Here is a 68,373-nt window from a genome sequence, read left to right on the forward strand (position 1 = left end):
CTCAATTGCCCTGTCAATAAGAGGTTTGTCATATCCCCGTTGTTAGAACCATTCAGCCATTTATTTAGCCTTAATGTGGTAATCCTCTTCATTACTGCATATTCTTCTCAACCTGATGAACTGCCCATATGGGATATTATTATTGAGGTGGTCAGGATGGAAACTAGTTGCATGTAAAACAGTGTTTCTATGTGTTTTTACGATTGATAGTTGTCTCCAATCACCTGTTGTCATTCACAGAAATAAGTAGATCTAAAAAATGAATCTGTTGTTGACTATATTCCACAGTGAATTTCAAGTTTGAATATGTCCCATTAATGTAATCATTGAATGCCTTGAGGTCATCTTCACTGCCTACAAATCCCATCACAATGTCATCAATAAATCTGCGAAAAAAAATGTTACCAGAAAATGGATTGCTAGTAAATGTATGCTTTTCTTCCCACAATCCCAAATACAAATGTGGATAGGTTCTAGGTTCCAAGAAAAAGTCCATGGCTTCTAAACCACCTTTATGTGGGATGTTGGTATAACGGGCTTCAACGTCAAAAGTAACCAGAAAGAGTTCTCAGGCATAGTAATGTGAGTCAGCAATTTTAAGACATCAGTGGTCTACTACATATGATGGTAATGTCTTCACAATGTCTTTAATGAAAAAGTCCACAAATTGGCTTAAAGGTTCAGACAATGAGTTCTTACTTGATACAATAGGTCTGCCCGGAGGATTCACCAATTGCTTGTGTATTTTGGGCAATAAGTAGAACACAGGAGTCATTGGGTATTCTACTTTCAGAAATTCAAATTGTTTTTTAGTGATCCACTGGTTCTTCAAGGCTCTGTTCAGAGTAGAATCCCTCTCTTCTACAAAGGTCTCCACCGGGTTATGTGGTAACTGTCTGTAAAAAGAGGCATCACCAAGTGGTCTAAAGGCCTCAGTTGTATAATCCTTAGTATTTTGTACAACTACAGCCCCTCCCTTATCGGCTGCTTTTATCAAAATTTAAGGATTGTTCTGTAGCTCATTGAGGGCCTTTCTTTCGAATAAGCTGATTCATGACCTTGTTTTTTTTTATTTAACAGCAGCTTCAATGTCTCTTTCCACAAGTTTACTTAATGTGACCAGAGTAGGATTAGGGACACACTACAAGGTAGATTTTTTCTTAAACTTACTTAAAGGGTCACGGAGTCCCACGTCAGACTCATTCACTATATTGTGAAAAAATGTTTTCAAATTAAGCTGTCTGAAAAATTAATAGGAGTCAACTTTCAATTTGAAAGCATTAGCTTTATTAGTGGGAACAAAAGATAGCCCATGACTCAAAACATTAATTTGGAGGGTAGTGAGTGGATTATCAAGGATGTTTATTACTGAGAGTTCTACCTCCGACTGCGATTCCGTGTCACCATTTTTCACTCCCTGCTGGATGACGGGTGCGCACCTCGTCCTCTGCCCCCTTCTGGTTTTCTTCTGGGTATGCGCATGTACCTCTGTGCATGCAGGGTTTCCAGTTGCGCTGTGCGCTGGTTGTCCAGTTGTAGACTATCACCTCCACGTCTCGCTGGTACTTCTTTATTTTGTAGGCTTTCAGTTCATTCTCAACTTAGTCAATTCCTCTTTTAATTCAGTTTCCATAGTTGAGTAGTCAGCTGTGCTCATATTGTTCTTTTGAGTAGTTTTTGTTTCTTGCAAATCAATTTTCACTTTCCGAGTCTCTTGCTTGGTTTGTTCAATAATGAGTAAAGTCAACGCTTGATTCTCGTGCTCACTTTGTTCATCCATAATGGTACGAGGTATGAGGTACGTTCCTGATGCCTACCAGAATTGTATTCATTCATGTGACTTTAGTCAGAGAAGAAGGTCAGTGATGAACACTCATTAACAGAGACTTTATTACAGAAAGGCACATTATTAGATAAGCAGTGTGTTGAAAAGATTAAAAAACAATGACCGTGTGAATGAACAGGGCGTTTTTCATCAAATGTACATGATTCTGGTCAATTAAAAACATTAACAGACTCAGTGACGATCCTCTGTTATGGCACTTGGGATTAATCTAGCTCATTAGTTTCATGACTGGGTAGGAGGCGGGAAACTGGTTCCTGTGGTTCATGTAGTTTGTCACAGAATTCAGAAGAACTTTTTTGAGTGGGCTTTTTCACCAAAACCCAACACAGCCACTGGGTCACAGTGACAAAGTCTGACTTCCACACTAAAGAATCTGCACACATTATTATCTTATTGAATGAATTTAACAAAAGTCACTTAATCAAGAGGCTGAAAGTGTCCTAAATACAGAAAAGTAAAACAAGTGAGTTGTGGAGGAAATGAATAGTAAGACGCAAAGTAAGAAGAGGAAAAATTAATTAAAGTGTTATACATGAATTGTTTTACTTGACCTGTACTGATTGCATAATGTATGTGCTTCAGCCAATACCCGCTAAACAAGATAGTGACAAGATAAAACATGTTGCAACCCTTTACATTTTCCATTGCACACAGGACGTGGTTAGAAGTCAAGATAAAATAGATGATGACCACAAATGCAAACGAAGCAAAAATTACGTATAAAAGGGTCGTCTTCGTTCATATTCTGTCCTTCCAAAAGTGTCAATAAGTACACTCATCAACGTTTAATACATTTTTAAAAATGATACTTTCAATCCCACACAGCTGAGAAACTGCAGAACGTTTCAGTAGAAAACCACATTGTTTCTTAAGAATTCTTTTGAACTCAAACCTGATGTAACACGCTGAAAAGAGGAAAGTGAGAAAACACTTTGCAAGATTTATTAAACCACAACTGGGTAAGAATTTTCTCTCTGCCAATCATTAATGACTTGAATATATTTGCTTTTCAGGCAATGTGGACGTTAAAGGGATACTATGCAGGATTTATCCGTTGCTGTTCGTAAAAACACTAAGAAAATCAGAAAATACAGACTTTGGTCAAGATACTCTGCAGAGCTTTTCCATTGGCGTAGTGGTTTAAGAAGATCTCTAACGAACTAAAGAACTAGATTTTTTTCAAAAAGCATGTGTCATGCAGGGGGTGGATGAACACCATGCCAACCCAAACATTGCTCTTAATAATTATGTATAACTCATCTATAAAGCATTTATGAATGATTTGTTTGAACTTTTAATAAAGGGTTCCTTATCAGAAAGTTGAAGCATATCCAGGTCAAACTGCTCATTTGGCTGGGTGATAGCAATAGCGATGGAGACAAAGGCCAAAGGAAAACCAAAAACAAAGTCAAAGCTAGATGTCATCCTGCACCCAACACAGAAAAAACAAAGAGGACTTCTCAGTGAACAACAGCTCTAGATGCTCACTGTATTTAGTGCTGTCTATACAAAATGGATACAATATGAATAGTTATCACATGAACAAAAGAAGGAAGAAAGTATAAAAGTAAGTGTCACACTGACTATGATGGCACCTAATAATCACATGATCATAATGTTTCGCAAACTTGCAAAATGGCATTGCCCAAAGGATGTGGCCAGAAGTCAATATAAAACGGATCAAACACTGTTGTATGAAAGGGTCGACTTGACTCACAACCCCAAAGCAACAGGTTGAGGCTCCTGCCGCCATGATGCGTGCTCTGCAGAAGTTTCTGCTCTTTCATGCTCTGACATGTCTCGGACCGAATGGTAAGCTGCTCAATCTGACCGCTTTTCTCCAGCCTGCCAATGTGATGTTAACTCATTTTAACGTCTCTTCATTTTCTTCTCTTGTTTTCAGCACTTGGGAGTGAAATCATTAATGGCCAAATTGCTCCGTGGAACGGGATGCTGTATATGGCCTCGTTGCAGACCAGAGGTGGACATCACTGTGGAGGCTCCCTCATCAGCGACAACTTTGTCCTCACTGCTGCGCACTGTGATGATTATGGGTGAGTTAAGTTTCATCTTACAGAAATTGTTTATTTTTAATTTAAAGTTACATAAACTCACTGTTTTCATAAGTAATAAGTATAAGTATAATCTGTTGCTTTGTTTTGCTGTTTGCAAAACAACCTGAGAAAATCTACTGACGACCTCTCAATTATAACTTTTTGCAGTGAACTGGTGAGGGTTGTTTTTGGCACCCACAATCTCAGAAACGCTGGGACAGTGAGGAACATTGTGCAGAGATGCAAACACCCTCATTATCGTAATTACAGAACAGGAAGTGACATCATGCTCCTCAAAGTAAGCATATATTATTTCAGCCCATTTGTCCCAGATGACGTGTTGTGTGTTTACAGTCAAATCAGATGCATTTAAACTTTGCTTGTTTTTTTTCCTGTGAGGGTAAATGTCAAAAGTGACAAGAAACCAATATGAAATTCAAATGTCCCTGAAATTGTAGTCAAGACACAGCACTATCCAAGCTTTTATATTGTAGCCTTAATTAAGATTCATCAGCTCCAACTTCTAGTGATCGTCTAACTGAAGCCTGATGAGGAGTAAAACCATGTTCAGACACTGTTCATTTCTACATTCTGGTTTTGTGTCTCCAGCTGTCTCAGAGTGTTCCAGAGGGTCGAACAATACAACGCATTCCTCTGCCACCTCCTAACATGAACCCACGACCCAACCAAACGTGCCGTGTAGCTGGATGGGGTAGGACCGAAGCTGGTAGAGGTGTTACTGACCTGAGAGCGGTGGATGTGTCTGTTGTCGACCAGAACGTCTGTAAACGTCAATGGTCTTGGATTCCTGACAATGTCCTCTGTGCAGGTGGATATCAAACACTCAAAGGATTCTGCTACGTAAGTTTTCTGTCCCATTTTGGATAGTTTACAAACACATTACATATTTTGCTATATGAAAATATCAAGATATTTTCATTTTACAGGGTGATTCTGGTGGTCCTCTGGTGTGCAACGGGATGGCTGTTGGTGTTGTATCTTTCATGGATGAATGGTGTAGTGACCCACGCCTTCCCAATGTCTACACAGACGTGTCCAAGTTCCGTCCCTGGATCGACCAGATTCTCAGGCAAAATGGTTGTTAAATGCAACAACCTTACACAAAGCTTTGCTTCAGCACACCTTCATTGTATGTAGGAGGTGTAGTCGTGTCTAAGTCGCTCTGTCAGTGTTTGCTCAACGCAAAGCAAAATAAAAAACATTTTCAAATATTCTTTTCTCTTTTCTTCTTCTGAAGACACAAATGACATTTTAGTTGTTTTTCCAGTAACATATCCACAAACTGTCTTTGGGTGAATTAGATGCAGGATGCAGTAGAGCTACTGTAACTGGCTTGTGTTGGAAAATATTCATTCATGTGACTTTAGTCAGAGAAGCAGGTCAGTAGTAGGTCACACTTGTTAACAGAGACTTTATTACAGAAAGGCACATTATTAGAGAAGCAGTGTGTTGAAAAGATGAACATTAATGAACATGTGAATTAACCAAACTGGAGAAGGGACAGAGCTATTTAAACCTTTCAACAATTATTATCATAACATCATTATTTAAGTTTCTTTATAGCTCAGTGCCTCCTAATGTAACCTCAGCTCTCCAGAATGAAGGTCCTGTTACAATGTTAAAGTGAAACTCTCGCCAAAAAGCAACCGAGGCTTTATTTATGATTGGGTATGAGTCAAACCTTCACGTACAAGCACACTCATGACCAAAGAGGCACTTTTAAGATTTACCGTAGTTTCGTTTTGGGGCAAGCTCATTTTGAACGGGAGTACATAGGGCATACCACGACGGCATCAAAATGTCTATTTTTAGACCACTAAGAAGGCTCCACACATCATGAAACTTTACTGGTAGCATCACCAGGGTCTCTACTCATGACACGAGCAGTAAGAACATTGTTTGTGTACACAAAGTGTGTGAAAAAGACGGTTTTGAACTACTTACGCTTAGCTACTGGGACTCCGGCGCGCCGCCGCCATTCCAGGCAAAAAGTGTCGATCTCCGAGTGCGGCCATCATGACGGAGAGTAACGGTGGGACGCTCCTCGGGCTTATTTCCAGATGAATTCGCGGATAATTCGTTGTTCTGTCGTTAGTCAAAAGCAACAACATGGACGTCAGTGTTGCTTTTGACTAACATGATGGCCGCACTCGGAGATCGACACTTTTTGCCTGGAATGGCGGCGGCGCGCCGGAGTCCCAGTAGCTAAGCGTAAGTAGTTCAAAACCGTCTTTTTCACACACTTTGTGTACACAAACAATGTTCTTACTGCTCGTGTCATGAGTAGAGACCCTGGTGATGCTACCAGTAAAGTTTCATGATGTGTGGAGCCTTCTTAGTGGTCTAAAAATAGACATTTTGATGCCGTCGTGGTATGCCCTATGTACTCCCGTTCAAAATGAGCTTGCCCCAAAACGAAACTACGGTAAATCTTAAAAGTGCCTCTTTGGTCATGAGTGTGCTTGTACGTGAAGGTTTGACTCATACCCAATCATAAATAAAGCCTCGGTTGCTTTTTGGCGAGAGTTTCACTTTAAGCAGCTATGAGCTCCAGAATACGGTCTGGGTGAAAAGACCATTAAAAAAAGAATAGAAACAAGAAAAACAAATGTATCAGTGCATTTACACTAATTCAATGATTAATGAGAATCAATTAAAAATGAAACAGTCCTCCTCGTGTACAGTAAATCATCTCCATTAGGACAAAGAACATCTTGCAACATGTTCATTTAGGCAAAAGAAAAAAATTCTAAACAATGTCACCGATACAGTTATCAAATTCAAATCAAATCAAATTTTATTTGTATAGCCCAAATTCACAAATCACAGTTTGCCTCAGAGGGCTGTAAAATTAACATTTTTCACTTTTGATATTACCTGTACGTTTCTGGTCTACAGTTTCCTCTGGTTCAGTTATTCTGTCACACAATTCAAAGCAATGTTTGAGGTAGCTGTATCAAGTAGATCCAAACAGACGAGCCTTATTGTTGCATCAGTGTTAAAGGAATAGTTCACTCTAAAACAAAATTCTGTCATTATCGACTCACCCTCATGCTGATGAGAAGTCCGGTTTAGTTTCTTATTCCTCAAAGTGCAGCTGGAGACCCGCGGGGGTACTCTCCTGCAGGAATAATCCATATAACAAGCATAAGTGGCGACCCAGAGGAAAAGGTCCATAAAACTACACAAAAACTTTGTAATATTCCTCCATACTGCTCGTCCGCTGCAATCCAAGTGTCCTGAAGTGGCGACATCCAGAGTTTACTCGAAACAAGTACATTTTTCAAGCCTAAACAGTCACTATGCTACATCTGCCTGGAGGCACGCTCCGCATTCACGCGAGTCTCCCTCGCAGCCGATTGCACTACGGAAGCCGCGCCGGACAAGATGAATGAGACTCGCCATAGATACACACCAGTATACCGGTGTGTATCTATCGCGACGTTGTTTACTAAATGACGTTGTTTCGAGTAAACTCTTGATGTTGCCGCTTCAGGACACTTGGATTGCAGCGGACGAGCGGTGTGGAGCAATATTACAAAGTTTTTGTGTAGTTATGGACCTTTTCCTCTCGGGCACAATTGACGCTCGTTATATGGATTATTCCTGCCGGAGAGTACCCCCGCGGGTCTCCAGCTGCACTTTGAGGAATAAGAATCAGCATGAGGGTGAGTCGATAATGACTGAATTTTGTTTTAGAGTGAACTATTCCTTTAAATTCATCTAAATGAAGTCGACTAATTATTTGGTGCTTTACAGGTCAAAATATAAACATCACACACAGTCAAGATGAGGACAAGAAAACATAACATGATACAAACAATCAAGATAAAAATATCACAGGAAATAAAAACGAATACAAAAAAAACCATGTGATATAAAAACAAGATGAAAGGGATAGAAACCAGCCAACCAGACATCCACTGCCCCTGCCACCACCCTAACACACCTCAATATACAAGAAGCTTCACTTTGCCCCTCTACCACACTCCACACACACACATACACATGTAGATACACATGTATAGACAATTAGTATGTGTATGTACAGATTATGCAGATTGTCGTCACCTGACACTGCATATTTGCACTGGTAATGAATATTTATTTACAGACCCGTCCTCCTGTCTGTCATCATTGGGAATGTAAGATCTCTCCCCAACAAGATGGACGAGCTAACGGCGCTGACCCGGCAGAGAGACTACCGTGAGTGCAGCATTATGGTGTTCACAGAGACGTGGCTAACGGCGCTGACCCTGGACACGGACGCTAATCTGGATGGTTTTCAACTGCTGAAGGAGACAGGAAGGCGGAGAGCGGTAAGAGGAAAGGAGGAGGGCTAGCTGTGTTTGTTATTGACAGATGGTGTAACTGTGGGCTCATCACTGTTAAAGAACAGGTCTGCTGTAAGGACATTGAACAAGCTGAATCTGCTAACGCGGATGCAGCTTGTGATGTTCTCCACTCAGTCACAAGCTCACTGCAGACACAGCACCCACAGGCCCTCTTCCTGATCTCTGGGGATTTCAATCATGCCTCTCTGTCCTCCACCCTGCCTACATTCACAAAGTATGTCACCTGCCACACCAGAGACAATAAAACATGGGACTTATTTTACGCCAACAGCAGGGAGGCATACAACTCATCCCCCCTTCTTCTCCTGGGAAGATCTGACCACAACCTGGTGCATCTCCTGCCTGTCTACAAGCCCATGGTTAACAGGCAACCAGCGGCAACCTGCGCAGTTAAGGCATGGACCGAGGAGTCTGAAGAGGCTCTGAGGGACTGTTTTGACACAACTGTATGGGAATAACTGTGCGTTTCTAAGGACATCAACAGTTTAACAGGCTGCATTACGGACTACATTAACTTCTGTGTGGATAACACCGTATCCACCAGGACTGTACAGTGTTTGTCAAACAACAAACCCTTGATTAATCCTGACATAAAGGCTCTCTTTAAGGAGAAAAAGAGGGCCTTAAGGTCAGGCAACAAGGAGGAGCTGAAGGCTGTGCAAAGGAGCTAAGGAAGAAGATCAAAGGGGGGAAGAACAGCTACAGGAGCAAGATGGATGACCAGCTGCAGCAGAAAAACATCAGTGGAGTCTGGAAAAGCCTTAAAACCAACTCAGGGCAAAGGAAACCAGAATCTCAGGCTGCCAGGGATCAGACATGGATGAACGACCTGAACCTATTCTTCAATAGGTTTGACCAGACATCCACCCCTCCCCCGGCCCAGTCATCTCTGCTGCCCCCCACTTTTCTAGCCCCCCTGTTTACTGCCCCATTCTCACCTCTACCTCCCTTTCCACTGCATTCAGCTTGTAGACAAGCCTCACTGCTCCCCCTGACATTTACCCACCTCCCCTACCTGACACTCAGCCCCCCTGCTCCAATCTGTCCCTGTCCACTATCCAGGTGAGAAACGAGCTGAGGAAGATGAAGGCGAAGAAGGCTACGGGTCCAGACGGGATAATAATACTTTTATTATGCGCTTTTCATAGTACATAAATACAGTTGACAGGTTAAAAAGCAGAATAATAAAAACAACACAATAAAAATACAAAAAGAGACAAGTTATACATTAAAAACAGCTTTAAAAAGGTGAGTTTTGGTGAGTGTTTTAAAGGTAGTGAGGTCTGTACAGTCTCTGATGTGTGTGGGGAGGGAGTTCCAGAGGGAGGGGGCAGCTACTGAGAAGGCTCTGTTGCCCCAGGTTCGCTGCTTGGTCCTGTGTGGTGGAGTGAGGAAATATTCGTCGGAGGAGCGGCGGGTGCGGGACGGGTTGTGGCAGTGGAGCAGGTCGGTGAGGATGGGGGTGCCTGGTTGTGGAGGGCTTTGTGAGTGAGGAGGAGTATTTTGAATTGAATCCGTTGTGCGACAGGGAGCCAGTGGAGTTTCTAGTCTGTATGTGCTAGGAGATGGACAGTTAAACCAGTTTTCTTGGCAAGTCTTTCAAGCTGACGTTTGTGGGATTTCATCTGAAAGAGTTCAGGAGTGTACCAGGGAGCAGAGTGAGTAAATGAGACTATTTTGGTTTTGATGGGGGCCAGCTGGTCAAGGCAGGAGGAGAGCATTTCATTGTAGTAGTGGACAAGGTTGTAGGGGTTGTCAGACAGCGGGGGGGAGAGGCAGATATTTGACTGTCAAGAGAGGCTGAGAGGGCTGAGGGGGAGATGGATTTGAGGTTTCTGTAGGATATTTTGCGTTAATCTTTTGGGATGGGGAGAGGGATGACGATGTCCATGGTAATTGCAAGGTGGTTGGAGATGTTGAGGTTGAGACTGGAGAGTTGATGTATCGTGAGACCAGTGGAGCAGACCAGATCCAGGATGTGACCACGGCTGTGGGTGGGAAAGTTGACGTGTTGGACGAAGTCGAAGCAGTGTAATAAGTCCAGAAAGTGCGTCAAGCTCAGCTCCAGACTCCTGTGCAGACCAGCTGTGCAGGATTGTGGAGTACCTCTTCAACATGAGCCTGAAGCTGGGAAAAGTGCCAATGCTGTGGAAAACCTCCTGTGGGGTACCAGTACCAAAGACCCCTCCCCCAAAGGACTTCAATAGCTACAGACCAGTTGTTCTCGCTTCACACCCGATGAAGACCCTGGAGTGGCTGGTCCTTGTGCATCTCCGCCCTCTGGTGGGTCCTTTTATGGACCCACTCCAGTTTGCCTATCAACCTGGCATCGGAGTGGACGATGCCATCATCTTCCTCCTGGACAGATCACTGTCTCACCTAGAAAAGCCTTGAAGCACTGTGAGGATCATCTTCTTTGATTTCTCCAGTGCTTTCAACACCATACAGCCTGCACTTCTGGGGGACAAGCTGGATCTCATGGGGTTGGACCAGCACCTCACTTCCTGGATCCACGACTACCTCACCAACCGGCCACAGTATGTGAGGACTCTGGACTGTGTGTTGGACACAGTTGTAAGAACACACGTGTTCATGCCTCTTCTATGAACTATGAACGGAGGCTTTGTTTCTCTGGGAGGTAAACAACGTTTTAACATAACTGACCCCTGTGACCCTTGTACCAGGAGGCTCCATGCAGTGTCTGATTACCTCTATCTGGACAAAGGAACTTAATTTTCTTAAGAATAAAGACATCACTTTGGACACTCCACAGATACTATTTCCTCTATCACACCAATCTGCAGAGGCCCTTTAAGTTGTATTATTAAATTTACAACTGCCCCCTCGGAGACACTTGCACCTTCCTTTAAAGGGACATGGGGCAGGATTTGTGAAAAAACTTCGACGTCAACGACCGGCCAAAATTTGACTTGCTCATCTGGAAACTGCAGGCAAGACACCGTCAGAAATCTGTATCTCACTCAAAAAAGCATGGATGGTCTTTTTTCAAAGTTTGTATGCTTTTGGCAGCACCATAGACCCAAAATAATACCCCAAATCCCAGAAAAAGTGAGTTTTTCATAATATGGGACCTTTAAGTATCGTAACCTGACTCAAGGAAGTGAACTTTAATTTGAAATTCTCTCGTATTAAGTTAACCAATGATAACTCAATCGGCATCCTTCAGTTATTTTAGCGAAGAAGTTAAATTAGTTTATCAGTCAGAGCCTAAGAACCACCAGTCAAAGGGACTGAAGAAGACCATCGTCATCATCGTCTTCATCAAGACCATCATCATCAGCTGTTTAAGAAACTGTGTGAGCGGTTTCCAGCAAAAGAAGGACTCTTTTGCCAGGCCGAACCGGTTCTGGTTTTACCCACAACGAACCCGAGCGGTGCCACCCACTGGGTATTGGATCGAGACTGCCACCCAGCCAAGGCTGCTGGAGGACAACCAACCACAGCTTGCTGACTCTCCAAACGACGCTCAGACAAGTATTCATTCATTCATCCTACTGGATTCCTGCTTATGAAATATGAGTTGGTGTCCCTTTATTTCATTCATAAACTCATTACAATAGCCATTACAGAACCAGCATCTTTGTGTTACCTGGTAATCTTGTCATTTGTTTAATTTGCCTAACTATTTAGCCAAATCAATTAATTTAACTGTATGCAGTTGTCAGTGGAGGTTTATTTTAATGCAGAGAACCAATTGTAACAGTGAAGTTACTACTTCAGTTATGAGATTGAATAAATTGATTTGAAATTGATTAGAACTGATCAATATTGATTTAAGTTAACTTTGTCTAGTCGAATTTGATTCATTTCCTCTGGATTAGTCAAAGAGATAAAAGAATGGAGGTGGTGCCTCTATTCACGAGTGATTTATTAATCTCATGTGATTAATAAATTAAATTTATTAGTAGTGTTTCTCTAACACAATTGTCTGCTGTACGGGGGCCCCACAGGGAACAGTCCTGGCCCCTTTCCTGTTCACCCTGTACACTGCAGACTTCTCCCACCAATCACCCCACCGCCATCTACAAAAGTTCTCTGACGACTCTGCTATCGTCGGCATCATCAGGGACGGGGACAACAAGGCCTACAGAGAACTTATTCAGGACTTTGTGGACTGGTGTCAGTGGAACCACCTCCAGCTCAACGCCGGTCACCATTTCTCAGGTCTTTGGTGTGCAGGGGGCAATCCTGAAGACTCTCTATGACTGTGGTGGCAACAGCCATTTTCTATGGAGTAGTCTGCTGGAGCAGCAGCATCTCAGCAGCAGCTGCGTTTGCACTGAGGTCATTTTTTTTCTTGTAGCAGTGATATTCACACTCGGGTGGTGCCGTTTCAAGTGAGTTAGCATGTTTGTCGTGTTGCCAGAAACATACCCGATCTCAGCTGAACAAAGTCGGCACACTGCCCTCGTTTTATCCACTTGTCTTTCTCCATTGCAATATTTAACCAGGAAGCCAAAGTGTTCCCAAGCACGAGACTTTAGCGACAAGGGAGGGTCTTCAAGCTCCGGTTTCTCGCTAGCGTTAGCCATGACGTAAACTGGCTGCACGTGTAGCTCCAGGCAGAAAACTATTACACGCAAATCCCGTTCTGGGAACTCACCCGTGCACAGCCCTGTACCAAACCGAACTTCCTGTACCGAAAAGCTTTAATACAAATACATGCCAAAATAAAAGTAGCCATTAGTGCTAAATGGAAAATACGCCCCGCCGCCCTGCAGCTAGGTGTAGCGGGTCCTAGAGTTTGTCTGAACCTGGGCATTAGATTATAGGGGGAGTCAACATGGGTGACAAGGCCCGGTTTGGGTTTGGCAGCCTGACATGAGAGTGAACACACAGAACTGGATCAGAACACAGCCTCCAAGACTGGCCGAGGTCACTTTGACAACAGTCAGTCAGTCAGTCTGACCAAGACTATGACTTTGGAGACAACAAAACGAAACACGTACGTTTCTGAAATAATACAACAGCAGATTATCATCAAATTTATATTGGTCAATCGAAAACATTAACAGACTCAGTAATGATCCTTAATTATGGCATTTATGGGATTAATCTAGCTCATTAGTTTCATGACCGGGTGGGAGGCAATATTGCTCAATGCTAAAGCAGGAAACTGATGACCGATAAACAAGATAGCAACTCTTTTGCATTTTCCATTGCATACAGGACGTGGTTAGAAGTCAAGATAAGATAGCTGGTAATCACAAATGCAAACGAAGCAAAAATTATGTTTAAAAGGGTGTCTTTGCACCCCCAAGAGGACCAGTCAGTTGACTTGCTGCCATCATGCATGCTCTGCACAACTTTCTGCTCTTTCATGTTCTGACATATCTCGGACAAAATGGTAAGATAACAGAATATTTTCATTAATTCCATTTAATGAGACATTTAGCTAATTTTGATTTTAACTTATCTTTGCAGCACTTGGAGCTAAAATCATAAATGGGGTAAAAGTCCCGGACAACTCGATGCGGTATATGGCCTCAGTGCAGAACAGCAACGGACATGTGTGTGGAGGAGTCCTCATCAGCAACAACTTTGTCCTCACTGCTGCGCACTGTCATGATGATGATGATGATGAGTGAGTTACGTTTCATCTTCCAGGAGTTGTCAAAAACTGTATCTTTTTTTTTTGTTGTGTTTCGTTTTGTTGTAGGCAAAACAACCTGAGAAAATCTACTGATGAACTCTTAATTCAAACTTTTTGCAGCGTACTGGTGAAGGTTGTTTTGGGCACCCACAATCTCAGTAACACTGGGACAGTGAGAAGCGTTGTGCAGAGATGCAAACACCCTCATTATTGGCATTTCACAGAGGGATATGACATCATGCTCCTCAAAGTAAGCATATATCCTTTCAGCCCATTTGTCCCAGATGACATCTTGTGTGTTTACAGTCAAATTAGATGCATTTAAGCTTTGCTTGTTTTTTTCCTGTGAGGGTAAATGTCAAAAGTGACAAAAAAACAATGCCAAATTCAAATGTCCCTGAAATTCTAGACAAGACACATTCTATCAAAGCTGTTATATTGTAGAGTTAACTTTCATTTAAAAGATTCATCAGCTCAAACTTCTAGCGATTAATTAACTGAAGCCTGATGAAGAGTAAAACCATGTCCAGACACTGTTCATTTCTACATTCTGGTTTTGTGTCTCCAGCTGTCTGAGAGTGTTCCAGTGGGTGGACCAATACGACGCATTCGACTTCCCCCTCCTAACATGAACCTACAACCCAACCAACTGTGCAGTGTAGCTGGATGGGGAACGACCGAAGCTGGTAGCGGTGTTACTGACCTGAGAGTGGTGAATGTGTCTGTCGTTGACCAGGATGTCTGTAGAGACAGATGGACTGGGATTCCTGAAGGTGTCATCTGTGCAGGTGGATATCGAGCACTCAAAGGATCCTGCCATGTAAGCTTTCTGTCCCTTTTTAGAAAGTTTACGAACGCACTACATATTTATTTGTATCAAAATATCAAGATATTTCCATTTTACAGGGTGATTCTGGTGGTCCTCTGGTGTGCAACGGGATGGCTGCTGGTGTTGTATCTTACGGAGATCCAGATTGTAGTGACCCAGGCTTTCCTGATGTCAACACAGACGTGTCCAAGTTCCGCCCCTGGATCGGCAAGATTCTCAGGCAAAATGGTTGTTAAATGCAACAACCTCACAAAAAGCTTTGCTTCAGCATACCTTCATTGTATTTAGGAGGTGTAGTCATGTCTAAGTCGCTCTGTCAGTGTTTGCTCCTTAACGTAAAGCAAAATAAAAAAATGTTTCAAATATTGTTTTCTCTTTTCTTCTTCTGAAAAACACAAATGGCAATTTAGTTGTTTTTCCAGTAACATATCCACAAACTGTCTTTGGGTGAATTGGATGTAGGATGCAGTAGAGCTACAGTAAAAGCTAATCTTAATAAATGTAATATTTGAAAATATTCATTCATGTGACTTTAGTCAGAGAAGCAGGTCAGTAGTAGGTCACACTTGTTAACAGAGACTTTATTGCAGAAAGGCACATTGTTAGAGAAGCAGTGTGTTGAAAAGATTCAAAAACAGTGAACGTGTGAATTAACAGAAAAGGAAACAGAGCTTTATAAAGATTTTAACAATATCATTATTATAGTTGAATTTACTGTATAGCTAGGTGTCTCCTTAGCATAAAGCTATGTAACCTCAGCTAACGAAGATGGCCTCAGGGCACCACCCTTGAAGAAGGGAAAGACAGCCAATTCACCAAATCAGTCTCAGAAAAAATACTAAACTGTTTGTAACTCTGATTAATAATTAACTTAATTACTACAACCAAAATTCAACCATTACAACAGTTGTAATGGTCGAAGGGTTTTGCAGTTCTTGACAGAGTAAAGGTTGGCAACAATCACTCTTGTACGATATTAAATGGACAGCATTAAGGTTCAAAAAGTATTTATTTAACACAAAGATGAAAATACACTAACTAACATGTACTATATACAGGTGTGTGTGTGTGTGTGTGTGTGTGTGTGTGTGTGTGTGCGTGTGTGTGTCTGGCAGAACAAAAGAAACAATGGTGGTTCTCGCATCATGTGCTCACTGATATCACATGTGGGTGTGATATGCTCCAGGCTGAAGGAGAGTGTGTGTGGGTGTGACGTGATGCCAGGTTATAGAAGATGGTTAGTTGCATGCAAAAATCCTGAGTCTGTGTGAAGCATCATTCAACTAACGTCAAATTAGCCGTGTAGCAAAGCAAACTACCAATAACCTGACCTGAGATCACAATAACACCAAAACAGTGAACAAACACATAGATTGAACACGTGCATTACATCAACCAGGGTTAAACAGTTCTGTGCTTAGCCGTGCTATGCTATGTGTTGCGTGGATATTAACTGTGTTTCCAAAGGTCTTTACTGAACCACTTGCAGCATACACACATGTACAACTCTCTGGCTACGTGCCGTCAGCAGTCTACTTCTTCTGCATGCATAACATGAACCTTGGCAACTTAAACGGTCTCAGTCCACCCTCTGCTGGACTCTTATAGGTACTACAACAGAACACCCAATGACTAATGATGATCTCTGCAGGGAGTATCACTGTAACCCATGTCAATAGGTAAGTATACAAACGTCAAATGATTATCTAAAATTCCACACTATGTTATCTAGGCCCTGTTCAACGTTACCAGTCTCTGAAGAAAAGGTGCTGGTGGTTCCTTGGCTGATGAGCCAAGCAGGAGAAGTTTGGAATTCCAATGTTGAACAATGCTGTTCTTGCTGTGCAAGATCTGATGAAAGACAGCAGATGGAGGAACCTGGTCGCTCCTTTCCTTTGCAGGGATAGTAGCTCGGTGCTAACTTGCTTTGTGTTCCTCAGATTGTGAAGTTAGCTGGCAAGCTTTGCGTCGTAGCTGCTGGTGCTAACTGATCTGGAATACTAGCAGGACCTTGTGTCGCTGCAGTGAGAAGAAGTTCTTTGGGCCTACTGGAAATGTAGCTTGCAGCTCTCAGCAGGTGTTAGGTCCAGAAGAATCCAGGAGAAGAGCACTAGAAGTAAAGAACAAAACGCTGAGGTCAAGTACAAAAACTAAATAAAGTAAAAACCAAAGCCAAAGCACAGGGAACACAGGCAGGAACACAGGAGACGATATGGGGAAACAGGACAGAGGAAAGAAGGAGAGAAAGGAGAGAATTATAAAATAAGTACAATAAGTACACTTATCAACGTTTAATACATTTTTTTAAAACAGGCCACAGTATGTGAGGACTCGGGACTGTGTGTCAGACACAGTTGTCTGCAGTACAATAAATTGGACAATAAATAAACAATAAACTGGAGTGGTCTTCAAACACAGACATTCTACAAAAAGGGCCTGAGCCAACTTTACTTCCTGAGGTGGCTCTTTAATGTCTGCAGTCTATCACTGAAGGCAGCAATACACTAATTCACCCCAAGTGTGTGAAAGAGAGTTATTGCAGGTACTTCCTTCCTGCTGCTGTCAGACTCTACAATCAGCACTGCTCCCAGTAGACCTCACTGTGCACTGTGCAAGTAAAACTGTATACATAAATCATTTCTCATTTTGGTTTGCCCTAACTGGGCAATTTTCACACTGTTTATATTTGTACATATTATGTATGTACAATTCTATTTCTATTTCTGCTCTAGCTCTTCTTCTTACCTTTTTATTATATAGTTTATTTTTTACTTTTATTATTGTTTATTGTTATATTGAACTGTCCTTTGGCTGCTGTGACGAAAGAAAAATGTCCGTTTGCGGGACTAATAAAGGAATTTCTGATTCTGATTCCTGACTGTGGAAACTGTGGTTTATATGGCTCACCCAGTCTGTAGATTACAAAGAAATGTGACAAAGTTGAGTATATGGTTTTCACTTGTTAGATTCAATTCAATTAAAACTCACTTAATGTGAGAGGAAGGTCCAAAAGGGTCCAAAATAAACATGTTAAGGAGATGCAAATAAAAAATGAAAAGGGAGAAAAGATTTATACAATGATCTTTCACAGCCTGCACGTGCTTCACCCTGCAGCACCACCAGATCTGCAAGCAGTCATTTTAGTAAGGGTAACTGTAACACCAGTGCATGAGAAGATGCTGATGCATATCAGATGAAAGAAAATGGTATGGACACTGTCATGAACATGAAGGAGTCTGAATGTTTTATGACAAACAGGGGGTAGCATATCATCAGAGTGAGCACTAACTGTGACTGCTGTTAGCTCACTTAGCCATGCAGCTAGCAGGCCGGTCGTGGAGCTCTGACAACTGGGGGAGTGTTGTTGTTTACACCCCAAGCACAGGAGCTTTGGATCAGGGTCAGGGCTAGCTGGTTAGCATGCTAACTTCTGTATATCTTTTCAACACAATAAAAAGTTGTCATAATGTCAGAACTGTTATTCACATGTTGTTGATAATCGTATTTTTTTTTTTTTTTATGTTTTCAACTAATATTCTTACACATTGCACCTTTGAGTGTTGTTTGGTCGATTGTGTCACATTTAATGCAAAGTGGGCCTTAGATTACATGGGGAGTCACCACGGGGGACAAGGCCCAGTTCGGATTTGGCAGCCTGACATGAGAGTGAACACACAGAACTGGATCAGAACACAGCCTCCAAGACTGACTGAGGTCAGTTTGACAACAGTCAGTCAGTCAGTCTGACCAAGACTATGACTTCTGGGACAACAAAACAGGTACGTTTCTGAACTGATACAACAGCAGATTGTCATTAAACTTATATTAGTCAATATAAACATTAACAGACTCAGTAATGATCCTTAATTATGGCATTCATGGGATTAATCTATCTTATTAGTTTGATGACTGGGTGGGAGGCAGTATTGCTCAAAGCCAACGCAGGAAACTGATAACCGATAAACAAGATAGCAACCCTTTTGCATTTTCCATTGCACACAGGACGTGGTTAGAAATCAAGATGAGATAGCTGGTAATCACAAATGCAAACGAAGCATAAATTGTGTGTAAAAGGGTCGTCTTTGCACCCCCAAGAGGACCAGTCAGTTGACTCGCTGCCATCATGCATGCTCTGCACAACTTTCTGCTCTTTCATGTTCTGACATATCTCGGACAAAATGGTAAGATAACAGAATATTTTCATTAATTCCATTTAATGAGACATTTAGCTAATTTTGATTTTAACTTATCTTTGCAGCACTTGGGAGTGAAATCATAAATGGGGTAAAAGTCCCCGAGGACTCAATGCAGTATATGGCCTCAGTGCAGAACTACACTGGTGCTCATTTCTGTGGAGGATTCCTTATCAGCGACAACTTTGTCCTCACTGCTGCACACTGTGATGTTTAGTGAGTTAAGTTTCATCTTCCATGAGTTTTTTCTATTTAATTTAAAATAATACATTATACAAGCCAACATTTTGTCAAAAACAATGTATCTTTTTTTTTTTTTTTTTTTTTGTTTTGCTTTGTTTTGTTTTGTTGTTGGCAAAACAACCTGAGAAAATCTACTGACGACCTTTCCATTATTACTTTTTGCAGCGGACTGGTGAGGGTTGTTTTTGGCACCCACAATATCAGTAACACTGGGACAGTGAGAAACATTGTGCAGAGATGCAAACATCCTCATTATCATTATTACAGAACGGGAAGTGACATCATGCTCCTCAAAGTAAGCATATATTCTTTCAGCCCATTTGTCCCAGATGACGTGTTGTGTGTTTACAGTCAAATTAGATGCATTTAAGCTTTGCTTGTTTTTTTTCCTGTGAGGGTAAATGTCAAAAGTGTCAAAAAAAACCAATGCCAAATTCAAATGTCCCTGAAATTCTAGCCAAGACACAGCACTATCAAAGCTGTTATATTGTAGAGTTAACTTTCATTTAAAAGATTCATCAGCTCCAACTTCTAGTGATTTTTTTTACTGAAACCTGATGAAGAGTAAAACTATGTTCAGACACTGTCCATTTCTACATTCTGGTTTTGTGTCTCCAGCTGTCTCAGAGTGTTCCAGTGGGTCAAACAATACAACGCATTCGACTTCCCCCTCCTAGCATGAACCTACAACCCAACCAAACATGCTGTGTAGCTGGATGGGGAGAGACCGAAGCTGGTACAGCTGCTGGTTACCTGATAGGGGTGAATGTGTCTGTCGTCGACCAGGACATCTGTAGAGAGAAATGGACTGGGATTCCCGCCAATGTCATCTGTGCAGGTGGATATCAAACACTCAAAGGAGTCTGCTACGTAAGTTTTCTGTCCAGTTTTCTGGAAAGTTTATCAACACATTACATATTTTTTTGGGATCAAAATATCAAGATATTTCCATTTTGCAGGGTGATTCTGGTGGTCCTCTGGTGTGCAACGGGACAGCTGCTGGTGTTGTATCTTACGGAGATGAAAATTGTAGTGACCCAGACCGTCCCAATATCTACACGGACGTGTCCAAGTTCCGTCCCTGGATCGACCAGACTCTCAGGCAAAATGGTTGTTAAATGCAACTACCTTACTCAAAGCTTAGCTTCAGCACACCTTCATTGTATTTAGGAGGTGTAGTCGTGTCTAAGTCGCTCTGTCAGTGTTTGCTCCTTAACGCAAAGCAAAATAAAAAAATGTTTCAAATATTGTTTTCTCTTTCTTTCTTCTGAAGACACAAATGACATTTTAGTTGTTTTTCCAGTAACATATCCACAAACTGTCTTTGGGTGAATTAGATGTAGGATGCAGTAGAGCTACTGTAACTGGCTTGTGTTGGAAAATATTCATTCATGTGACTTAAGTCAGAGAAGCAGATCAGTCGTAGGTCACACTTGTTAACAGAGACTTTATTACAGAAGGGGATATTATTAGAGAAGCAGTGTGTTCAAAAGATTAAAAAACAGTGAACATGTGAATGAACAGAAAAAAAACAGAGCTTTATAAAGATTTTAACAATGTCATCATTATTATTGAATTCACTGTATAGCTCGGTGTCTCCTTAGCAGAAAGCTATGTGACCTCAGCTAACCAGAGTGAAGGGCCTGTTACAATGTTGAACAGCTATGAGCTCCATGATACAGAGCGGGTATGAAGACAATTTAAATAAAGAATAAAAACAACAAAAATCACATCTGTATCGGTGCATTGACTCTAATTCAATGATTAATGACAGTAAATTAATCCTACTGCACAGTAAATCACCTACATTAGGACAAGACAAAAGCGCATCATGTTTATTCAGGCAAAAGAAAAAGTTCCCAATGATGTCATAGATGTTATTAAAAATAACACGTGCATTTCTTTAATTTGTTGAAGAGGGCCCTTTAGTTACTGTGTGTACGTCTCTGGTCTACAGTATCCTGTGGTTTAGCTAGTCTGTCACACAATTCAGAGCGATGTTTGAAGAAAGAAGAGGATAATTAACATGCTAAAAAGCTCAGAAAAAAACAAAAACAGTAAATACAAAAGTGTCATGAATACAAAATGCAAAGCAAACATCAAAGGTGAATGACATGAAGGTACGAAGACAGAGAGTGGAGTCATGTCACATATGTCAGTTCCTTCCCTGGATCAGAGAGGTCTCAAACAAAGTTAACTCTGTTACGTGCAGCACAATAATGAGGACCCAAACACAAGACACAACAAAGTTACATTCTGACCCTCTAATGAAAAGTCCAACAGCCTGGTTCATAACAAAAGTGTCTTTTCCATAAGGGTGTAAACAAATAGCCTGTATTCTACGTCCAAAGACCCTGTGATGGCAGAGTTCAGTCTTTTGAAAAACGAACAGACCTCCTTAAACTGCTCCACTAGAGACATCGTCTCTGTCAGGTCCATATTATGGTCAGTTCGTACTGTAACATGCAGCAAAGATAGTGAGGACACAAACGCAAGACACTCAAGAGGCAGGCAGGGTAAAGATCAAAACGCTGAGGTCAATTATAAAAACTAAAACACGTACAAACCAAAGAAGCACAGGGAACAGACAGGAACACAGGAGACGACATGGGGAAACAGAGCAGAGGAGAGAAGGAGAGAAAGGAGAGAATTACAAAATAAAACAGGAAATAATTCAACCAAAAACTCAAACCACAACTAACTGAAAGATCCTACGAGGAGTTTGGCTTCAGCATACTTTCTTTGCTTTGTTGAGATACAAAATGGGATTCAAATGAATAAAACAAGTGGATTTCTTCTTTTTCCAATGTTCACTTGAGCTCGACACAAACTCAACAGTGTTACTGAAAGGCTGTTCTTTCTTGCTGAGTGTTCTGTTGTCAGTGTACTTCATATTCTGTCCTTCCAAAAGTGGCAATAAGTACACTCGTCAATGTTTAATACATTTTTTTAAAAGATACTTTCAATCCCACACAGCTGAGAAACTGCAGAACGTTTCAGTAGAAAACCACATTGTTTCTTAAGAATTCTTTTGAACTCAAACCTGATGTAACACGCTGAAAAGAGGAAAGTGAAAAAACACTTTGCAAGATTTATTAAACCACAACTGAGTAAGAATTTTCTCTCTGCCAATCATTAAAATGAATATTGAATATATTTGCTTTTCAGGCAATGTGGACTTTAAAGGGATACTATGCAGGATTTATCCGTTGCTGTTAGTAAAAACACAATTCAAAGGTGAAAGATAGCTGATTGTTGAGCCTCATTCCCAGGTCATCAAATAGCGATGCTTTGGGTTGGTGAGCCATCCAAGAAAAAAAGCATCCTTCTCAGTATCTTTTTACAGAATTGTCGATGCCCAGAAACATCAAGAACACAGAAAATACTAAAACATAAGAAAATACAGACTTTGGTCAAGATACTCTGCAGAGCCTTTCCATTGGCGTAGTGGACTAATGGAAGATGTCTAACAAACTAAATAACTAAATTTATTTTAAAAAGCATGTGTCATGAAGAGGGAGGATAAACACCATGGCAACACAAACATCATTCTAAATAATAACGTATAACTCATCTATAAAGCATTAATGAATGATTTGTTTGAACTTTGAATAAAGGGTTCCTTATTAGAAAGTTGAAGCACGTTACCCAGGTCAAACTGCTCATTTGGCTGGGTGATACTGATAGAGATGAAGCTGCAAAAAGTAAGCAAAAAATAGCAAGGCTGCAAGACAGTTAATGTCTTTACTGACTTCGACACGTGCCAAACAACTGCATAGCCTCACTGACACAGAAACTATGTACGGTATAGATTAGCCTGAGGTACAAAGTGTTGGCGATGGAGACAAAGGCCAAGGTCTCAAAGTCAGTCTGGATAAAAGAAGGAAAAATTAAAACAAAGTCAAAGCTAGATGTCATCCTGCACCCAACACAGAAAAAACAAAGATGACTTCTCAGTGAACAACAGCTCTAGATGCTCACTGTATTTAGTGCTGTCTATACAAAATGGATACAATCTGAATAGTTATCACATGAACAAAAGAAGGAAAAAAAGTATAGAAGTAAGTGTCACACTCACTATGACAACACCTAATAATTACATGATCATAATGTTTCGCAAACTTGCAAAATGGCATTGCCCAAAGGATGTGGCCAGAAGTCAATATAAAGCGGATCAAACACTGTTGTATGAAAGGGTCGACTTGATTGAAAACCCCAAAGCAACAGGTTGAGGCTCCTGCCGCCATGATGCGTGCTCTGCAGAAGTTTCTGCTCTTTCATGCTCTGACATGTCTCGGACCGAATGGTAAGCTGATCAATCTGACTGCTTTTCTCCAGCCTGCCAATGTGATGTTAACTCATTTTAACATCTCTTCATTTTCTTCTCTTGTTTTCAGCACTTGGGAGTGAAATCATAGACGGGCAAATTGCTACACAGCACCAGTTGCTGTATATGGCCTCATTGCAGACCAGAGGTGGACATGTGTGTGGAGGCTCCCTCATCAGCGACAACTTTGTCCTCACTGCTGCGCACTGTGATGATTATGGGTCTGTTAATTTTGAGCTTACAGAAATTATTTATTTTAATTCAAAGTTATAAGTTACACAAACTCACTGTTTTCAAAAGAAATGTATAATCTGTTGCTTTGTTTTCTTGTTGGCAAAACAACCTGAGAAAATCTACTGACGACCTCTCAATTCTAACTTTTTGCAGTCCACTGGTGAGGGTTGTTTTTGGCACCCACAATCTCAGAAACACTGGGACAGTGAGAAGCGTTGTGCAGAAATGCAAACACCCTCATTATCAGATTTACACAGGAGGATATGACATCATGCTCCTCAAAGTAAGCATATATTATTTCAGCCCATTTGTCCCAATGACGTGTTGTGTGTTTACAGTCAAATTAGATGCATTTAAGCTTTGCTTGTTTTTTTTCCTGTGAGGTTAAATGTCAAAAGTGGTAAAAAAAAACAATGCCAAATTCAAATGTCCCTGAAATTCTAGCCATGACACAGCACTATCAAAGCTGTTATATTGTAGAGTTAACTTTCATTTTTAAAAGATTCATCAGCTCCAACTTCTAGTGATTGTTTAACTGAAACCCGATGAAGAGTAAAACCATGTTCAGACACTGTTCATTTCTACATTCTGGTTTTGTGTCTCCAGCTGTCTCAGAGTGTTCCAGAAACTCAGACAATACGACACGTTCCTCTCCCCCCTCCTAACATGAACCTACAACCCAACCAAATGTGCCATGTAGCTGGATGGGGAGTGACCGAAGCTGGTACAACTTCTGATGACTTGAGAGTGGTGGGCGTGTCTGTTGTCGACCAGAACGTCTGTAGACGGCAGTGGTATAGGATTCCTGCCAATGTCATCTGTGCAGGTGGTTATGGAACACTGAGAGGATTCTGCAATGTAAGTTTTCTGTCTGTTTTCAGAAAGTTTATGAACACATTACGTATTTTTTTGTATTAAAATATCAAGATATTTCCATTTTACAGGGTGATTCTGGTGGTCCTCTGGTGTGCAATGCGATGGCTGCTGGTGTTGTATCTTACGGCAATCAAGGTTGTGGGGACGAACGCTTTCCCAATATCTACACGGATGTGTCCAAGTTCCGTCCCTGGATCGACCAGATTCTCAGGCAAAATGGTTGTTAAATGCAAGAACCTTACACAAAGCTTAGCTTCAGCACACCTTCATTGTATTTAGGAGGTGTAGTCATGTCTAAGTCGCTCTGTCAGTGTTTGCTCCTTGACGCAAAGCAAAATAAAAAAATGTTTCAAATATTGTTTTCTCTTTTCTTCTTCTGAAGACACAAATTACATTTTAGTTGTTTTTCCAGTAACATATCCACAAACTGTCTTTTTGTGAATTGGATGCAGTAGAGCTACTGTAACTGGCTTGTGTTGGAAAATATTCATTCATGTGACTTTAGTCAGAGAAGAAGGTCAGTAGTAGGTCACACTTGTTAACAGAGACTTTATTGCAGAAAGGCACACTATTAAAGAAGCAGTGTGTTGAAAAGATTAAAAAACAGTGAACGTGTAAATGAACAGAAAAAAACAGTGCTTTATAAAGATTTTAGCAATATCATCATTATTATTGAATTTACTGTATAGCTCGGTGTCTCCTTAGCAGAAAGCTATGTGACCTCAGCTAACCAGAGTGAAGGGCCTGTTACAATGTTGAACAGCTATGAGCTCCATGATACAGAGCGGGTATGAAGACAATTTAAATAAAGAATAAAAACAACAAAAATCACATCTGTATCGGTGCATTGACTCTAATTCAATGATTAATGACAGTAAATTAATCCTACTGTACAGTAAATCACCTACATTAGGACAAGACAAAAGAGCATCATGTTCATTCAGGCAAAAGAAAAAGTTTCCAATGATGTCATAGATGTTATTAAGAATAACATACGTGTATTTATTTAATTTGTTGAAGAGGGCCGTTTAGTTACTGTGTGTATGTCTGGTCTACAGTATCCTGTGGTTCAGCTAGTCTGTCACACAATTCAGAGCGATGTTTGAAGTTTCTCTGTCAAGTAGATCCACACCAAAGGGTCATGTTGTTGCATGTATGTTAAATTCATCCAAATGAAGTTAACTTAATATTAAATGTTTAGTCAACTTAGTAGTCAAAAGCAGGGAGAGATACATTAAAGGCCAAGAAAAACAACATACAGGCATTAAAAGTCAACGCTAACAAAGACAACAGAATGAAGAGGATAATTAACATGATTTCAGTTAGTTCATTTATATCGGAATCAGTATTCCTTTATTGTCCCACAACAGGGAAATTTGTTTGCCGCAGCAGCCAAAGGACAGAATATTTACAAGATGCATGTGACATAAACAATAACAAGTAGAATACAAATCTACAAAAAAAATGGATTTACAAACAATCAAATGCCAATCACTCATGTGGAACCCCTAAAAACTACGTGGAATAAAAAAAAATCACACACAGAGAAACAGGGGTGCAAAAAGACTTAAAACAAAACAAAAACAGTAAATACAAGGTGTCATGAATACAAAATGCAAAGCAGAAATAAAAGGTGAATGACATGAAAGGAAGAAAACAGAAAGTGGAGTCACGTCACATATGTAAAAGTTCCTTGCCTGGATCAGAGAGGTCTCAAACAAAGTTAACTCTGTTACGTGCAGCACAATAGTGAAGACCCAAACACGAGACACTCTGGAGGGAGGCAGGGTAAAGAACAAAAGGTGATCTTTAATAAAAAAGCTGATGTCTCTAAGAAATCCAAAAAGCAAATGCAAAAGGAAGTCTGGGCTGGGGTGCTGGGCAGTGGAGGCTCTGGTACAATGAGCTGGGCAGGAAGCTAGCAGGCTGTTGGCTAGCTGAGACAGGAGGCTCTTCTTGAGGTCAGTAATTACTGTTACATTGTGAGTCTCTAATGGAAAGTCCAACAGCCTGGGTCATAACAAAAGTGTCCTTTCCATAAGGGTGTAAACAAATAGCCTGTATTCTACGTCCAAAGACCCTGTGATGGCAGAGTTCAGTCCTTTAAAAAAACGAACAGACCTCCCTAAACTGCTCCACTAGAGACATCGTCTCTGTCAGGTCCATATTATGGTCAGTTCGTACTGTAACATGCAGCAAAGATAGTGAGGACACAAACGCAAGACACTCAAGAGGCAGGCAGGGTAAAGAACAAAACGCTGAGGTCAATTATAAAAACTAAAACACGTACAAACCAAAGAAGCACAGGGAACACAGACAGGAACACAGGAGACGACATGGGGAAACAGAGCAGAGGAGAGAAGGAGAGAAAGGAGAGAATTACAAAATAAAACAGGAAATAATTCAACCAAAAACTCAAACCACAACTAACTAAAACATCCTACGAGGAGTTTGGCTTCAGCATACTTTCTGTGCTTTGTTGAGATATAAAATGGGATTCAAGTGAATAAAACAAGTGGATTTCTTCTTTTTCCAATGTTCACTTGAGCTCGATACAAACTCAACAGTGTTACTGAAAGGCTGTTCTTTCTTGCTGAGTGTTATGTTGTCAATGTACTTCATATTCTGTCCCTCCAAAAGTGGCAAATAAGTACACTTGTTAACGTTTAATACATGTTTTAAAATGATACTTTCAATCCCACACAGCTGAGAAACTGCAGAACGTTTCAGTAGAAAACCACATTGTTTCTTAAGAATTCTTTTGAACTCAAACCTGATGTAACACGCTGAAAAGAGGAAAGTGAAAAAACACTTTGCAAGATTTATTAAACCACAACTGAGTAAGAATTTTCTCTCTGCCAATCATTAATGACTTTAATGTATTTGCTTTTCAGGCAATGTGGACTTTAAAGGGATACTATGCAGGATTTATCTGTTGCTGTTAGTGAAAACACAATTCAAAGGTGAAAGGTAGCTGATTGTTGAGCCTCATTCCCAGGTCGTCAGGTACCGATGCTTTGGGTTGGTGACCCATCCAAGAAAAATAGCATCTTTCTCAGTATCTTTTTTCAGAATTGTCGATGCCCAGAAACATCAAGAAAACAGAAAATGCCAAGACAATAAGAAAATACAGACTTTGGTCAAGATACTCTCCAGAGCTTTTCCATTGACTAAGTGGTCTAATGGAAGATGTCTAACAAACTAAATAACCAGATTTTTTTTAAAAAGCACATGTCATGCAGGGGGAGGATAAACACCATGGCAACCCAAACATCATTCTTAATAATAACATATAACTCATCTATAAAGCATTAATGAATGATTTGTTTGAACTTTGAATAAAGGGTTCCTTATTAGAAAGTTGAAGCACGTTACCCAGGTCAAAGTGCTCATTTGGCTGGGTGATAATGATAGAGATGAAGCTGCAAAAAGTAAGCAAAAAATAGCAAGGCTGCAAGAGAGTTAATGTCTTTACTGACTTTGACATGTGCCAAACAACTGCATAGCCTCACTGACACAGAAACTATGTAAGGTATAGATTAGCCTGAGGTACTGTACAAAGTGTTGGCGATGGAGACAAAGGCCAAGGTCTCAAAGTCAGTCTGGATAAAAAAAGGAAAAATAAAAACAAAGTCAAAGCTAGATGCCATCCTGCACCCAACACAGAAAAAACAAAGATGACTTCTCAGTGAACAACAGCTCTAGATGCTCACTGTATTTAGTGCTGTCTATACAAAATGGATACAATATGAATAGTTATCACATGAACAAAAGAAGGAAGAAAATATAAAAGTAAGTGTCACACTGACTATGATGACACCTAATAATTACATGATCATAATGTTTCGCAAACTTGCAAAATGGCATTGCCCAAAGGATGTGGCCAGAAGTCAATATAAAACGGATCAAACACTGTTGTATGAAAGGGTCGACTCGACTGACAACCCCAAAGCAACAGGTTGAGGCTCCTGCCGCCATGATGCGTGCTCTGCAGAAGTTTCTGCTCTTTCATGCTCTGACATGTCTCGGACCGAATGGTAAGCTGCTCAGTCTGACTGCTTTTCTCCAGCCTGCCAATGTGATGTTAATTCATTTTAACGTGCCTTCATGTTCTTCTCATGTTTCAGCACTTGGGAGTGAAATCATTAATGGCCGAATTGCTCCACGGAACCAGATGCTGTATATGGCCTCAGTGCAGACCAGAGGTGGACATCACTGTGGAGGCTCCCTCATCAGCGACAACTTTGTCCTCACTGCTGCGCACTGTGATTCTGAGTGAGTTAAGTTTCATTTTACAGAAATTGTTTATTTTTAATTCAAAGTCACATAAACTCACTGTTTTCAAAAGAAATGTATAATCTCTTGCTTTGTTTTGTTGTTGGCACAACAACCTGAGAAAATCTACTGACGACCTCTGAATTCTAACTTTCTGCAGTGAACTGGTGGGGGTTGTTTTTGGCACCCACAATCTCAGAAACGCTGGGACAGTGAGGAACATTGCGCAGAGATGCAAACACCCTGATTATCAGCGTCACCCACCAACAAATGACATCATGTTCCTCAAAGTAAGCATATATTCATTTTTTTTTAGAAGTTTATTGAGCAGGGACAAATACATTGTACATTGTTTCATATAAAATATAAAATAGATGCCATGCATACAGGTTTCTAGTCAGGACTAATTTGCAACCCCTGTCCCTGGTTACGCCTTTACTAAAAGTTACACACGAATACGAATACAGAACACATCAAATACAGGAGTCATAAGGACAACAATTAATGTGTGTGTGCGCATGCGCGTACATGTGTGGGTCAAAGTTCACAGAGTTTATTCAGTTTCAGCCATTGTTTTACTTGTGTGTTAAAAACCTTGAACTCTGTCAATGTTTTAATTTCTGATGGTAATGTATTCCACAGTTTGGTGCCTATCACTGCAAAGGATGATTGTCCGAATGTGGTTTTGCATTTCGCTATACTACAATTTCCGCTCACTGGACCCCTAGTTCTAATTCTGCTGTTCTGTTTGTTTATCAATTGGCAGAGTATTTCTGGAGCAAGATTGTTCACACACTTAAAAATTAGCTTTAAAAATGAAAAGTTTCCAAAGCTGTCAAGACCCAGTAAATTGTGTTTCTTGAGAATTTGGCATCTAGCAGGTTTCTGATCCATTATTTTCAGTGTCTGTTTGTATAAGGATTTTATTGGTGTCATTGTTCTTTGGTTGGCTTGACCCCAGACGGTTATACAGTATGACAATGGGAAAATGGAGTATGACATGGGGAAACAGAGCAGAGGAGAGAAGGAGAGAGAGGAGAGAATTACAAAATAAAACAGGAAATAATTCAACCAAAAACTCAAACCACGACTAACTTAAAGATCCTACGAGGAGTTTGGCTTCAGCATACTTTCTGTGCTTTGTGGAGATATAAAATGGGATTCAAATGAATAAAACAAGTGGATTTCGTCTTTTTCCAATGTTCACTTGAGCTCGACACAAACTCAACAGTGTTACTGAAAGGCTGTTATTTCTTGCTGAGTGTTCTGTTGTCAATGTACTTCATATTCTGTCCCTCCAAAAGTGGCAATAAGTACATTCGTCAACGTTTAATATGTTTTTTAAAATGATACTTTTAATCCCACACAGCTGAGAAACTGAAGAACATTTCAGTAGAAAACCACATTGTTTCTTAAGAAATTCTTTTGAACTCAAACCTGATGTAACACGCTGAAAAGAGGAAAGTGAGAAAACACTTTGCAAGATTTATTAAACCACAACTTAGTAAGAATTTTCTCTCTGCCAATCATTAAATGAATATTGAATATATTTGCTTTTCAGGCAATGTGGACTTTAAAGGGATACTATGCAGGATTTATCCGTTGCTGTTAGTAAAAACACAATTCAAAGGTGAACAACAGCTCTAGATGCTCACTGTATTTAGTGCTGTCTATACAAAATGGATACAATATGAATAGTTATCACATGAACAAAAGAAGGAAGAAAGTATAAAAGTAAGAGTCACACTGACTATGATGACACCTAATAATCACATGATCATAATGTTTCGCAAACTTGCAAAATGGCATTGCCCAAAGGATGTGGCCAGAAGTCAATATAAGGCAGACCAAACACTGTTGTATGAAAGGGTCGACTCGACTGACAACCCCAAAGCAACAGGTTGAGGCTCCTGCCGCCATGATGCGTGCTCTGCAGAAGTTTCTGCTCTTTCATGCTCTGACATGTCTCGGACCGAATGGTAAGCTGCTCAATCTGACTGCTTTTCTCCAGCCTGCCAATGTGATGTTAACTCAGTTTAACGTCTCTTCATTTTCTTCTCATATTTTCAGCACTTGGGAGTGAAATCATAAATGGCCGAATTGCTCCACGGAATGGGATGCTGTATATGGCCTCGTTGCAGAGCCGCAGTGGTCGTAGTTTCTGTGGCGGCGCCCTCATCAGCGACAACTTTGTCCTCACTGCTGCGCACTGTGATGTTAGGTGAGTTAAGCTTTATTTTACAGAAATTGTTTATTTTTTATTTAAAGTTACATAAACTCACTTTTTTCAAAAGAAATGTATAGTCTGTTGCTTTGTTTTGTTGTTGGCAAAACAACCTGAGAAAATCTACTGACGACCTCTCAATTCTAACTGTTTGCAGTCGACTTGCAAGGGTTGTTTTGGGCACCCACAATCTCAGAAACACTGGGACAGTGAGAGACGTTGTGCAGAGATGCAAGCACCCTGATTATCAGCAGGTCACAACAGGAAGTGACATCATGCTCCTCAAAGTAAGCATATATTCCTTCAGCCCATTTGTCCCAGATGACGTGTTGTGTGTTTACAGTCAAATTAGATGCATTTAAGCTTTGCTTGTTTTTTTCTTGTGAGAGTAAATGTCAAGTTAACAAGCGTTAACAAGAGTTAACTTTCATTTAACAGACTCATCAGCTCCAACTTGTAGTGATCGTCTAACTGAAGCCTGATGAAGAGTAAAACCATGTTCAGACACTGTTCATTACTGCATTCTGGTTTTGTGTCTCCAGCTGTCTCAGAGTGTTCCAGAGGGTCGAACAATCCAACGCATTGGACTTCCCCCTCCTAACATGAACCTACGACCCAACCAAAGGTGCTTTGTAGCTGGATGGGGTAGGACCGAAGATGGTAGAGGTGTTACTGACATGAGATCAGTGGATGTGTCTGTCGTCAGCCAGAACGTCTGTAGACAGCAATGGTCTAGGATTCCCGCCAATGTCGTCTGTGCAGGTGGATATCAAACACTCAGCGGAGTCTGCAATGTAAGTCTTCTGTCCATTTTTGGAAAGTTTATTTACACACTACATATTTTTTGTATCAAAATATCAAGATGTTTCCATTTTACAGGGTGATTCTGGTGGCCCCCTGGTGAGCAAAGGGATGGCTGTTGGTGTTGCATCTTACATAGGCGGGGGTTGTTTCGACGAAACCATTCCCAATGTCTACACAGACGTGTCCAAGTTCCGTCCCTGGATCGACCAGATTCTCAGGCAAAATGGTTGTTAAATGCAACAACCTTACACAAAGCTTTGCTTCAGCACACCTTCATTGTATTTAGGAGGTGTAGTCGTGTCTAAGTCGCTCTGTCAGTGTTTGTTCCTTAACGCAAAGCAAAATAAAAAAATGTTTCAAATATTGTTTTCTCTTTTCTTCTTCTGAAGACACAAATGGCATTTTAGTTGTTTTTCCAGTAACATATCCACAAACGGTCTTTGGGTGAATTAGATGTAGGATGCAGTAGAGCTACTGTAACTGGCTTGTGTTGGAAAATATTCATTCATGTGACTTTAGTCAGAGAAGCAGATCAGTCGTAGGTCACACTTGTTAACAGAGCCTTTATTACAGAAAGGCACATTATTAGAGAAGCAGTGTGTTCAAAAGATTAAAAAACAGTGAACGTGTGAATGAACAGAAAAAAACAGTGCTTTATAAAGATTTTAACAATATCATCATTATTATTGAATTTACTGTATAGCTCGGTGTCCCCTTAGCAGAAAGCTATGTGACCTCAGCTAACCAGAGTGAAGGGCCTGTTACAATGTTGAACAGCTATGAGCTCCATGATACAGAGTGGGTATGAAGACAATTTAAATAAAGAATAAAAACAACAAAAATCACATCTGTATCGGTGCATTGACTCTAATTCAATGATTAATGACAGTAAATGAATCCTACTGCACAGTAAATCACCTACATTAGGACAAGACAAAAGAGCATCATGTTCATTCAGGCAAAAGAAAAAGTTTCCAATGATGTCATAGATGTTATTAAGAATAACATACGTGTATTTATTTAATTTGTTGAAGAGGGCCCTTTAGTTACTGTGTGTATGTCTGGTCTACAGTATCCTGTGGTTCAGCTCGTCTGTCACACAATTCAGAGCGATGTTTGAAGTTTCTCTGTCAAGTAGATCCACACCAAAGAGCCATGTTGTTGCATGTATGTTAAATTCATCCAAATGAAGTTAACTTAATATTAAATGTTTAGTAAACTTAGTAGTCAAAAGCAGGGAGAGATACATTAAAGGCCAAGAAAAACAACATACAGGCATTAAAAGTCAACGCTAACAAAGACAACAGAATGAAGAGGATAATTAACATGATTTCTGTTTGTTCATTTATATCGGAATCAGTATTCCTTTATTGTCCCACAACAGGGAAATTTGTTTGCCGCAGCAGCCAAAGGACAGAATATTTACAAGATGCATGTGACATAAACAATAACAAGTAGAATACAAATCTACAAAAAAATGGATTTACAAACAATCAAATGCCAATCACTCATGTGGAACCCCTAAAAACTACGTGGAATAAAAAAATTCACACACAGAGAAACAGGGGTGCAAAAAGACTTAAAACAAAACAAAAACAGTAAATACAAGGTGTCATGAATAGAAAATGCAAAGCAGAAATAAAAGGTGACTGACATGAAAGGAAGAAAACAGAAAGTGGAGTCACGTCACATATGTAAAAGTTCCTTGCCTGGATCAGAGAGGTCTCAAACAAAGTTAACTCTGTTACGTGCAGCACAATAGTGAAGACCCAAACACGAGACACTCTGGAGGGAGGCAGGGTAAAGAACAAAAGGTAATCTTTAATAAAAAAGCTGATGTCTCTAAGAAATCCAAAAAGCAAATGCAAAAGGAAGTCTGGGCTTGGGTGCTGGGCAGTGGAGGCTCTGGTACAATGAGCTGGGCAGGAAGCTAGCAGGCTGTTGGCTAGCTGAGACAGGAGGCTCTTCTTGAGGTCAGTAATTACTGTTACATTGTGAGTCTCTAATGGAAAGTCCAACAGCCTGGGTCATAACAAAAGTGTCCTTTCCATAAGGGTGTAAACAAATAGCCTGTATTCTACGTCCAAAGACCCTGTGATGGCAGAGTTCAGTCTTTTGAAAAACGAACAGACCTCCCTAAACTGCTCCACTAGAGACATCCTCTCTGTCAGGTCCATGTTATGGTCAGTTCGAACTGTAACATGCAGCAAAGATAGTGAGGACACAAACACAAGACACTCAAGAGGCAGGCAGGGTAAAGAACAAAACGCTGAGGTCAATTGTAAAAACTAAAAAACGTACAAACCAAAGAAGCACAGGGAACAGACAGGAACACAGGAGACGACATGGGGAAACAGGACAGAGGAGAGAAGGAGACAAAGGACAGAATTACAAAACAAAACAGGAAATAATTCAACCAAAAACTCAAACCACGACTAACTAAAAGATCCTACGAGGAGTTTGGCTTCAGCATACTTTCTTTGCTTTGTGGAGATATAAAATGGGATTTAAATGAATAAAACAAGTGGATTTCTTCTTTTTCCAATGTTCACTTGAGCTCGACACAAACTCAACAGTGTTACTGAAAGGCTGTTCTTTCTTGCTGAGTGTTCTGTTGTCAATGTACTTCATATTCTGTCCCTCCAAAAGTGGTAATAAGTACACTCGTCAACGTTTAATACATTTTTAAAAAGATACTTTCAATCCCACACAGCTGAGAAACTGCAGAACGTTTCAGTAGAAAACCACAGTGTTTCTTAAGAATTCTTTTGAACTCAAACCTGATGTAACACGCTGAAAAGAGGAAAGTGAAAAAACACTTTGCAAGATTATTAAACCACAACTGAGTAAGAATTTTCTCTCTGCCAATCATTAAGATGAATATTGAATATATTTGCTTTTCAGGCAATGTGGACTTTAAAGGGATACTATGCAGGAGTTATCTGTTGCCGTTAGTAAAAACACAATTCAAAGGTGAAAGGTAACTGATTGTTGAGCCTCATTCCCAGGTTGTCATGTACCGATGCTTTGGGTTGGCAAGATATATAAAAAAATAACATCTTTCTCAGTATCTTTTTTCAGAATTGTCGATGCCCAGAAACATCAAGAACACAGAAAAATACTAAGAAAATAAGAAAATACAGATTTTGGTCATGATACTCTGCAGAGCTTTTCCATTGGCTAAGTGGTCTAATGGAAGATGTCTGACGAACTAAATAATGCAGGGGGTGGATGAACACCGTGGCAACACAGACATTGGTCTTAATAATAACAACGTATAACTCATCTATAAAGCATTAATGAATGATTTGTTTGAACTTTTAATAAAGGGTTCCTTATTAGAAAGTTGAAGCACGTTACCCAGGTCAAACTGCTCATTTGGCTGGGTGATAGCAATAGCGATCGAGACAAAGGCCAAAGGAAAACCAAAAACAAAGTCAAAGCTAGATACCATCCTGCACCCAACACAGAAAAAACAAAGAGGACTTCTCAGTGAACAACAGCTCTACATGCTCACTGTATTTAGTGCTGTCTATACAAAATGGATACAATCTGAATAGTTATCACATGAACAAAAGAAGGAAGAAAGTATAAAAGTAAGTGTAACACTGACTATGATGACACCTAATAATTACATGATCATAATGTTTCGCAAACTTGCAAAATGGCATTGCCCAAACAATGTGGCCAGAAGTCAATATAAAACGGATCAAACACTGTTGTATGAAAGGGTCGACTCGACTGACAACCCCAAAGCAACAGGTTGAGGCTCCTGCCGCCATGATGCGTGCTCTGCAGAAGTTTCTGCTCTTTCATGCTCTGACATGTCTCGGACCGAATGGTAAGCTGACTGCTTACCATTCAATCTGACTGCTTTTCTCCAGCCTGCCAATGTGATGTTAACTCAGTTTAACGTCTCTTCATTTTCTTCTCATGTTTTCAGCACTTGGGAGTGAAATCATTAACGGCCAAATTGCTCCACGGAACCGGATGCTGTATATGGCCTCGTTGCAGAGCTACAATGGTCATAGTTTCTGTGGCGGCTCCCTCATCAGCGACAACTTTGTCCTCACTGCTGCGCACTGTGACAATGAGTGAGTTAAGTTTCATCTTCCAAAAAATGTGTTTTTCTAATTTAAGGTTACAAAAACTCACTTTTTTCAAAAGAAATGTATAATCTGTTGGGTTTTTTTTTGTTGTTGGCAAAACAACCTGAGAAAATCTACTGACAACTCTCAATTCTAACTTTTTGCAGTCAAATGGTGAAGGTTGTTTTGGGCACCCACAATCTCAGAAACACTGGGACAGTGAGGAGCATTGTGCAGAGATGCAAACACTCTGATTATCGGCAAGTCACAACAGGAAATGACATCATGCTCCTCAAAGTAAGTGTCACACCCGTGAGGGCGGCTAGATATTAAGATTCCTTTAGAAACTCTACTGGGGAGATTCACCGTCTCAAAACAACACACAGACGCCAGTTAGAGGGAACAAGTTATATTCTAAAAAGAATAAATAAATGATGCAAACAGTAAAAATGTAATATAAAACGAAATAGTAAAATACGATAAAAAAAAACAATCCAAGGTGTGTCCACAATATCCCAGGGTCCAATGGGCAAGGCGCCTAAAAGTCCAATCTGTGAGGTGGTTGCTACTTCTGGAGGCCTGGCGTCCACTGCCACGTGGCGTCCGGCTCTAGCAGGTACAGGAGGGAAAGGAGAAGGAGAACCCAAATCAACAGACCCTTCAGTTCTCACTCGTTCATCTTCAGACATGTTTACAGAATGGACTAAGCTGATCTACTTTAGGTGGCCAACTAGCAAAACTGAAGAAATAGCCTAATAGAAATATTAAATCACGACAAAATTATATACACTAAACAAAACAAACAGCAAAAATCAAAAGAAATTCGTCACACAAACTTAAGCAAACTAGTGGAAAAATCACAAATAAAAGTAAACATGCGAATAACTAGCAGCCTTCCACTTTTAGTCTCGGTTCGGTAGATACTCTTCTCGTTCTCTTGGAGCTCGGTCAATCCGGCCGTAGGCTGGTTGGGGCCCCGTGGTTCTCTCGAGCTCTTTTTTTCCCGTTGCCGTCTTCCCCGCTGCCTTTTGGCGTCTGTCTTGTCCTCTTTTTTCCATCCACACACCTGGCTTGCATTCTCTCAATCACCTGGCTGGAGGTGGGTTGGGCTCGCCGCTCCAAGCCGCAGACGCCAATCAGCATCTCCCTGTGACACACATGTGTACACACACACACACACACACACACACACACACACACACACCCTGTGACATAAGCATATTATTTCAGCCCATTTGTCCCAGATGATGTCTTGTGTGTTTACAGTCAAATTAGATGCTAATAAGCTTTGCTTGTTTTTTTCCTGAGGGTAAATGTCAAAAGTGGCAAAAAAACAATATCAAATTCAAATGTCCTTGAAATTCTAGCCAACACACATTCTATCAAAGCTGTTATATTGTAGAGTTAACTTTCATTTAAAAGATTCATCAGCTCCAACTTCTAGCGATTGTCTAACTGAAGCCTGATGAAGAGTAAAACCATGTTCAGACACTGTTCATTTCTACATTCTGGTTTTGTGTCTCCAGCTGTCTGAGAGTGTTCCAGTGGGTCGAACAATACGACGCATTCGACTTCCCCCTCCTAACATGAACCTACAACACAACCAAAAGTGCCGTGTAACTGGATGGGGTAAGACTGAAGCTGGTAGAGGCGTTACTGACCTGAGAACGGTGGGTGTGTCTGTCGTCGGCCAGAACGTCTGTAGACGGCAATGGTCTCAATTGATTAGTCGTCTTCCAGCCAATGTCATCTGTGCAGGTGGATATCGAACACTCAAAGGAGCCTGCCATGTAAGCTTTCTGTCTGTTTTTTTTTTTTGTCTGGAAAGTTTATGAACACATTACATATTTTTTGGATCAAAATATCAAGATATTTCCATTTTACAGGGTGATTCTGGTGGTCCTCTGGTGTGCAACGGGATGGCTGCTGGTATTGTGTCTTTCGGGGATCCAAGTTGTAGGGACCGACGCTTTCCCAATGTCTACACAGACGTGTCCAAGTTCCGTCCCTGGATCGACCAGATTCTCAGGCAAAATGGTTGTTAAATGCAACAACCTTACACAAAGCTTTGCTTCAGCACACCTTCATTGTATTTAGGAGGTGTAGTCGTGTCTAAGTCGCTCTGTCAGTGTTTGCTCCTTAACGCAAAGCAAAATAAAAGAATGTTTCAAATATTGTTTTCTCTTTCCTCCATCTGAAGACACAAATGGCATTTTAGTTGTTTTTTCAGTGATGAACACTCGTTAACAGAGACTTTATTACAAAAAGCCACATTATTAGAGAAGCAGTGTGTTAAAAAGATGAACAATTAATAAACATGTGAATTAACCAAACCGGAGAAGGGACAGAGCTATTTAAACCTTTCAACAACTATTATCATAACATCATTATTTAAGTTTCTTTATAGCTCAGTGCCTCCTAATGTAACCTCAGCTCTCCAGAATGAAGGTCCTGCTACAATGTTAAGCAGCTATGAGCTCCAGAATACGGTCTGGGTGAAAAGACCATTAAATAAAGAATAGAAACAAGAAAAACAAATGTATCAGTGCATTTACACTAATTCATTGATTAATGAGAATCAATTAAAAATGAAACAGTCCTCATCGTGTACAGTAAATCACCTCCATTAGTACAAAGAACATCTTGCAACATGTTCATTTAGGCAAAAGAAAAAAAAATCTAAACGATGTCACCGATACAGTAAAAATCAACATATTTCTCTTTTGATATTACCTGTACGTTTCTGGTCTACAGTTTCCTCTGGTTCAGTTAGTCTGTCACACAATTCAATGTGATGTTTGAGGGAGCTGTGTCGAGTAGATCCACACAGACGAGCCTTAGTGTTGCATCTGTGTTAAATTCATCTAAATAAAGTCGACTAATTATTTGGTGCTTTACAGGTCAAAATATAAACAGTACACACAGTCAAGATAAGGACAAGAACGTTACACTCTGTCATAATTTTGTGTTTTGGGGTTTGATTTTCTGTTGTACTTGCAGAGGTGCACTGAGAGGCTGGGCTTTCCATTCACCAGAGCTGCTGACACACATGCACCTACAGCAGGTTGGCAATCAGCTCCTGCTGATAAGCTCTGGTCTTCACGCTACCTGCTGCCAGATGATTTCGTCAGTCAGACGCAAGACATGGCTGCGCCAGCGTGTCAGGGTGTCTTTGTATGTCCCACTTAGCAGCAGTTCGGCTGACACTTGCTGCCTCCAAGTTCTGTAAAAATGCGTTTCACTTCAACACAATCGCCTGTCTTAACATCTGACATACTCTCTCATTTCTTTGGAAATCTCTTTGTGCCTTTTGCTTCAAACCTGTTCTATGAATATATTGAAAATATTATATTATATAACTATTATTATTGTGGAGGTTCTGCTGAGTTTTAGCCAGTCTATCAGTGTTTGGTCTTGATATGAAATGCAAAATAAAGAGCTATTGATTCATTAAAATTAAATTAAATTTTCATCTGAAGAAATAAATGGTATTTAAAAAACTATATATATGGTTTTCTTTCTAAAAGGTAAGTTTTATGTAGAATTCCTACCTGAGTCTGTGTATGTGTCTGGTTCTTGGATGTGTATTTGTTTTAGTATAGATGTTCTTGTTTGCACGACTCAATACATTTTTCGACAATTCACCTTTAACATATTTTGGATTCTGATCAAATGAAACATTAACAGACAACTACTAGTGAGTACTAATAGCAACTGTAAGCTGCTAATAATGAAAGAAATTTAACTCAATCACGTTTCATAACGGCGTCTGTGAGAACACTGATGTTCAAATTTAAATGAGGAATCTGTGGTTTCTGTGGTTTGTCACAGAATTCAAACGAATATGTCAGCAGGGTGTGTCAAGTAGATCCACATCAAAGAAAACCTTTCTTGTGTCTTTGTGTTTTAGAGTAGCGGCGATCCAAGAAGAAAGTAAATCCTGCTGTAAAGAGATTGCACAACCAGACTTAATATCTACTTAGCAGATTTATAAAGGCATACAAGGTAAACAAAAAAGACGAATACTTCCAAAAAAACATTTCTCTTTACAAAGTTTGAGAATTTGTTTTTTTGTATGGATTACAAAAAATGAGATGAAACATATGTTAGTTAGCTTTTGAGGTGGATTTTGTCACGTTTTGGACAAAGTCAGGCTCACAGGGGACTTCTAGGAATGACTCATAGTAGACAGACATGTAGGCACTTGCTAACATAGAAACATCAGGCTGCAATGACCCCATGTACAACTCTCTCTTAAGGTGATGGTTTTGTTCTGTAACACAGCTGATAGAGAAGACTGTAGCTGTGGCATCTGATGATGCAGCGCCCACTAATGGTCAAAAAGCAGAGAAACTATGACATGACTCATGGGGCTCTCTGCTGAGTATAAAGACGTGCTAACTAGGCAGCATCAGCTTGTGTTTATGTACAATAAATACTACATTTGTTGATACTTACCTAATTATAGATTTTTAGAGAGAAAACACGGAATAATGTAGTCAGATCTGTTTAACGCTGAATATAGTTAATATAACAAATGTAAATGTATTATTTATTACATGCCAAATTAAAGTAAAAAAAAATTAATGACAGTATGAGTGTATTTTAAATGCATTTTATATTACATATTATTATTATGACAGAAATATTAAAATATTGCTGTCTTTGTATGTGACCGTGAGAACACTAAAGCTCATATCTGATGGTCGAAACTGTGGTTCCATTGTCTCAACCAGTCTGTAGATTACAGAGAAATGTCTCAGACGGCTGTGGCGAGTATTTCTACAAAGTTGAGTATGTGGTTTTCACTTGTTAGACTCAATTCAATTAAAACTCACTTAATGTGAGAAGAAGATCCAAAAAGCCCAGAATGAACATGTTAAGGAGATGCAAATAAAAAATGAAAAGGGAGAAAAGATTTATACAATGATCTTTCACAGACTGCATGTGCTTCACCCTGCAGCAGCACCAGATCTGCAAGCAGTCATTTTATTAGGAGTAACTGTAACACCAGTGCATGAAAGAAATGAGATGAAAGAAAATGGTTACACTTTATTTGAATGTGTGTGCATAAGACACTGTCACAAACATGAAGAAGTCTGAATGTTTTATGACAAATAAGAGGTAGCATATCACCAGAGTGAGCACTAACTGTGGCTGCTGTTCGCTAGTTAGCTCACTTAGCCATGCAGCTAGCAGTCCGGACTTGGAGCTCAGACAACTGGGGGAGTGTTGTTGTTTACACCCCGAGCACAGGAGCTTTGGATCAGGGTCAGGGCTAGCTGGTTAGCATGCCAACTTCTGTATATCTTTTCAACACAATAAATGGATGTCATAACGTCAGAACTGTTATTCACATGTTGTTGATAATTGTAATATGCATAATAGGCCGACACTAAAGCTCATATCTGACTGTGGAAACTGTGGTTCCTATGTCTCACCCAGTCTGTAGATTTAAAGAAATGTTTCAGACGGCTGTGGCAAGTATTTCTACAAAGTTGCATGTGTGGTTTTTACTTGTTAGATTAAATTCAATAAAAACTCACTTGACGTGACAAGAAGGTCCAAAAAGGCCCCAAAACTGGGATTGGTCGGCTAGGACTAGAGCATTTATTTTACAGCTGTGAGTACACTAATGCTTATATCTGACTGTGAAAACTGTGGCTCCTATGTCTCACCCAGACTGTAGATTACAAAGAAATGTCCGCATTGCCGACGGAAAAGCACTTGGGTTGGTCGGCTGGGATGCCGACGGAGAAGCACTGGCAGGTGCAGGAACAGGAGTCGGCCGGGCCGTCAATGGAGGAGCAAGAACAGGAGTCAGCGAGGCCGTTAACGGAGGAGCAGGTGTCGGCCGGACTGCCGATGGAGCAGCAGGAACAGGTGTCAACGGGGCTGCCAACTTGGAACCACTGCCAGGTGTCTAGGCCGCCGACGGAGAAGCACTGGCAGATGTCGGCCAGGCCGCCAGTGCGGTAGCTGGGGCTCTGGGCAGGCTTGGCTCCAGAGGGAGGAATTAAAAAGCAAGACACAACACATGAGGGCACAATTTCACAATAAAACAGAAAATAAGACAACATAAAAAACTGGGATCATAACAGCACGAGACTGTGATGAAAGGATGAGTCTTGTCCCAGAAGAGACACCATCAACTTTTGGTGCTGATCGAGATTAAGAGAAGGATCCAGGACTTTTTTCTCACCTTCTTCATTTAAAGTCCTCTAGAAAAACTGCATGTTTTTTGCATGTTTCCTGTAAAACTGTTCAGTAAATACCGTTTATAGTGGCCAAAATAAAAGTTGCCATTAGTGCTAAATGGAAAATACACCCCCCACCCTGCAGCTGTGTAACCATGAACTCCCAGTGAACACAGCCAACTAAAGGTATAATTTGTAGAACATGGCCGAAATTCAACAACTGCTCTTTGGTAGCTGATTTGGCAGCCTGACGTGAGAGTGAACACACAGAACTGGATCTGAACACAGCCTCCAAGACCGACCAAGGTTGTTTGACAGCAGGAGACTGTCACCCACAGCCACTGGGTCAAAGTGACAAAGTCTGACTTCCACACTAAAGAATCAACACACATGCTCTTAACTTAATAAATGAATTTAACAAAAGTCACTTAATCAAGAGGCTGAAAGTGTCCTCAACACAGAAAAGTAAAAGAAGCGAGTGGTGAAGGAAATTAATAGTAAGAAGCAAAGTAAGAAGAAGAAGAATTAATTAATGTGTTATACATGAATTGTTATAGTTATCATGTACTGATTGCATTAAATATGTGCTTCAGCCGATGACCAATAAACAAGATCGTGCAAAGATAACACAAGTTGCAAACCTTTGCATTTTCCATTGCACACAGGACGTGGTTAGAAGTCAAGATAAAATAGATGATGACCACAAATGCAAATGAAGCAAAACTCTGTATAAAAGGGTCGTCTTTGCTCCCCCAAGAGGACCAGTCAGTTGATTTGCTGCCATCATGCATGCTCTGCACAAACTTCTGCTCCTTCATGTTCTGACATATCTCGGACGAAATGGTAAGCTAACAGAATATTGTCATTAATTCCATTTAATGAGACATTTAGCTAATTTTGATTTTAACTTATCTTTGCAGCACTTGGAGCTAAAATCATAAATGGGGTAAGAGTCCCGGAGAACTCAATGCTGTATATGGCCTCGTTGCAGAACAACATTGGTGTTCATGTCTGTGGAGGATTCCTCATCAGAGAAGACTTTGTGCTCACTGCTGCGCACTGTTACAACCTGTGAGTTATCTTCCAGCAATCTTTGATACATGTAATTACAAATCAATTTCAAAAAGACTTCAACACTCAAAAATGCACATTTTTTTAAAATAAGAAATATATTTTTAATGCTTTTCTATTTTTAATGGCACAATTTTAGAAAATGTACCGATAAACTCTCAATGTTGGCTCATTCAGGAAACCTGCACGAGTAGTTCTTGGTACCCACGATCTGAAGAGGGTCGATGATGAAAAAACAAGATTTATTGAAAAGACACACAAATACCAAAATTATAAGAGTGAAGGACTGGGGAAGGGCATCATGCTGATTTTTTTAATTTTTAATTTAATGTACAAGTTACATAAACTCACTTTTTTCAAAAGAAATGAATAATCTGTTGCTTTGTTGGCAAAACAACCTGAGAACATCTACTGACAACCTCTTAATTCCAACTTTTTGCAGTCTACCAGTGAAGGTTGTTTTGGGCACCCACAATCTCAGAAACCGTAGGACAGTGATAGACATTGTGCGGAAATGCAAACACCCTCTTTATGGGCAGGTCGACACAGGAAGTGACATCATGCTCCTCAAAGTAAGCATCTATTCATTCAGCCCAGTTGTTCTAGATGACATTATGTATTTTTTATATAGCTGTGGTTAAAAAAAACCGCATCAACAAATTTCAAACAGTTTTCCTGTGAGGGTAAAGTGTCCCTGAAATATAATGATTTACATTGAAATTCTAGCCAAGACACAGCGTTACCAAAGCTGTTTAGCTGAAGCCTGACTAAGAATGAGAACATGTTCAGAAAGACAGTTTTTGATTTCTTCTTTCTCATTTTGTGTCTCCAGCTGTCTCAGAATGTTACCGTGGGCAGAACAATACAACGCATTGGACTCCCCGCTGCTAACATGAACGTAAAAGACAACCAAATGTGCCATGTAGCTGGATGGGGCAAGACCGAAACTAGTAAGGTTGTTGATGACCTGAGAGCGGTGGATGTGTCTGTTGTCAACCAGAGTGTCTGTAGACGGCAATGGTCTTACTCTGAATTGATGCCTCATCTTCCTGCCAATGTCATCTGTGCTGGTGGATATCAAACACTCAAAAGAGCCTGCCATGTAAGTTTTCTGTCTGTTTTGGGAAAGTTTATGAACACATTACATATTTTTTTGTATCAAAATATCAAGATATTTCCATTTTACAGGGTGATTCTGGTGGTCCTCTGGTGTGCAACGGAATGGCTGCTGGTATTGTGTCTTACGGAGATCCAGCCTGTAGTGACCCACGCTTTCCCAATGTCTACACAGACGTGTCCAAGTTCCGTCCCTGGATCGACCAGATTCTCAGGCAAAATGGTTGTTGAATGCAACAACCTTACACAAAGCTTTGCTTCAGCACACCTTCATTGTATTTAGGAGGTGTAGTCGTCTCTAAGTCGCTCTGTCAGTGTTTGTTCCTTAACGCAAAGCAAAATAAAAAAAATGTTTCAAATATTGTTTTCTCTTTTCTTCTTCTGAAGACACAAATGGCATTTAGTTGTTTTTCCAGTAACATACCCACAAACTGTCTTTACAGAAAGGCACATTATTAGAGAAGCAGTGTGTTGAAAAGATTCAAAAACAGTGAACGTGTGAATGAAAAAGAAACAGAGCTTTATAAAGATTTTAACAATATCATTATTATAATTGAATTTACTGTATAGCTTGGTGTCTCCTTAGCATAAAGCTATTTAATCTCAGTTAACCAGAGTGAAGGGCCTGTTACAATGTTGAACAGCTACAACATCTGTATCAGTGCATTGACTCTAATTCAATGACTAATGAGGATAAATTAATCCTACTGTACAGTAAATCACCTACATTAGGACAAAACAAAAGTGCATCATGTTCATTCAGGCAAAAGAAAAAGTTCCCAATGATGTCATAGATGTTATTAAAAATAACATACGCCCTTTAGTCACTGTGTGTATGTCTCTGGTCTACAGTATCCTGTGATTCAGCTACTCTGTCACACAATTCAGAGCGATGTTTGAAGTTTCTGTGTCAAGTAGATCCACACCAAAGAGCCATGTTGTTGCATGTATGTTAAATTCATCCAAATAAAGTTCACTTAATATTAAATGTTTAGTTAACTTAGTAGTCAAAAGCAGGGAGAGATACATTAAAGGCCAAGAAAAACAAAATACAGACATTAAAAGTCAACGCCGACAAAAACAACAGAATGAAGATGATAATCAACATGATTTTGTTAGTTCATTTATAGATGCATGTGACAAACAATAACAAGTAGAATACAAATTGTGTGGAACACTTAAAAACTACGTAATATAAAAATATTCACACAAAGAGAAACGGGTGCAAAAAGGCTCAGAACAAAACATAAACAGTAAATACAAAAGTGTCATGAATACAAAATGCAAAGCAAAAAAAAAAGGTGAACGACATGAAAGGAAGAAGACAGAAAGTGGAGTCATGTCACATATGTCAAAGTTCCTTCCCTGGATCAGAGAGGTCTCAGACAAAGTTAACTCTGTTACGTGCAGCACAATATTGTGGACCCAAACACAAAACACAATAAAGTTACATTGTGAGCCTCTAATGAAAAGTCCAACAGCCTGGGTCATAACAAAAGTGTCCTTTCCATAAGGGTGTAAACAAATAGCCTGTATTCTACGTCCAAAGACCGTGTGATGGCAGAGTTCAGTCTTTTGAAAAACGAACAGACCTCCTTAAACTGCTCCACTAGAGACATAGTCTCTGGCAGGTGCATATTATGGTCAGTTCGTACTGTAACATGCAGCAAAGATAGTGAGGACACAAACGCAAGACACTCAAGAGGCAGGCAGGGTAAAGAACAAAACGCTGAGGTAAGTACAAAAACTAAATAACGTACAACCCAAAGAAGCACAGGGAACACAGGCAGGAACACAGGAGACTACTTTTATTTTCTTTTTTTTTTTTTAGAAGTTTATTGAGCAGGGACAAATACATTGTACATTGTTTCATATAAAATATAAAATAGATGCCATGCATACAGGTTTCTAGTCAGGACTAATTTGCAACCCCTGTCCCTGGTTAGGCCTTTACTAAAAGTTACACACGAATAAGAATACAGAACACATCAAATACAGGAGACATAAGGACAACAATTAATGTGTGTGTGCGCATGCGCGCACATGTGTGGGTCAAAATTCACAGAGTTTATTCAGTTTCAGCCATTGTTTTACTTGTGTGTTAAAAACCTTGAACTCTGTCAATGTTTTAATTTCTGATGGTAATGTATTCCACAGTTTGGTGCCTATCACTGCAAAGGATGATTGTCCGAATGTGGTTTTGCAATTCGCTATACTACAATTTCCGCTCACTGCACCCCTCGTTCTAATTCTGCTGTTCTGTTTGTTTATCAGTTGGCAGAGTATTTCTGGACCAAGGTTGTTCACACACTTAAAAATTAGTTTTAAAAATGAAAAGTTTACAAAGCTGTCAAAACCCAGTAAATTGTGTTTCTTGTGAATTTGGCAATGATGCCATCTAGCAGGTTTCTGATCCATTATTTTCAGTGTCTGTTTGTATAAGGATTTTATTGGTGTCATTGTTCTTTGGTTGGCTTGACCCCAGACGGTTATACAGTATGACAATGGGAAAATGGAGTATGACATGGGGAAACAGAGCAGAGGAGAGAAGGAGAGAAAGGAGCGAATTACAAAATAAAACAGGAAATAATTCAACCAAAAACTCAAACCACGACTAACTAAAAGATCCTACGAGGAGTTTGGCTTCAGCATACTTTCTTTGCTTTGTGGAGATATAAAATGTGATTTAAATGAATAAAACAAGTGCATTTCTTCTTTTTCCAATGTTCACTTGAGCTCGACACAAACTCAACAGTGTTACTGAAAGGCTGTTCTTTCTTGCTGAGTGTTCTGTTGTCAATGTACTTCATATTCTGTCCCTCCAAAAGTGGCAATAAGTACATTCGTCAACGTTTAATATGTTTTTTAAAATGATACTTTTAATCCCACACAGCTGAGAAACTGCAGAACGTTTCAGTAGAAAACCACAGTGTTTCTTAAGAATTCTTTTGAACTCAAACCTGATGTAACACGCTGAAAAGAGGAAAGTGAGAAAACACTTTGCAAGATTTATTAAACCACAACTGAGTAAGAATTTTCTATCTGCCAATCATTAAGATGAATATTGAATATATTTGCTTTTCAGGCAATGTGGACTTTAAAGGGATACTATGCAGGATTTATCCGTTGCTGTTAGTAAAAACACAATTCAAAGGTGAACAACAGCTCTAGATGCTCACTGTATTTAGTGCTGTCTATACAAAATGGATACAATCTGAATAGTTATCACATGAACAAAAGAAGGAAGAAAGTATAAAAGTAAGTGTCACACTGACTATGATGGCACCTAATAATCACATGATCATAATGTTTCGCAAACTTGCAAAATGGCATTGCCCAAAGGATGTGGCCAGAAGTCAATATAAAGCAGACCAAACACTGTTGTATGAAAGGGTCGACTTGATTGACAACCCCAAAGCAACAGGTTGAGGCTCCTGCCGCCATGATGCGTGCTCTGCAGAAGTTTCTGCTCTTTCATGCTCTGACATGTCTCGGACCGAACGGTAAGCTGCTCAATCTGACCGCTTTTCTCCAGCCTGCCAATGTGATGTTAACTCATTTTAACGTCTCTTCATTTTCTTCTCATGTTTTCAGCACTTGGGAGTGAAATAATTAACGGGCAAATTGCTCCACGGAATGGGATGCTGTATATGGCGTCGTTGCAGAGCCGCAGTGGTCGTAGTTTCTGTGGAGGCTCCCTCATCAGCGACAACTTTGTCCTCACTGCTGCGCACTGTGATTCTGAGTGAGTTAGGTTTAATTTTACAGAAATTGTTTATTTTTAATTTAAAGTCACATAAACTCACTTTTTTCAAAAGAAATGTACAATCTGTTGCTTTGTTTTGTTGTTGGCAAAACAACCTGAGAAAATCTACTGACGACCTCTAAATTATAAATGTTTGCAGTCGACTTGCAAGGGTTGTTTTGGGCACCCACAATCTCAAAAAGACTGGGACAGTGAGAAGCGTTGTGCAGAAATGCAAACACCCTCATTATCAGCGTCACCCACCAACAAATGACATCATGCTCCTCAAAGTAAGCATATATTCTTTCAGCCCATTTGTCCCAGATGACGCGTTGTGTTTACAGTCAAATCAGATGCATTTAAGCTTTGCTTGTTTTTTTTTCTTGTGAGGGTAAATGTCAAGTTAACAAGAGTTAACTTTCATTTAAAAGATTCATCAGCTCCAACTTCTAGTGATTGTTTAACTGAAGCCTGATGAAGAGTAAAACCATGTTCAGACACTGTTCATTTCTACATTCTGGTTTTGTGTCTCCAGCTGTCTCAGAGTGTTCGAGAGGGTCGAACAATACGACGCATTCGACTTCCCCCTCCTGACATGAACCTACAACACAACCAAAAGTGCCGTGTAACTGGATGGGGTAGGACCGAAGCTGGTAGAACTACTGACCTGAAAGTGGTGGGTGTGTCTGTCGTCGGCCAGAATGCCTGTAGACGGATATGGTCTAGGATTCCCGCCAATGTCATCTGTGCAGGTGGATATCGAACACTCAACGGAGCCTGCTACGTAAGTTTTCTGTCCGTTTTTGGAAAGTTTATTTACACACTACATATTTTTTGTATCAAAATATCAAGATATTTCCATTTTACAGGGTGATTCTGGTGGTCCCCTGGTGTGCAACGGGATGGCTGCTGGTATTGCATCTTACATAGGCGGGGGTTGTTTGGACGAACGCTACCCCAATGTCTACACAGACGTGTCCAAGTTCCGTCCCTGGATCGACCAGATTCTCAGGCAAAATGGTTGTTAAATGCAACAACCTTACACAAAGCTTTGCTTCAGCACACCTTCATTGTATTTAGGAGGTGTAGTCATGTCTAAGTCGCTCTGTCAGTGTTTGCTCCTTAACGCAAAGCAAAATAAAAACATTTTTCAAATATTGTTTTCTCTTTTCTTCTGACGACGACACAAATGGCATTTTAGTTGTTTTTCCAGTAACATATCCACAAACTGTCTTTGGGTGAATTAGATGCAGGATGCAGTAGAGCTACTGTAACTGGCTTGTGTTGGAAAATATTCATTCATGTGACTTTAGTCAGAGAAGCAGGTCAGTAGTAGGTCACACTCATTAACAGAGACTTTATTACAGAAAGGCACATTATTAGAGAAGCATTGTGTTGAAAAGATGAACAATTAATGAACATGTGAATTAACCAAACCAGAGAAGGGACAGAGCTATTTAAACCTTTCAACAATTATTTTCATGACATCATTATTTAAGTTTCTATATAGCTCAGTGCCTCCTAATGTAACCTCAGCTCTCCAGAATGAAGGTCCTGCACAATGTAAAGCAGCTATGAGCTCCAGAATATGGTCTTGAGCTGTGTCGAGTAGATCCACACAGACGAGCCTTAGTGTTGCATCATTGTGTTAAATTCATCTTAATGAAGTAATCTAATTACTTGATGCTTTACAGGTCAAAATAAAAACAGTACACACAGTCAAGATGAGGACAAGAAACATAACATGATACAAACAATCATTCATCCTTGCCCCTCTACCACACTCCACACACACACATACACATGTAGATACACATGTATGGACAATTACTACGTGTATGTACAGATTATGCAGATTGTCGCCACCTGACACTGCATATTCGCACTGGTAATGAATATTTCTACTGACATAATATTATATATTTGTATATACAATATGATGCTGTATGCATTTCGTACATGGAGTTATTGAGGTTTCAGCTGTGATATGATATTTTGTTTTATTATTCTTATATATACCTTGCATTTCATTGCCAACGGCTCTCAGACTTGAACATTTTTTTAACTGCGCATATGAAGATAAATGCTTTGGCTTGACTTGTTTTTCAGACAACGTGGACTTTGTATCCTTTCATCCAAAATGTTCACCATTATAAATAAAGTTCAACAGTTAACATTTTTTTGGGGTGACAAAAAAACACCTTCAGTGCATTCTTTGCCTCAATAGGTCCAAAGCTGTTGTAACTTTGGTTTCCTGATCTTGATCAAGACGCTGTTTCTTGATGCACCGTCTTTTGAAACCCTGTTTGGAAAACCTGAAGCCACGTCTTTTGTAATCACACCAACCCAGCAGCATGTTAGCAAATGCACTGAAGCAACAAAGACCACGAAATAAGCAATACTTCTCTCCTTTAAAATAAGAAGACCAAGGGTAGAAGTTGTAGATTTGACCAGAGACCACCATGGCAATCAGCTTTGTGCTACTGCTGCTCTTTGTCCTGAAAGGTAAGCTATCTACATACAAATTTACATTCACTACAAACCTCAAAAATCCTGGATAAACATAGCAATGAAGGATAATTTTGTGTTTCAGGAGCTGATGGTTCTCGCATCGTTGGCGGCAGAGAAGCTGCCCCACACTCGCGCCCCTACATGGCTCTGCTGCACGTCCGTGGTCGCCTGAACTGTGGGGGATCCCTGGTGAGAGAGGACTTTGTGCTCACAGCCGCACACTGTCAGATACCTGTGTAAGAATTCGTTATCAGAACAATATCTGCAGCAGTAGGCTAATAACTACTTTACCAACTTTGAACAGGCTTTTTTTCTTCATAATGACAATGTCTTCAGGAATCTGAGAGTCTGAGAGAGAACATGCCGACCATTTCTCAGAGTACATGATCAACAGAAATGTACAAGCCGTATTTTTTTTTCAAGTTAATTATAGGTGCACTATAGTTGCAAAAAACGTAAACTTAGAAAGTTAATATTTACAATATTAATGAGGTAATAATACAAACTCACATATAGTTATGTGATATATTTCCATACAAACAAAACATTTCTGAAGCTATAGGAAGCTACATTATACTTAGAAGGGTTCTGCATATATAAACATTAAACAGTATAAAATTGTGTTGTCCTTTGAGCTCAGTTTGTTTATTCAGTTTATTCAGTCATGAAAATCAATTTGTGAAGATTTTTCTTAAAAACTAAAATTTGTTCTTACTTGAAGTCTTGACTTGAAATGATGAGTCTGATGAATGAACCCAGAGTTCAGTCTACTCATTAATGTAATTTTCAGAAGAAGCATGATCGACATAATAGCAGAATGCATCGTTTGAGAGCAGGGGCGTTGCTGGGCCTGCAGCTTTACAGGGGCGCATTTTCCAGCAGTTCAGACACTAACTCTTTTTTTTTTAAGTGAAGACAATGTTTTTTACAGTGCAATAACTCAATTTCCTAGTTGTTTAAGAGTTTTCCACTATTTTCACTGCTGCTAGTTTTATCATTTAATGTTAATTAAGGATGAATTGACCATAATCCATCACAGCAGGAGGAGTTTTGCAGAAACATTGTTGGTTAAAGCAGGTATGCTCTCTTTGACATAAATGTAGGCAGTTAAATGTTCACTGTGGTGAATTCATGTAAATGTTTCAAGTCTGTGAAAGATGATTTTTCTACTGTACTAATATGACAGGAAATCGATCTTAAAGCTTATATCATGCTTTCAAAAATGATCTGTGTTTTCTCTAAACAGACACAGAGACTGATGTGGAAAATGAGAGATTACAAGCACCCTTAACATCATTGATATCGATATACTGTGCATTAGTACTGGAAATGCAATGCGCAATATAACTTTTCACTGTCCAATAACATATATAAAATCAGGTGCAATATTACTTTGTCATTGTCCATCAGGTGCAATATATCTGATATCATGTGCAATATTACCTTTTATTATTATTCTAGCTCTACTAGGCATTGACGTCAGAATTTACACCTAAAAGAAAAGAAAGTACTTTTTAAAATCCCAGTCTTCTTTCAATTGTGATTTGTAGATCATACACGGCAGTCCTTGGAGCTGATTCCCTGTCCGGTAATGAGTCCACAAGACAGGAGTTCAGCACCATCAGGTCCTTTCCACATCCCAACTATGATGGACATGCAAATGATATAATGCTCCTGAAGGTGAGGACAGTTTCAAACAGTGCTTTACAACTGTTGAACAAATGCATAACACGTTAAGATTAAACAAAACATAATAAACATTTTATTTTGGTTTTTGACAACTAATCTCCTCGTCTCAGCTCAACCGCAGCGCTCAGCTGACTGAAGCAGTGCAGCTGATCCCTCTGAAAAGGGGCAGGCTGAGTACATCCAGTAAGTGCATCACAGCTGGCTGGGGCGATGTAGGGGATAACAAGACCTTTGCAGCCAGGCTGCAGGAGGTCAATGTAACCTCCCTGGCACAGCGGACCTGTCGTAGGAGATGGCGAAATGTTCCCATAACCAGGTCGATGGTTTGTGGTGTTGGGGACAGCATCTTTCAAGGCTTCTGCTCGGTAAGAAAATACAGCGGCTAGTCATTGATCATGCACACAAACTGACTGTTGAAGGAGTTTGGAAAGTCAGAAAGACACTCGCATCCAGTAAATAAGCAAACCAGACACTGCTAAGATCTGAGATTGTCTTGTTAATAGAAAGATTACTTTTTGTTTCTTGTTGCAAAATCCCACAGCCGAGTTTTTTAACCTTATGTTAAGAATCTCATATCTTTTCTGTTTAAGGGGGATTCAGGTGGGCCCTTGGTGTGTGATGGAGCTGCAGCAGGAGTTGTCTCCTTCTCTGGCCGGCGCTGCGGAGACCCAAGGACCCCTGATGTGTACACTCGCATATCCTCCTTCAGGGACTGGATTACAAGCGTGTTAAACAACAATTAGGCAAATTAGATTGAATGGTAATGTGTTGCCTATTTAGGATGCACTTCTCAAGACAAGGCTAGTCATTATGTGCAAACGTGGTGGTGTTATGTTGTTTAAAATCAGTGCTGTGGTTGCTGAGAAACAATGTCATAAATAATGTTTTTGTCACCCCCACAATTTGTGTCTGCATTTGAATTGGGTTGGGCAGAACTCTTTTCATTGTAAAGTTTTAAAGAATGCTAAGCTGAATGTATAAAATGAAGGTGACGGCACCATCACATGATGAATAAAACCATGAATTTTGTAGTGTTTACGCTTTTTTGGGGGGAAAAAACTGTTTATTTTAGGGGTCAATGTTATGTTCAGCAGTGGAATGTAACTAAATATATTTCATTTATTCAAGTACTCTACTTAAAGGGGCTCTACGTAACAATGTGTAGCAATTTACATGTATTAATCACTTGTCTCTTTGCCTATACTAGCTTGTGGCCAATGTGTTTAAGTTGTTAAATGCTGCATGACTTCTTTATGAAGGACTTTCCATGACAGTCCAAAGGTTGTGACTTTATGTGAGTGCCTAAAAAAAAACATATATAATAGTAAAACACAATGAGTGCTTTTATTTTTTATACCAAAAGAAAATTAGCTGAAATATCTTACATACTTTTACTGAAGTAAGGTTTTGAATGCAGGACCTTTACTTGCAGTCGAGCATTTTCAAAACATGGTATTACTACTTTTACCTAAGTGAAGGATCTGAATACTTCTTCCACCACTGGTCCGAGCTGTATTGTACAACTTTATAATGTCATTCATAATAACATCATGCTAACAGCATGCATCCTAATGGCTGAGATTATAATTATTGAAATGAACCAATTTAAGAAAGAGTGAAAAAGAGTTACAAAGTGTGCACCAAGCATTTTAGTGCTGCGTTAGTTGAGTTTCTGAAACTCGGTGCTCAAAGTTGTCATCGGCCTAACAGAGATATTTAAATGTTAAAGAAAGAGTAAACATGGAGACATAATAATGATTTTATGTTTATACTAATACACTATAGCACTTCTAAAATGCTGTCTGCCACTTTAAGCTTAGGCAGCACTTGCGTCACAGGAAATCCCGACCTTACTTGTGTGGTCGTGTGTGGGCTTGTGTGCCTTTTCCATGTGAATCCTGCGCACCGATACCTTAACTGCGCTATTTCCGAAAACCATCAAACGCAACATGCGGCAGTTTGCAACACCTGTTCAACTCCGGCCGTTAAAAGTCCACATCATTGCGGCGAAAACACCAACTCCCGCCATGCACTGCGCGCGCGCACACGTCCTTCTCTGCGGCCATGGTAACCGAGGGCACGCTGGGAACTTGAGTCTCCCCCTCCGCGTCGCCCATTTTCCACAGGTTTCGCGAGATTTACACAGGCGGGTTGGTGGTGTGTGGCAACATTTCTCAGCCAGACGAACTGAACAATACTGATATGCAATCTGCGTAAAGGTAATGAATATATGTTCCGAAGACAGAATTGAGCCGTTAACACGCAGTTGTTGTCGGTGTTTGTTACCTGCCACCAGGGACACCGACGAGCGGATGTAGCTAGCCGCCTCCACTTACAGTAACATCTGCATTGGGGTAGAGCTAGGACAAACGAGTGGTGCTGGTAACCTACAGTGTGAGGTGTAGGTGTGTTGGATTCAGTCCAGGACAGGTGGCGTACGGCACGGCTCACCCCCTCCTGTATATTATATGTACCGTAATATTGCTAATGTATATTACACTTAAGTTAACCGGCTAACGTGGGGTACATATTGCATTTCGTCAGATATAGAAATGGCTGACGTATTCTCTTGAAGTTGTGTCACACAGATTAAGTATTGGCTTTTTAATCCTTAAGTGACTGCTAACTAAATATGACATGCTACAGTCTCGCCTGAGTAGGAATCAGTGACCTCCATGTTGTGCAGTTGGACTAAAATACCCAGGAAGTTACTCCATCATGTTAATCTATTGGCTGTTGGAGTTGTCAGTCTGAGCTGAGAAGGCTGCAGCCTGTCACAGGTCTCCTCAGACAGCCCAGCCTCTCAGCTGAAGTAGAGGCCTTCCTCATGCTAAGTAGTTTACATTACATGTGAACTTTGACAGCTGTTCTATTCGCTCACATCATAACTAAACATTACCCTGTCTTTCTCTTAATCAATAGCCATTCAATTTCTGGAGGCATGTCCAAGAAAAGGGGCAGGTATGTAGAAACAAGGCTACTGTAAATGCCATCACATGATGCCATTAATGGTGGTTTTTAGAATGCAATGTGACAGTAAAGCATGCAGGGGAAAGTGGATAATTCAGGAATGAACGTATGTTATGATCCAATTGCAACCAAAGATTGTCATTATCGATCACTTGCACAATAGTTTGGTCCAAAAAAAAAAAAAATGTGAAGAATGCTCATCACAATTTCCCACAGCCTAAAGTGACATTTATTTTATTTTTTTTTACTTTTTTTTTCTTAATTTATTATCATAAAAGGCAGGAAATCCATACTTTTAAGTAGCTGGAAGCAACAAAAGTTTGACATTTTTGCCTCAGAAATGAAACGATCAGAAATCAAAATAACTGGCAATTTATTTTCTATCTTTGGATTTATCGACTTACTGTTGCAGCTCTAGTTTATATTTGACTTATGGCGGCAGTGAATGATAGAAATTCATATTGTATTCTGAATAAAATACTCTGCTGCATAAAAAAGTGAACCTACAGTAACTTTTTAGACATGTCTGAAATGCAATCCATATGTGATCATAACGTAGCCTAATATCATAAAGCCTTTTGTATAAGTGTAAGGTGCATACTTTGTTTTAAACCCTCGCCACAGACCTCCATATTCCTCCTGTTTTACCAGAAAGCGGAGTAGCGGGGAGCTGAGTGACATGTTGACCCCGGACCCCAACAGCATTCTGGGAGTCCGCATTCAGCATAACTGGCGCGAGAAAGGGAACCAGAGCAAATGGAAGGGAACAGTACTCGACCGGCTTAGTGTGAACCCTTCTCTTTTCATGGTGAAGTATGACGGCTTTGACTGCGTCTACGGCATCGAGCTGTTCAAGGACGAGAGGGTGTCGAACCTGCAGGTGCTGTCGGAAAAAGTTGGTGAGTTAGTTAGCCTCATTTGTTATTTGCGCCAGCTAGTTCGCAACAGTTGGGTTACAGGCTTCCACGATTCTCACTTTTATATTTTCTCTCCTGTTGCGGCCGTGTCTTCACAGTAAACAATAAGATCAAGATACCTCCAGGGGCGGAGGAGCTGGTGGGCAAAGCTGTGGAGCACCTGTTTGAAAAGGAGGATGGAGAGAAGAACGAGTGGAGAGGCATGGTCCTCTCCAGAGCTCCAATCATGACCAACTGGTACTATATCACTTATGAAAAGGACCCCGTTCTTTATATGTATCAGCTGTGGGACGACTACGCTGACGGAGACCTCAGGATTCTGCCTGAAGCAGGTACTGGTCGTTTGGATAGAACAAGGACAGATTTAAGTTATTATGCACAAAGGTTTATTAAGGTTGTGTTAATCATGTCCTAAAGGTTTTATAGATAGAATCAGGAGGAACCGCAATGTGACGTAAAATCATGTTTTCAACTCCACTCAATTCATTTGACATGGATAGCATGTGAGCTCACCACCAGCTACAGTGCTCTGTACTCATTACAAGTCTTCCTGTGTCTGAGCTCCTGTGATAAAGCAGGCAAATTGAACATTTTTGCACAAGAACTTCTTGCAGCCATGGACACAGACACTCTTGATGTAAGCTTTAAAGAGCAAAAGTTTAAGTGGGGTTAAACCAGACGCGGTTTTTTTAGGACCCAGGCACACCAAACTGACATCAAAGACCTAGAAGCAACAGCGTCAGGCTCAGTGGGCTTTTTTTTTTCTTCCCATCTCTCTTCTCACGCACCGATCCGTTTAGCTGAACAGTCAGGCAGAGGAAGTTCTCCCACCAACGGTCTCCACCACTGATTCATGATGCTCAGTTGGCCGAAAAGATGTCTACAAGGGTCGACCAGTGACAACAGTGCAGGACACAATGCAACAACTAGGGCTAACCGATGGCCCTGACACTGGCAGACAGCTGAATGTCAGCCTGGTGTGTCAGGGCCCTTAGGGGGTGATTCGATATTGCAAAAAGTGGTGAAAAGTGCAATGATGAGAGCCCAAACTCTCGACAGTGGTTTCTTTATCGTTTCTGGCTAATGGGTATGATTAGACATGCACAAAATGCTGCTTCAAATGTGAGAATATTCAAGTTATTTAGCACACAAACATTCATAGCAAGAGTCAAGTCAAATTCAGATTGTGTGAAAGATTATAATTATAATAATAATATTTAAAAAATATCAGAATAATGAGGCATTATGCAAGATGTTAAAACCTAAAAAACTGGTGGTTTCAGTAGTCTGTTCGAGCTTTGTATCATTGTAATTTTCAATTTACAGAATAATATCTTAAAGATCCATACACATATTAAGGCGTAAAATAATTATCTAATATGTGTCTGACATGGTTTTTGTAGAAAAATGTATTATTTATTAATTACCACATTAATATCCATCAAATTGTAGGAACAAGAAGAAAATCTTATTTGTGACTGAAGGGGGGGTTTAACTATTTCTAACTGAATAAATGACTTACTACAATTGAGAAAATAGAGCCAGAGAAATAATTGTGCTGTATACTGAGTGGATGCTGAGTGGAGGCACATTTCATTACTTTTGTGATAAAGAGTATCGTTATAACTGGTGAACTGAGATAGACCATATACAATAATAATACATAACCTCTTAAACCAGATCAGAACATCTCAGAAAACCAGATTCGACATTATTTTATACCCTCTCTGTGATATTTTAAGTAGGTGGTGTTTGTGTACAATGTAATGTAATTGTAATGTTCTAATGTTTCACTCTTCAGAAAACAAGCACCTGTTGCCTGCAGACAGGAAGCCCGGAGAGGAGACGGAGAGTCTGGTGGGGAAACAAGTGGAGTATGTTACTGACAAGGGTGTGAAGAGAACGGGCCTGGTCATCTACCAGGTCCCAGCCAAGCCCTCTGTCTACTATATCAAATATGATGATGACTTTCATATCCATGTCTATGACCTGGTCAAAACCACCTAGAGAGATATCGGACACTTTATCTCACTCTCCAGCCTCCGTCCATCTGCTTCGGTTCCACTCATTGTTATAATCTTGTTATTCAAAGCCATGGCAGGGTTGAATAGTTAATATGCTTTAATGTTCGGAATAAAGTGCAATCTGTGTTTCATACGCACAGCAGAACTGTAGCACCGCTATGCTTGGCTATTTCCAGGAGAGGGAGTCACCTTGTTTTATTGTTGCTGCTCTACTTTACACTTTAAGTTTGGACAGTCCAAGATTGCACTGCCCAACAGCTGCAGAGTGCAGCTGTTACTGCGTTTGCGTTGTTCCCTGAGAGACTCACTGATTTGTCCTTAAAGTAATTATTAATTAAAAGCCAGTGTGTTCTAAAAAAAGCTGCTCAAAATTTCCTTTTGGAGCCATTTCTTGGGGGGTGGGGGGGGGGTGGAGATTATCTAAATAGCTATTAAGCAGGATATACCAATGTTTGGGAGAGATGTCTTCCACGGAGGCATTTGCTGAATTGAATGGGCAGATAGAGTCATGTATTATATTTAATTAATGTGAGCACTGGAAGGGATGAATGGAAGCAGCATTGTCAAATCTACCGAATGGGCTCTTTTATTTTCAGAAGCCTTTTAGATGTATTATTCTCATGTGGAAATATACTCCTGCACTTTTGCACCTGTTTAGCATTGCATCAGATCAGATCCTTTGTGCCGGTGATGAAGATGCAGTTAGCTAAATTCTCATTGCAATTTGATCCCACACAAATCATAAAGTGCCTTCCGGCTTGTCATTCTGCAATATTGTACATACTCTGTCTCTGACTATCTACACTCTTAATGAATTATTGTGTATGAAGGTTGCTCTTGGGTTTTCATTCAGACGTGGTAACGCTGACAACTCGAGGAAAGTTCCTAACCATCAGTTTATAGTAGTGCAGTGTTTTGCTCTTAATGCGGTATGAAAATGTTCTATAAGTATAACACACACCATCCTTTGTTGTATAAATCTCACTGTTGATATTGTGGGGAGCACTTTATTGTATAAAGTTTACATGTTATGGTACGTTAAGTAGTTTCCCCAAATTGCTTTTTCCTTAAGAGCAAACGTGGCAAAATCAATGCTTTGTATCACACGCATGAAGAAAAAAAAAAAAAAAAAAAATTCTTGTTGCAATACAGATGACAGTGTAAAATGCCTTGTAATGTTGCCTGTCGCGATAACGCTCATTTATACAAGTATCTCATCAAAACGCCACCAGCTTTTGGTGAAAGGGTCATTAATATATTATAAACTGAATATTAAACAGGTATAATCAACTGACAAACCAGTTTGTTGACAGTAACTAATTAACTCTGGTTCTAGTCTTTATTACTCTGTCTGACATGTATGCTTGCACTATGGTATTGGTATTTCATCCCAACTTAGTCGCCATGTCCTCGATGCTGAATTGGTCTTCAAGTCATTCAGCATATCCCTTATAAACTAGTCAATCAGTAAAAATATGCTATTACTATTATTTTTAGCTGTAAAAACTCTGCATGCATCATCTGACAGTGTCTGGAGATTTTCAAGCCTTATTTTGACAGTAGAGAAGTGACAGTGTGTGGCAGAAGCAGTACCATTTGTTTAACCAACATAAAAAATAAAATAAGAAAAAAAAGTTTAATACTGTACATCACCGCTTGGGGTGCTGTGGAGTGTTTCTATGTTGTGTACAGTGGAATTACAAATGGCTGTGTGCGCACTCTTCATGTTTTCAGTCACCTCTTCCTGTCCTGAAGTTGTAGCAGCATCAACAGGCCATTGGTATTCTGTCATAAGTATTAAAGATTTTTGCACATTTGTTTGGTCTTTTTCTTTGAACACACACACACGCAGTTTATATTTTGCCTTAATAAATCAAACTACAAACTGGACGTGTTTTAAGATTGATGTATTATTAAGTCACAAACTGCATATATACAACAAACATTCTCTTCATAACATTTGGGTGGTTTGAGAACAAATGGGAGTGAAATATTGTATATCAGACAGTGTCGAAATGTGGTGGTTCACACCAAATTTCACAACTTTTAAAATACATTTTGCTTCCTAGCATTATGTACAACACAACTCCGACCCAATGCCACGATCATTTACAGACCCACAGTACCAAATCAGGAGACTACACTCCTTGCAGCCAAATTTCACAACTTCTTTTCATCTGAAAATTTTCTCTTAGCTGGGTGTTTCGTCTTTCTTGTGAGGGGCGACAACTTTTGAATAAGTAATGTCATTTCTTAAGTGCAAAACTCAAAAAGATTTATAAATGCCAGGTTGACCAGAGAGTTCCTGTTCACTTGGTGAGGTCTTTCAGGTACTGCAAACCCTGATTTGTGTAATCGCTTGCTCTTGTTGGAGCCTCTGAAAGAGATGAAATCGTCCACCGCACTCCTACAACAAAAAAAAAATCAATGGTTTAGTTTTGATACTCCAAAATCATGTATGCAGATTCATAATAGTGATGCTGAAATTGAATATGGCCCCAATAGAATGCTTGAAATAGATCTGTATCTAACAAATTACATTACAAAACAAAATGTGTATGCCCTTGCAGACAAGCTTTTCATTCAGTTCTTACCAGAGTTCCACGACTCAACAGGAGAGAATTCAATGTGAGGCATGGTTGGAAGCTGAGCCTGAGGAGAGGGGGAGGTCTGTTAGTTTGAAACAGATTGTACAAGGCTTTGTAGTTATGAATATTATATTATATTTACACTGAACATCTTGCAGCTGAATTGTGCACCATGTCCACCAGTGGTAATAGCGATTGAGTAGTAGTGGCAGTGTGGCGTTTCACTAAAACGTGGAATAGCCATATCACTCCAGAATTACACCAGAATATGATGAAAATCAGTGTGATCTCTCATAGAAATGTTTAACTGACACCTGGTTATTGACTAGTTTTAACTACAATGTCTAATGTTTACTGTCATTTCTGAGAAGACACAACTGGCAAAATGAGATCTGGAGTAAACCAAAGCTGCATAATGTATGTCAACAATAACATTTCACCAAAAATAGTGTTCTCTTTCTTAATTTTTTTTTCTTATAACCAAAGATTAAAAAGGTCCACCAGTATTTGCACTCAGATTTCAAGCTGGTGTACTGCCTGTTCCTACTGAAATGAGTCCCTATGCTGTTTTGAAAGAACAAAGATAAATGTATCCAGTTTGTCATCAGGGAGAAATAATGAACAGGCACATTTTGTTTTTTACTGGCCAGTAAAGCTGTTTCCGTTTTGTGACGGCGTCTTCCAGTCCCATAAGGAAACAGGCCATGAGATGGCAGGACACTTGAATAAAATTCAATTAATTCAATCATTTCATGTATGAATCATCAAAAGCATCATCATGACTGTGTACAAAACTGATCTACATATTCTCCTTCCTTATGTTGTATTATCATGCCTGCTAGCCTACATCCAGGGCTGCCTGGATTATAACTATGTTTAAGCAACACATCTTATTTGTACCTCCAGGCCAAAGTACTTCATCCATTCCTCTATGGCGGGGGGTATAGCAGCCTTGGCCTTCCCCAGGGCCTCTGAGCCCTGCTCACTGCTTCCCAACAGACCAGAGTCACAGGCAACGTAAAGGGCTCCTCCTGCAATGGTCACCTTGGTGGCCAGTCTGATAATGAAAGAACAGAGACAGTCAGGCAATGAACCAGGTTTACCCACCCCTGTATCCATGGCTGAAAACATGTTACGATTACTTAATCAACGTTATACGACTTAACGAGTGTCCTCTGATGCAAAGACATGATCACTTACATTAGATTAGCTAGGAACTTTAGTGAGCTGTTTACATTACATTAGCTAACGATAGTTAACTGAGACAATTCGTTTAACTTGAACCGACGTCTGAATCTAATAGATTTTGAATAAATACGTTGCTGGCGATTTCTTCAGTAAACTAAATTTCATTCAACCACGAAGCAAAGTGGTGAACAATGACAACTGGAGTGCTCTCGGGCACACTGACAGTTAGCTAAGCTAACGTAGCGACAGTTAGCTAACTGGCTAATCGGACAGCTAGCACCTACAGCAGGGTTCATTTAAAAAGGAATTGCGAATGAAATTAAAAATACTAACTTCACCACGGGCAAAATCCTTGCCGCCATGTTCCACGGCGTGTAGTTTCCTTTTAGGTGCTGGTATTTTAACTACGCCGAGAATGAGCTGGGGTTCAGGCTGTCTAGTTAGCTCCACTGAAGGACAACCCTGCTTCAGCCATGTACACTAGAGTTGTGTCAATAAAGTTGCACGTTCAAAACGTAGTGCCTGCGTCATTTAGGAACGTCAGACTCGTTATTTTATTTTTATTTTTTACATTTAAAGGCATTTGTAGCCATGTAAATAATTATTTGTATAATTGTGAAATAATAATAATTAAAAAAAGTTATTTTAGAATAAGTGTTCAAATACCAGAGGTGGGAATTTTGGAGTCATCAAGTCATCTCCATGCCATGTATTTGTTCTGCTCAGTCACTGAACCAGGTGCATTCACTAATTAGCTCACCTTCCTGGCTGAAGAGTTGTGCTGATTGGACTCAGCTGGTTTAGTGCACGAACAGAACAAATACATGGCATGGAGATGACTTGATGACTCCACAATTCCCACCTCTGTCAAATACCAATACATATAATTTCGGTATACCAGTCTAGGGATCGGTATATACCGCTGAGCAGCAATATACATACCTTCGGCCACTTTTCTATCTTGGCGCTGCAGATTCGAGATCAATAAACCTGTTATCTAATCAACGCACCCCGCTCATACATGTCAAGAGCAAGAGAGGAGGGGTTACGTTATATAATTGGAATGCTGTTTCTTCATATCTCCGTGACAGGCTGTCCTGGGCTCACTCCTAATCACTCAGTGCATAGAATGTACTACCCAAAACATTACAGCATGAGAACTTCAACAAAAATCCTTTTAGGTAGTTTATTTGTTGCTTACCTTGCTGTCAAGTGGACCGCACCGACGTTTAATGCAGGTAAGAGAGACGCTCCAGCAAGATAAAGTGTTGTGGTTTGTGCCAGTGTAAAGTGCAGCTACTTAGACTTCTGTAGCTGTTAATACACGGTACTTTATTTTCATGTTTGCTCAGTGTGATGACAGATGTAGGCTACATGTGGTCATGTCATAAGTGACAGAACGGTGTGAAACACACACTTAAAGGCTTATAGGTGAAGATGATCTGTGATAATTCAGTGAGATAATAATAATAATAAAAAAATTACAATCTTGAAATAGGATAGCCCAATAAAGAGTATTAATGTCAAGTGAAAAAAGTCATGATCATAAAGAAAGCTAATGGAGTTTTTCTTTTGTTTTTATTTTCACAACTGTGAACACAAAGTAAACAGTGTTTCTTCACATGGAAACATTCAACAACAAATACAAGGATCACTGTAATGTGGTTAACTCAGACTCAGACTCAGACAACTTTATCAATCCCACCAGGGGCAATTGGTTTCAGCAGCTTGCATACTGGCACAGTTCAAAAACACAGTACACACAATAAATAGATAGGGAATAAGGTAGAGTAAATAAATAGAATGCCAAGGAATACAGTGGCATCAAGGATCAATAGTTGAGTACAGTGAATAAATAAATAGATAGGTTGCACATGTAAGTAAGTAAGTACAGTGACTGGCCAATTCTCCATAATTAGCAACATTTTTTGTGTGATGTCAATGCAAAATAACATTAATGTGTCTATTAAATGCATTAGGCATTTATGTTTTTAAATGAACATTTGTGAAAATATCGCATTACTGTGTTTTATACTTAACCAGACAATATTAGAAAATATGATTTCGATAATGTACATTTTTTCTGTTACCTTCAGGTTAGACGTTACTAAGGAGGCAATCACTTGCAGTGTTCAACTATTAAAAACGTACATACCTGAGTTAAGCTTGTTTTTGAAAACCCTTAGTATGTGTTTATCAAAAACATCACAATAATCTGCAAAAATCTGCAGTTTTAGCCAAAATGAAACAAGGGCAAAGAAAAAATGGAAGTGGGATTAAGAAATTAATGTAACAGAACTCCATTACTTTGTGACACTAATTCAACAGACAAAAGATAAGATTAGATCACTTCAAAGTGCTCATGGAACTGTGGGGACAAAATCAACTTTTTTCATATTTCATTTTGGGAGGTAGTGGATAATGAAGGAATGACACCAAAAGGTAATTTTCTCATTACGCATCAACTATCTTCTTGGCATGAGACCACGTCATACTGCAGTAGAAGAAGACACTATTTGTGTCAAACATAGAAGCCACAAATACAGACATGGAGGGAGCTGAGTAACCAAGTACATGCAAGGGAAAAGGATAAATAAAGATAACATAGCCTATAACAGATGGAGAAAATGGACTGAAAATTGCAAATATGTGAACTAAACTGACATTTCATATAGCTTATGTTGTGACGATTTGCTTACTCTTGTTTTGGTTTGATTCTGCTGTTTTTTCTGTTCTTTGGGGGAAGTCTGTCTTATAATTAAGATGAGGAAGGGGAATTATAGAGATAACATACTACATAGTTCCATTTTTCTACTTTTTCACAATCAGCTTTGCATCTATTGTTTAATCTATCAGTACTTATGTATAATTGACTTCCCTTCATTGTGATTTTGATTATTTTCATGACTTTGTTGTTTATACTCAAAATGATTTAAATCAGATTTATATGCGATGACTTACATTATGGTATGTTCAGTGTCTTTTTTATCAATATATGATGACATCATCAAAAAAAAAGGCTGAATGAATGAAAGCATTTTTGAGGAAGGATATGATGTCGTTTCGTCATCATATCCTTCCTTACATGCGCACTGTTCATTTTGTTGATCCAGCTAATTTAGATAAATTCAGATAGGATTACCTCCTCACTGATAAGCAGCCATCAAGACCATAAACCATAATTGATATATTGCTGAAATGTGGCACAGGAGATTGTGTTAGTGAGATACTGTAGCTACAGCACAAAGTTAATTATTTATCACCCTACGCACACACGGGTTTTGCAACGAAATGCAAGTAGTAGTCCATTTATGCTACTCACAAAACAAAAATTAAACACATGGATAAATAATCAGCAAGTCATAAACATATATTTTTATGGTGGAACGTGGGCGATGAGTTGAGGAGTCTCTCAACCCGAAGAAAGAAGTCGCTCCTTAGTCCGTATCTCTTGCCAGACGGCAGCAGGGTGAACAGATTGTGGTTGGGGTGGGTGTTGTCCTGTAGTATCCTTTGGGCTCTGTGCAGACACCTCGCCTCACCGATATCACTGATGCTCGGTAGATGGTACAAGTAATGTTCAGGGCACTTTTAGTAACCTGTGTATGTCCTTGGCCACGCATGAACCATGTCAGTAGACCATAATCACATGGCTACCATTTTCTTCTGACAACAGGGTGGGAGGCTCAAATGTTATACTGTTTTTTTCAGGTTGCAACTCATATAAATGTAGAACATCTGACAAATAGTGATCATTTCACCACTGTCATATTGATCAACATCAGATTTGATAACCTGTTACTTACCCTTAGCCAACAGCTAACGTTAGCATCAAACCACTTCCTAGCTTTAACAGTAAGGCGCGGCTTACATTAAGCCTAAAATATCAACACACTGTGTGAATACGGTGAATTTGTGTTGTTTCCAGTCTAAATGCTTCCTTTGACTCCTCCGTAGCAGAACTTGGCACAGGAATTTCACCTTCTCAAGTTTCCTTTACCTCCCTCCTTTCCTTTCATCAACTGCATGTTCCAGACTTTAATATGGACCATGTCAACTCATCTAATGTGACTATTTAGGTGATGTGATGCTGGACATGCTTTCTGCTCTGCATTGCACAAAATGTGTATAATGATCATGAAAGTTTAATGCTCCCCTGGGGAAAAGACGCACAAACTAGACGCGACTAATTGCTGATAATCTTTTGCTTGTGACGGAGGCCTTACAAGAGAGAGAATGCAGCATTTATCCATATTGTGAGGACGCTGTGTACAGCTGAGGCTTCACAAGTAATGAAATGATTCGGTTTGAGTCAGTTGGTTAGTGGTCATGTAATAGGACAGCCCCATGAATGTTTTTTTCAACAACTGTAGCATTATAAAGCTGCTACCACAGCTGATTTTATAGCTTGTTAAAGATAATGTTTTAACATTTTATTGCTGCATTTTACATATGGATCACTTCAGATGCACTCTAGATCTATAGACGTACTGTTCAAAGGTTGAATATCTTGGAAGTGTTGTTGTGCCTGTGGACTCCAAAGGTTTCCTGGACATAAAAGAGTCAGGTTAAATGATAAACACAATATCGGACCATTACCACTCTGTGCAAAGAGGGAAAAGAGGATTTTATGGCTATTTGTATTTTGTACCAGCTCCTTCGACCTCAGGGTCAGAGGTCGGGTATACTAAGAGTCCAATGAGCAGTAAGTCGTAAGAAAAGCGGTTAAATACCAACAACACGTTGAGGACTTTGATTGGGTTATCTTCTTATGGCAAAGGTCTTGGTGCTGATTCCAACAAAAACAGGGATTGTGGTTTCATAGTAGTAAAATAACAGTTCTGCGTCAACAAGTTCTGCTTCAAAACCAAAAGTATAAACCTGCAACATCATTCTCAACCATCAACACAACTGCTGTTAAGGTACACAAGTAAGTCTTTTTCTGTGTGTCCTCAGAATCTCTCAGCGGCGCCAGGGTGCTGGTGACTGGGGCCAGCACAGGTATTGGCGAACAAATGGCATATCACTACGCCAGCTTTGGAGCCCAGATAGTAATTACAGCCCGGAGAGAGAAAGTGTTACAGCAGGTCAGTGAACTTGAAAACGTACAAGTGGTCTCAAAGCTCAACCTAGCGTTCTCTATCTCTCTTTTCTGCAGCTACATGGGACAGTTAATGCATGCTTTCTGATCTTTGCTTCACAGGTGGCAGAGAAGTGCCTGAGTCTGGGAGCCCAGAGAGCTCTCTACATAGCAGCAGACATGAGCAGTGAGTCAGACCCGGACAAAGTGATAGATTTTGCTCTAGAAAAGCTCGGAGGGTTGGATTATGTGGTTCTCAACCACATTGGCCCGAGCCCCTTCAGCATGTGGGAGGGAGATGTGGAGCACACCAGGTGGCTGATGAAGGTAGTGCAGCATTTAGATTTAGGTCTATCAACACATTAAATGAGGGTAATGCACTGATCTCTCTCTTTCTCGCTTCCTCTGTGTGTGTGTGTCTGTGTGTGCTTTCCAAAGGTCAATTTCTTCAGCTATATCCAGATGGCCTGGAAAGCTATGGCCTCCCTTGAACAAAATCAAGGATCACTGGTGATTGTTTCATCGCTCTTAGGTAGGTTTAACACACATATATAGAAACCTAATTCCATACACATGTTGATGACATGTGAAACATATATGTATATACTGTATACATTATTACTTGCAAATGTATTCACTCATTATGTGACAAATGATATTGTGTTTGACCTCATTATTTTTCAGATAAAGAAATAATAAAAATGCAATGTTACAGAATGCAGAAAAGATGCCTGCGATAATTTATAATTATTAATTTCTCAGTTAGTTTACTGTTTCAGTGTAGTAGTGTCATTTTAGTAGGGATACACTGATTATCTGGGCCGATATTCAGCATTTTTCCGATTATCGGTATCAGTGATTTCAGACTGCCGATATGATAAATATGTGCTACTTTGGTTCTGATGCAACATCCTCTCACACAATGTTGCACCCAAAACACTATCTGATTGGTAACACATCACAATTAATAGCCTATAAACAATAACATAATATGACTCTGTAAAGTAACTAATAACTAAATTTAGCAATTAAATGCAGTTAAAGTCGAAAAGTAGCAGAAAAAGGAAATACTCAAGTAAAGTAACTCAAAATTGTACTTAACAACAGTACTCGAGTAAATTGTACTTTTGTTAATTTCATCACTGGTTGTTCTAAATCTTGACATTTTCATTTTCCTGCAAATAAATATCTGTCTTCTTGATTTCCAATAATCAGTATCTGCCATGAAAAAGCCATATCAGTCAATCCATACATTTGATCACGTGATCTTCATCAGCAGTCATAGGATTGTAGA

The 68,373-nt window shown here is 39.9% G+C and overlaps 11 protein-coding genes across 11 annotated transcripts in view; 10 read left to right on the forward strand and 1 right to left on the reverse strand.

The window, feature by feature from the left end:
- Positions 1–3,597: 3,597 nt before the first annotated feature.
- On the forward strand, positions 3,598–5,006 carry LOC311258077 (mast cell protease 1A-like; the record flags this gene model as incomplete). Its single annotated transcript, XM_084354123.1, has 5 exons — positions 3,598–3,658; positions 3,750–3,900; positions 4,069–4,198; positions 4,510–4,761; positions 4,848–5,006. The coding sequence occupies 5 exons, from the start codon at positions 3,598–3,600 to the stop codon at positions 5,004–5,006; spliced, it is 753 nt and encodes a 250-aa protein (XP_084210249.1).
- Positions 5,007–13,559: 8,553 nt separating this feature from the next.
- On the forward strand, positions 13,560–15,057 carry LOC311258732 (mast cell protease 1A-like). Its single transcript, XM_084355287.1, has 5 exons — positions 13,560–13,644; positions 13,722–13,881; positions 14,011–14,140; positions 14,459–14,710; positions 14,797–15,057. The coding sequence occupies exons 1-5, from the start codon at positions 13,587–13,589 to the stop codon at positions 14,953–14,955; spliced, it is 759 nt and encodes a 252-aa protein (XP_084211413.1). The 5' UTR covers positions 13,560–13,586; the 3' UTR covers positions 14,956–15,057.
- A 3,788-nt stretch (positions 15,058–18,845) lies between these two features.
- LOC311258740 (mast cell protease 1A-like) lies at positions 18,846–20,326 on the forward strand. The gene is made up of 5 exons (XM_084355295.1): positions 18,846–18,900; positions 18,978–19,128; positions 19,321–19,450; positions 19,774–20,025; positions 20,115–20,326. Exons 2-5 carry the CDS (start codon positions 19,025–19,027, stop codon positions 20,271–20,273), a joined length of 645 nt encoding a protein of 214 aa, XP_084211421.1. The 5' UTR covers positions 18,846–18,900; positions 18,978–19,024; the 3' UTR covers positions 20,274–20,326.
- Positions 20,327–23,361: 3,035 nt separating this feature from the next.
- LOC311258736 (mast cell protease 4-like) lies at positions 23,362–24,865 on the forward strand. Its single transcript, XM_084355291.1, has 5 exons — positions 23,362–23,461; positions 23,553–23,703; positions 23,870–23,999; positions 24,323–24,574; positions 24,661–24,865. Exons 1-5 carry the CDS (start codon positions 23,401–23,403, stop codon positions 24,817–24,819), a joined length of 753 nt encoding a protein of 250 aa, XP_084211417.1. The 5' UTR covers positions 23,362–23,400; the 3' UTR covers positions 24,820–24,865.
- A 5,882-nt stretch (positions 24,866–30,747) lies between these two features.
- Positions 30,748–32,210, forward strand: LOC311258560 (granzyme B(G,H)-like). The gene is made up of 5 exons (XM_084354896.1): positions 30,748–30,846; positions 30,938–31,088; positions 31,249–31,378; positions 31,634–31,885; positions 31,971–32,210. Exons 1-5 carry the CDS (start codon positions 30,786–30,788, stop codon positions 32,127–32,129), a joined length of 753 nt encoding a protein of 250 aa, XP_084211022.1. The 5' UTR covers positions 30,748–30,785; the 3' UTR covers positions 32,130–32,210.
- A 10,755-nt stretch (positions 32,211–42,965) lies between these two features.
- LOC311258078 (duodenase-1-like) lies at positions 42,966–44,598 on the forward strand (the record flags this gene model as incomplete). Its single annotated transcript, XM_084354124.1, has 5 exons — positions 42,966–43,023; positions 43,101–43,251; positions 43,694–43,823; positions 44,084–44,353; positions 44,440–44,598. The coding sequence occupies 5 exons, from the start codon at positions 42,966–42,968 to the stop codon at positions 44,596–44,598; spliced, it is 768 nt and encodes a 255-aa protein (XP_084210250.1).
- A 3,172-nt stretch (positions 44,599–47,770) lies between these two features.
- On the forward strand, positions 47,771–49,210 carry LOC311258530 (mast cell protease 4-like). The gene is made up of 5 exons (XM_084354867.1): positions 47,771–47,870; positions 47,962–48,112; positions 48,273–48,402; positions 48,648–48,896; positions 48,982–49,210. The coding sequence occupies exons 1-5, from the start codon at positions 47,810–47,812 to the stop codon at positions 49,138–49,140; spliced, it is 750 nt and encodes a 249-aa protein (XP_084210993.1). The 5' UTR covers positions 47,771–47,809; the 3' UTR covers positions 49,141–49,210.
- A 1,361-nt stretch (positions 49,211–50,571) lies between these two features.
- LOC311258148 (mast cell protease 1A-like) lies at positions 50,572–53,245 on the forward strand. Its single transcript, XM_084354236.1, has 5 exons — positions 50,572–50,617; positions 50,706–50,859; positions 52,174–52,303; positions 52,423–52,677; positions 52,903–53,245. The coding sequence occupies exons 1-5, from the start codon at positions 50,575–50,577 to the stop codon at positions 53,053–53,055; spliced, it is 735 nt and encodes a 244-aa protein (XP_084210362.1). The 5' UTR covers positions 50,572–50,574; the 3' UTR covers positions 53,056–53,245.
- A 1,123-nt stretch (positions 53,246–54,368) lies between these two features.
- LOC311258999 (spindlin-1-like) lies at positions 54,369–58,373 on the forward strand. The gene is made up of 5 exons (XM_084355782.1): positions 54,369–54,531; positions 55,235–55,273; positions 55,934–56,181; positions 56,298–56,531; positions 58,001–58,373. Exons 2-5 carry the CDS (start codon positions 55,254–55,256, stop codon positions 58,204–58,206), a joined length of 708 nt encoding a protein of 235 aa, XP_084211908.1. The 5' UTR covers positions 54,369–54,531; positions 55,235–55,253; the 3' UTR covers positions 58,207–58,373.
- Positions 58,374–60,113: 1,740 nt separating this feature from the next.
- Positions 60,114–62,507, reverse strand: micos13 (mitochondrial contact site and cristae organizing system subunit 13). Its single transcript, XM_084355783.1, has 4 exons — positions 62,333–62,507; positions 61,712–61,868; positions 60,818–60,875; positions 60,114–60,630 (listed from the first exon to the last, which is right to left on the reverse strand). The coding sequence occupies exons 1-4, from the start codon at positions 62,359–62,361 to the stop codon at positions 60,533–60,535; spliced, it is 342 nt and encodes a 113-aa protein (XP_084211909.1). The 5' UTR covers positions 62,362–62,507; the 3' UTR covers positions 60,114–60,532.
- Positions 62,508–62,946: 439 nt separating this feature from the next.
- The window catches only part of hsd11b1la (hydroxysteroid (11-beta) dehydrogenase 1-like a), a 7,558-nt gene continuing 2,131 nt past the window's right edge, over positions 62,947–68,373 (forward strand). Inside the window, exons 1-4 of the mRNA XM_084354677.1 lie at positions 62,947–63,237; positions 66,956–67,086; positions 67,203–67,406; positions 67,518–67,611. Of these exons, the coding sequence (XP_084210803.1) occupies positions 63,021–63,237; positions 66,956–67,086; positions 67,203–67,406; positions 67,518–67,611 (646 nt within the window). The 5' untranslated portion in view covers positions 62,947–63,020. The remainder of the gene's footprint in view (positions 63,238–66,955; positions 67,087–67,202; positions 67,407–67,517; positions 67,612–68,373) is intronic.

This window comes from Pagrus pagrus (genome assembly GCF_965226575.1).
Source record: "Pagrus pagrus genome assembly, chromosome: 6".
Lineage (NCBI taxonomy): Eukaryota > Metazoa > Chordata > Actinopteri > Spariformes > Sparidae > Pagrus > Pagrus pagrus.

What these genes read in the sequence shown, in the direction of transcription:
- LOC311258732 (XM_084355287.1), top strand. Translation starts at nt 13,587, where the DNA reads ATGCATGCTCTGCACAACTTTCTGCTCTTTCATGTTCTGACATATCTC. An exon ending in CATGATGATGATGATGATGA is followed by an intron (nt 13,882 to 14,010) that starts GTGAGTTACGTT and finishes AACTTTTTGCAG; the next exon opens with CGTACTGGTGAAGGTTGTTT. An exon ending in CACTCAAAGGATCCTGCCAT is followed by an intron (nt 14,711 to 14,796) that starts GTAAGCTTTCTG and finishes TCCATTTTACAG; the next exon opens with GGTGATTCTGGTGGTCCTCT.
- LOC311258560 (XM_084354896.1), top strand. Translation starts at nt 30,786, where the DNA reads ATGATGCGTGCTCTGCAGAAGTTTCTGCTCTTTCATGCTCTGACATGT. An exon ending in GACATGTCTCGGACCGAATG is followed by an intron (nt 30,847 to 30,937) that starts GTAAGCTGCTCA and finishes TCATATTTTCAG; the next exon opens with CACTTGGGAGTGAAATCATA. An exon ending in CACTCAGCGGAGTCTGCAAT is followed by an intron (nt 31,886 to 31,970) that starts GTAAGTCTTCTG and finishes TCCATTTTACAG; the next exon opens with GGTGATTCTGGTGGCCCCCT.
- LOC311258148 (XM_084354236.1), top strand. Translation starts at nt 50,575, where the DNA reads ATGGCAATCAGCTTTGTGCTACTGCTGCTCTTTGTCCTGAAAG. An exon ending in GCTGCTCTTTGTCCTGAAAG is followed by an intron (nt 50,618 to 50,705) that starts GTAAGCTATCTA and finishes TTTGTGTTTCAG; the next exon opens with GAGCTGATGGTTCTCGCATC. An exon ending in ATGATATAATGCTCCTGAAG is followed by an intron (nt 52,304 to 52,422) that starts GTGAGGACAGTT and finishes TCCTCGTCTCAG; the next exon opens with CTCAACCGCAGCGCTCAGCT.
- LOC311258999 (XM_084355782.1), top strand. Translation starts at nt 55,254, where the DNA reads ATGTCCAAGAAAAGGGGCAG. An exon ending in ATGTCCAAGAAAAGGGGCAG is followed by an intron (nt 55,274 to 55,933) that starts GTATGTAGAAAC and finishes CTGTTTTACCAG; the next exon opens with AAAGCGGAGTAGCGGGGAGC. An exon ending in GGTGCTGTCGGAAAAAGTTG is followed by an intron (nt 56,182 to 56,297) that starts GTGAGTTAGTTA and finishes GTGTCTTCACAG; the next exon opens with TAAACAATAAGATCAAGATA.
- LOC311258740 (XM_084355295.1), top strand. Translation starts at nt 19,025, where the DNA reads ATGCAGTATATGGCCTCAGTGCAGAACTACACTGGTGCTCATTTCTGT. An exon ending in GCTGCACACTGTGATGTTTA is followed by an intron (nt 19,129 to 19,320) that starts GTGAGTTAAGTT and finishes TACTTTTTGCAG; the next exon opens with CGGACTGGTGAGGGTTGTTT. An exon ending in GTGACATCATGCTCCTCAAA is followed by an intron (nt 19,451 to 19,773) that starts GTAAGCATATAT and finishes TTGTGTCTCCAG; the next exon opens with CTGTCTCAGAGTGTTCCAGT.
- micos13 (XM_084355783.1), bottom strand. Translation starts at nt 62,361, where the DNA reads ATGGCGGCAAGGATTTTGCCCGTGGTGAA. An exon ending in AGGATTTTGCCCGTGGTGAA is followed by an intron (nt 61,869 to 62,332) that starts GTTAGTATTTTT and finishes TTTCATTATCAG; the next exon opens with ACTGGCCACCAAGGTGACCA. An exon ending in TGAAGTACTTTGGCCTGGAG is followed by an intron (nt 60,876 to 61,711) that starts GTACAAATAAGA and finishes CCCTCTCCTCAG; the next exon opens with GCTCAGCTTCCAACCATGCC.
- LOC311258530 (XM_084354867.1), top strand. Translation starts at nt 47,810, where the DNA reads ATGATGCGTGCTCTGCAGAAGTTTCTGCTCTTTCATGCTCTGACATGT. An exon ending in GACATGTCTCGGACCGAACG is followed by an intron (nt 47,871 to 47,961) that starts GTAAGCTGCTCA and finishes TCATGTTTTCAG; the next exon opens with CACTTGGGAGTGAAATAATT. An exon ending in CACTCAACGGAGCCTGCTAC is followed by an intron (nt 48,897 to 48,981) that starts GTAAGTTTTCTG and finishes TCCATTTTACAG; the next exon opens with GGTGATTCTGGTGGTCCCCT.
- LOC311258736 (XM_084355291.1), top strand. Translation starts at nt 23,401, where the DNA reads ATGATGCGTGCTCTGCAGAAGTTTCTGCTCTTTCATGCTCTGACATGT. An exon ending in GCGCACTGTGATGATTATGG is followed by an intron (nt 23,704 to 23,869) that starts GTCTGTTAATTT and finishes AACTTTTTGCAG; the next exon opens with TCCACTGGTGAGGGTTGTTT. An exon ending in CACTGAGAGGATTCTGCAAT is followed by an intron (nt 24,575 to 24,660) that starts GTAAGTTTTCTG and finishes TCCATTTTACAG; the next exon opens with GGTGATTCTGGTGGTCCTCT.